Genomic DNA, 71,658 nt, shown 5'->3' with positions numbered 1-71,658 from the left:
TCCCAGACCAGAGGTGGCACCAGTGCCAAGTCGGGCTGGTTTGATGGTGAAAAGTGGCTCCTGCAATCTGCCATCCAGAAGCGGGATAACTTACTTTTGTTTGCCAGGGAAACGGGCCGAGCTTTGTGTCTGGGGGCCTATGGCTGGGAGTGACCGGCTGGCTCCTGAAAAGCTACGATAGGCAGGATGGTGACCAGACCCATGGTGGCACCAGTGTCAAGTTGGGCTGGTTTGATAGTACCAAGTGGCTCCGGCAATCTGCCATCAAAATTTTGCAGGCGACTTTTGTTTTCCAGGGAAAAGCGCCGTTGTTTGTGTTTGGGGGCCTGTGGTTGGGAGTGGCCGGATTGCTAATTAGAATCCACGATACGCAGCATGGTTCCCAGACCTGAGGTGGCACCAGTGCCAAGTCGGGCTAGTTTGATGGTGCAAAGTGGCTCCTGCAATCTGCCATCCAGAAGCGGGGCAGCTTACTTTTGTTTGCCAGGGAAACGGGCCGAGGTTTGTGTCTGGGGGCCTATGGCTGGGAGTGACCGGCTGGCTCCTGAAAAGCTACGATAGGCAGGATGGTGACCAGACCCATGGTGGCACCAGTGCCAAGTTGGGCTGGTTTGATAGTACCAAGTGGCTCCTGCAATCTGCCATCAAAAAGTTGGCAGGCGGGTTTTGTTTTCCAGGGAAAAGCGCCGTTGTTTGTGTTTGGGGGCCTGTGGCTGGGAGTGGCCGGCTAGCTGCTTAGAATCCACGACACGCAGGATGGTTCCCTGACGTGAGGTGGCGCCAGTGCCAAGTCGGGCTGGTTTGATACTACCAAGTGCGTCCTGCAATCTGCCATCCAGAAGCGGGACAGCTTACTTATTTTTGTCAGGGAAACGGGCTGAGCTTTGTGTCACGAGGCCTATGGCTGGGAGTGACCGTCTAGGTCCTGAAAAGCTACGATAGGCAGGATGGTGACCAGACCCATGGTGGCACCAGTGCCAAGTTGGGCTGGTTTGATAGTACCAAGTGGCTCCTGCAATCTGCCATCAAAAAGTTGGCAGGCGAGTTTTGTTTTCCAGGGAAAAGCGCCGTTGTTTGTGTTTGTGGGCTTTGGCTGGGAGTGGCCAGCTTGCTAATTGGAATCCACGATACGCAGGATGGTTCCCAGACTTGAGGTGGCACCAGTGACAAGTCGGGCCAGTTTGATGGTGCAAAGTGGCTCCTGCAATCTGCCATCCAGAAGCGGGGTAGCTTACTTTTCTTTGCCAGGGAAAAGGGCCGAGGTTTTTCTCTGGGGGCCTATGGCTGGGAGTGACCATGTGGCTCCTGAAAAGCTACGATAGGCAGGATGGTGACCAGACCCAAGGTGGCAGCAGTGCCAAGTTGGGCTGATTTGATAGTACCAAGTGGCTCCTGCAATCTGCCATCAAAATGTTGGCAGGCGAGTTTTGTTTTCCAGGGAAAAGCGCTGTTATTTGTGTTTGGGGGCCTGTGGCTGGGAGTGACCAGCTGGCTCCTTAGAATCCACGATACGCAGGATGGTTCCCAGACCAGAGGTGGCACCAGTGCCAAGTCGGGCTGGTTTTATAGTACCAAGTGGTTCGTGCAATATGCCATCCAGAAGCGGGGCAGCTTAATTTTGTTTCCCAGGGAAACGGGCCGAGCTTTGTGTCTGGGGGCCTATGGCTGGGAGTGACCTGCTAGGTACTGAAAAGCTACGATAGGCAGGATGGTGACCACATCCATGGTGGCACCAGTGCCAAGTTGGGCTGGTTTGATAGTACCAAGTGGCTCCTGCAATCCGCCATCAAAAAGTTGGCAGGCGAGTTTTGTTTTCCAGGGAAAAGCGCCGTTGTTTGTGTTTGAGGGCCTGTGGCAGGGAGTGGCCGGCTGGCTCCTTAGAATCCACGATACGCAGGATGGTTCCCAGACCCAAGGTGGCACCAGTGCCAAGTTGGGCTGGTTTGATACTCCCAAGTGCGTCCTGCAATCTGCCATCCAGAAGCGGGGTAGCTTACTTTTTTTTGCCAGGGAAACGGGCCGAGCTTTTTGTCTCGGGTGATATGGCTGGGGGTGACCGGCTGGCTCCTGAAAAGCTACGATAGGCAGGATGGTGACCAGACCCATGGTGGCACCAGTGCCAAGTTGGGCTCGTTTGATAGTACCAAGTGGCTCCTGCAATCTGCCATCAAAAATTTGGCAGGTGAGTTTTGTTTTCCAGGGAAAAGCACCGTTGTTTGTGTTTGGGGGCCTGTGGCTGGGAGTGGCCGGCTGGCTGCTTAGAATTCACGATACGCAGGATGGTTCCCAGACCAGAGGTGACACCAGTGACAAGTCGGGCTGGTTTCATACTACCAAGTGCGTCCTGCAATCTGCCATCCAGAAGCGGGGTAGCTTACTTTTGTTTGCCAGGGAAACGGGCCGAGGTTTGTGTCTGGGGGCCTATGGCTGGGAGTGACCGGCTGGCTCCTGAAAAGCTACGATAGGCAGGATGGTGACCAGACCCATGGTGGCACCAGTGCCAAGTTGGGCTGGTTTGATAGTACCAAGTGGCTCCTGCAATCTGCCCTCAAAATTTGGCAGGCGAGTTTTGTTTTCCAGGGAAAAGCGCCGTTGTTTGTGTTTGGTTGCCTGTGGCACGGAGTGGCCGGCTGGCTGCTTAGAATCCACGATACGCAGGATGGTTCCCAGACGTGAGGTGGCACCAGTGCCAAGTTGGGCTGGTTTGATACTACCAAGTGCGTCCTGCAATCTGCCATCCAGAAGCGGGGTAGCTTACTTTTTTTTGCCAGGGAAACGGGCCGAGGTTTTTGTCTCGGGGCCTGTGGCTGGGGGTGACCGGCTGGCTCCTGAAAAGCTACGATAGGCAGGATGGTGACCAGACCCATGGTGGCACCAGTGCCAAGTTGGGCTGATTTGATAGTACCAAGTGGCTCCTGCAATCTGCCATCAAAAATTTGGCAGGCGAGTTTTGTTTTCCAGGGAAAAGCGCCGTTGTTTGTGTTTGGGGGCCTGTGGATGGGAGTGGCCGGCTGGCAAATTAGAATCAACGATACGCAGGATGGTTCCCAGACCAGAGGTGGCACCAGTGACAAGTCGGTCTGGTTTGATACTACCAAGTGCGTCCTGCAATCTGCAATCCAGAAGCGGGGCAGCTTACTTTTGTTTGCTAGGGAAACGGGCCGAGGTTTGTGTCTGGGGGCCTATGGCTGGGAGTGACCGGCAGGCTCCTGAAAATCTACGATAGGCAGGATGGTGACCAGACCCATGGTGGCACCAGTGCCAAGTTGGGCTGGTTTGATAGTACCAAGTGGCTCCTGTAATCTGCCATCAAAAAGTTGGCAGGCGAGTTTTGTTTTCCAGGGAAAAGCGCCGTTGTTTTTGTTTGGGGGCCTGTGGCTGGGAGTGGCCGGCTGGCTCCTTAGAATCCACGATACGCAGGATGGTTCCCAGACCAGACGTTGCACCAGTGCCAAGTCGGGCTAGTTTGATGGTGCAAAGTGACTCCTGCAATCTGCCATCCAGAAGCGGGGTAGCTTAATTTTGTTTGCCAGGGAAACGGGCCGAGCTTTGTGTCTGGGGGCCTATGGCTGGGAGTGACCGGCTGGCTCCTGAAAAGCTATGATAGGCAGGATGGTGACCAGACCCAAGGTGGCACCAGTGCCAAGTTGGGCTGATTTGATAGTACCAAGTGGCTCCTGCAATCTGCCATCAAAAAGTTGGCAGGCGAGTTTTGTTTTCCAGGGAAAAGCGCCGTTGTTTGTGTTTTGGGGCCTGTGGCTGGGAGTGGCCGGCTGGCTCCTTAGAATCCACGATACGCAGCATGGTTCCCAGACCAGAGGTGGCACCAGTGCCAAGTTGGGCTGGTTTGATAGTACCAAGTGCGTCCTGCAATCTGCCATCCAGAAGCGGGGCAGCTTACTTTTGTTTTCCAGGGAAACGGGCCGAGGTTTGTGTCTCAGGGCCTATGGCTGGGAGTGACCGGTTGGCTCCTGAAAAGCTACGATAGGCAGGATGGTGACCAGACCCATGGTGGCACCAGTGCCAAGTTGGGCTGGTTTGATAGTACCAAGTGACTCCTGCAATCTGCCATCAAAAAGTTGGCAGGCGAGTTTGTTATCCAGGGAAAAGCGCCGTTGTTTTTGTTTGGGGGCCTGTGGCTGGGAGTGGCCGGCTGGCTCCTTAGAATCCACGATACGGAGGATGGTTCCCAGACCAGAGGTGGCACCAGTGCCAAGTTTTGCTGGTTTGATGGTGCAAAGTGGCTCCTGCAATCTGCCATCCACATGCGGGATAACTTAGTTTTGTTTGCCAGGGAAACGGGCCGAGGTTTGTGTCTGGGGGCCTATGGCTGGGAGTGACCGGCTGGCTCCTGAAAAGCTACGATAGGCAGGATGGTGACCAGACCCATGGTGGCACCAGTGCCAAGTTGGGCTGGTTTGATAGTACCAAGTGGCTCCTGCAATCTGCCATCAAAAAGCTTGCAGGCGAGTTTTGTTTTCCAGGGAAAAGCGCCGTTGTTTGTATTTGGGGGCCTGTGGCTGGGAGTGGCCGCCTGGCGCCTTAGAATCTACGTTACGCAGCATGGTTCCCAGACCCAAAGTGGCACCAGTGTCAAGTTGGGCTGGTTTGATAGTACCAAGTGGCTCCTGCAATCTGCCATCCAGAAGCGGGGTAGCTTACCTTTGTTTGCCAGGGAAACGGGCAGAGCTTTCTGTCTGGGGGCCTATGGTTGGGAGTAACCGGCTGGCTCCTGAAAAGCTACGATAGGCAGGATGGTTCCCAGATCCAAGATGGCACCAGTGCCAAGTCGGGGTGGTTTGATGGTGCAAAGTGGCTCCTGCAATCTGCCATCCTGACGCGGGGCAGCGGATTTTTGTTTCCAAGAGAAATGGTCCGTGGTTTCTTTTTGGGGGTATATGGCTGGGCGTGGCCTGCTGGCTCCTTAAAAAGCTACGATAGGCAGGATGGTTCCCTGACCCAAGGTGGCACCAGTGCCAAGTCGGGCGGTTTTCGTAGTACAAAGTGCGTCCTAAAATTTGCCATCCAGAAGAGGGGCAGTTGAGTTTTGTTTACCAGAGAAAAGGGCCGTGGTTTGTTTTTGGGGGCATATGGCTGATAGTGGCCGTCTGGCCCCTGAAAATCCACGATGGGCAGGATGGTTCCCAGACCTGAGGTGGCACCAGTGCCAGGTCGGGCTGGTTTGATAGTACTAAATAGCACCTGCAATCTGCCATGCAGAAGCGGGGCAGCTTACTTTTGTTTGCCAGGGAAACGGGCCGAGGTTTGTGTCTGGGGGCCTATGGCTGGGAGTGACCGGCTGGCTCCTGAAAAGCTACGATAGGCAGGATGGTGACCAGACCCATGGTGGCACCAGTGCCAAGTTGGGCTGGTTTGATAGTACCAAGTGGCTCCTGCAATCTGCCATCAAAAAGTTGGCAGGCGAGTTTTGTTTTCCAGGGAAAAGCGCCGTTGTTTGTGTTTGGGGGACTGTGGGTGGGAGTGGCCGGCTGGCTCCTTAGAATCCACGATACGCAGGATGGTTCCCAGACCCAAGGTGGCACCAGTGCCAAGTCGGGCTGGTTTGTTAGTACCAAGTGGTTCCTGCAATCTGCCATCCAGAAGCGGGGCAGCTGAATTTTGTTTGCCAGACAAAAAGGCTGTTGTTTGTGTTTCGGGGCCTGTGGCTGGCAGTGGCCGGCTGGCTCCTGAAAATCCATGATACGCAGCTTGGTTCCCAGACCCAAGGTGGCATCAGTGCCAAGTAGGGCTGGTTTTATAGTACCCAGTGGCTCCTGCAATCTCCCATCCAGAAGCGGGGCAGCTGAGTTTTGTTTGCCTGTGAAACGGGCCGTTGTTTTTAATTGGGGTCTGTGGCCGAGAGTGTTCGGCTGGCTCCTGACAACCTACAATACGCAGGATGGTTCCCAGACCCAAGGTGGCACCAGTGCCAAGTCGGGCTGGTTTGATAGTACCAAGTGGCTCCTGCAATCTGCCATCCAGAAGCGGTGCAGTTGAGTTTTGTTTGCCAGAGGAAAGGGCCGTGGGTTGTGTTTGGGGGCATATGGCTGGGAGTGGCCGGCTGTCTCATTAAAAAGATCGATACGCAGGATGGTTCCCAGACCCAAGGGGGCACCAGTGCCAAGTCGGGCTGTTTTTATAGTACCAAGTGCGTCCTGCAATTTGCCATCCAGAAGAGGGGCAGTTGAGTTTTGTTTGCCAGAGAATAGCGCCGTTGTTTGTGTTTGGGGGCTTGTGGCTCGTAGTGGCCGACTGGCGCCTTAGAATCTGTGTTACGCAGCATGGTTCCCAGACCCAAGGTGGCACCAGTGCCAAGTTGGGCTGGTTTGATAGTACCAAGTGGCTCCTGCAATCTGCCATCCAGAAGCGGGGTAGCTTACTTTTGTTTGCCAGGGAAACGGGCCGAGGTTTGTGACTGGGGACCTATGGCTGGGAGTGACCGGCTGGCTCCTGGAAAGCTACGATAGGCAGGATGGTTACCAGACCCATGGTGGCACCAGTGCCAAGTTGGGCTGGTTTGATAGTACCAAGTGGCTCCTGCAATCTGCCATCAAAAAGTTGGCAGGCGAGTTTTGTTTTCCAGGGAAAAGCGACATTGTTTGTATTTGGGGGCCTGTGGCTGGGAGTGACCGGCTGGCTCCTTTGAACCCACGATACGCAGGATGGTTCCCAGACCCAAGGTGGCACCAGTGCCAAGTTTTGCTGGTTTGATACTACCAAGTGCGTCCTGCAATCTGCCATCCAGAAGCGGGGCAGCTTAATTTTGTTTGCCAGGGAAAGGGGCCGTGGGTTTTGTTTGGGGGCATATAGCTGAGAGTGGCCGGCTGGCTCCTGAAAATCCACGCTAGGCAGCATGGTTCCCAGATGCAATGTGGCACCAGTGCCAAGTCGGGCTGGTTTGATGGTGCAAAGTGGCTCCTGCAATCTGCCATCCAGAAGCGAGGCAGCTGATTTTTGTTTGCCAGAGGAAAATTCCGTGGATTGTTTTTGGGGGCATATTGCTGGGAGTGGCCGGCTGGCTCCTTAAAATGCTCGATACGCATGATGGTTCCCAGGCCCAAGGTGTCACCACTACCAAGTCGGCCTGCGGTTTTAGTATCAAGTTCATCCTGCAATTTGCCATCCAGAAGAGGGGCAGTTGAGTTTTGTTTGCCAGAGAAACGGGCCGAGGTTTCTGTTTGGGGACATATGGCTGAGAGTGGCCGGCTGGCCCCTGAATATCCACGATACAGAGCATGGTTCCCAGATCCAAGGTGGCACCAGTGCCAAGTTGGGCTGGTTTGATAGTACCAAGTGTCTCCTGCAATCTGCCATCCAGAAGCAGGGCAGCTTACTTTTGTTTGCCAGAGAAATAGGCCTAGGTTTTTGTTTGGGGGCCTGTGGCTAGGAGTGGCCGGCTGGCTCCTTAGAATCCACGATACGCAGGATGGTTCCCAGACCCAAGGTGGCACCAGTGCCAAGTCGGGCTGGTTTGATAGTACCAAGTGGCTCCTGCAAACTCCATCAAAAAGTTGGCAGGCGTGTTTTGTTTTCCAGGGAACAGCGCCGTTGATTTTGTTTGGGGGCCTGTGGCTAGGAGTGGCCGGCTGGCTCCTTAGAATCCACGATACGCAGGATGGTTCCCAGACCCAAGGTGGCACCAGTGCCAAGTCGGGCTGGTTTGATTACACCAAGTGGCTCCTGCAATCTGCCATCCAGAAGTGAGGCAGCTAAGTTTTGTTTGCGAGAAAAAAGGGCCGTGGTTTTTGTTGGGGGCCTGTGGCTGGGAGTAGCCGGCTGGCTCCTTAAAATCCACGATAGGCAGGATGGTTCCCAGACCCAAGGTGGCACCAGTGCCAAGTCGGGCTGGTTTGATAGTACCAAGTGGCTCCTGCAATCTGCCATCCAGAAGCGGGGCAGCTGAGTTTTGTTTGCCAGAGAAAAAGGCTGTGGTTTGTGTTTGGGGGCCTATGGCTGGCAGTGGCCGGCTGGCTCCTGAAAATCCACGATACGCAGCATGGTTCCCAGACCCAAGGTGGCACCAGTGCCAAGTGGGGCTCGTTTGACAGTGTCAAGTGCCTCCTGCAATCTCCCATCCAGAAGCGGGGCAGCTGAGTTTTTTTTGCCAGGGAAACGGACCTTTGTTTTTGATTGGGCTCTGTGGCCGAGAGTGGCCGGCTGTCTCCTGACAATCCACAATACGCAGGATGGTTCCCAGACCCAAGGTGGCACCAGTGCCAAGTCGGGCTGGTTTGATAGTACCAAGTGTCTCCTGCAATCTGCCATCCAGAAGCGGGGCAGCTGAGTTTTGTTTGCCAGAGAAAAGGGCCGTGGGTTGTGTTTGGGGGCATATGGCTGGGAGTGGCCACCTGGCTCCTTAAAATGCACGATACGCCGCATGGTAACCAGACGCAAGGTGGCACCAGTGCCAAGTCAGGCTGTTTTTGTAGTACCCAGTGGCTCCTGCAATTTGCCATCCAGAAGCGGGGCAGTTGAATTTTGTTTGCTAGAGAAAAGGGCTGTGGTTTGTGTTTGGGGGCCTATGGCTGAGAGTGGCCGGCTGGCCCCTGAAAATCAACGATAGGCAGGATGGTTCCCAGATCCAAGGTGGCACCAGTGCCAAGTAAGGCTGGTTGTATGGTTCAAAGTAACTCCTGCAATCTGCCATCCAGAAGCGGGACAGCTGAGTTTTTTTTGCCAGAGAAAAGGTCCATGGTTTCTTTTTGGGGCATACGGCTGGGAATTGCCGGCTGGCTCCTTAAAATGCTCGATACGCAGGATGGTTCCCAGAGCCAAGGTGGCACCACTGCCAAGTCGGGCTCTTTTTGTAGTACCAAGTGCGTCCTGCAATTTGCCATCCAGAAGAGGGGCAGTTGAGTTTTGTTTGCCAGAGAAAAGGGCCGTTGTTTGTGTTTGGGGGCCTGTGGCTGGGAGTGTTCGGCTGGTTCCTGAATATGTACGATACGCAGGATTGTTCCCAGATCCAAGGTGGCAGCAGTGCCATGTTGTGCTGGTGTGATAGTCCCAAGTGGCTCCTGCAATCTGCCATCCAGAAGTGGGGCAGCTGATTTTTGTTTGCCAGAGAAAAGGTCCGTGGTTTGTTTTTGGGGGCATATGGCTGAGAGTGGCCGGCTGGCCCCTGAAAATCCACGATACACAGGATGGTTCCCAGATCCAAGGTGGCACCTGTGCCAAGTCGGGCTGATTTGATAGTACTAAGTAGCTCCTGCAATCTGCCATGCAGAAGCGGGGCAGCTTACTTTTGTTTGCCAGGGAAACGGGCCGAGGTTTGTGTTTGGGGGCCTATGGCTGGGAGTGACCGGCTGGCTCCTGAAAAGCTACAATAGGCAGGATGGTGACCAGACCCATGGTGGCACCAGTGCCAAGTTGGGCTGGTTTGATAGTACCAAGTGGTTCCTGCAATCTGCCATCCAGAAGCAGGGCAGCTGAGTTTTGTTTGCCAGAGAAAAGGGCCTTGGTTTGTGTTTGGGGGCATATGGCTGGGTGTGGCCAGCTGGCTCCTTAAAATGCACGATATGCAACATGGCTCCCAGACCCAAGGTGGCACAAGTGCCAAGTTGGGCTGGTTTGATAGTACCAAGTGGCTCCTGCAATCTTCCATGATCACGTGGAGAAATACTTTCTGGTTTCAGCCTCATGCTCTTTCTTCTCTCCCTCAACTTCTCTATCACCTCTCATCTGGTTCACATGCGCTGTCTTCAAGGTCCACAGGCTACTTTTCACAGAATCTTCTGGCCTGATGAAGTAAGGATGATGAATAGAACAGAGCTGGGATCTATTTTCCAGTTTGGATAAAATGCATTCTGCACACAAATCCAAGGAGAACGGGCTGCCCCGATGCCCAGAAAATCTTTCACTCCTGCTAGTGTTCTACGTCAACCGCAACTTAGTCTGAAAGAAAAGCTTTTTCTCTGAGAGCATCTGAGAGGTTTGCATGAAGCACTGATATCTGACATATGCAATTTTGAATAGGAGAGGAAAAAGAAAATGGCAAGGAGTTTTTAATTTTAGTGGTTTCAATTTTAATTTCCGTGCACTTTTTCAAAACTTGTCAGCTCAAATGCCCATCAACATCTTTTAGTCATCTGTAAGTCAGTATTCATATAAAATGTGCTTCAAATCCAAAGAATTTCAAATTTGCACTCCAAGCTTCTATGCCTAGATTTATGATTTCCTACACATATTAGATGAAAGGAAGGCCTTTTTTACTGTGGGAGTGCTGGAACACTGGAACAGGTTGCCCAGAGAAGTTGTGGGTGTCCCATCCCTGAAAGTATTCAAGGTCACCCTGGACGGGGCTTGGAGCAGCAACAAAGGAGAAGCTTGATGGTAGAGAAACAAAGTTGGACTATAGAAGAAACTCGGATTGAAGTATAGGATCAAGTTTTCTCTCAGCTCTTGGGGTAAATTCAAAGTTGTACAAAATGACATTTATCTGTGCTATTCACTACTGTAACAGAAAGTTTCATGAAAACTGTACAGAAGATAGTAAATTTTAAAAGAGATAAGAATTACAGCATAAAATCCATGGGATAGGTTACAACATGAGACACTCTCTAAGAGAAAATCTCTGTGTTTCAGCACTTCATCGGGGTAAGATTTCATGAAGTGCCAAAGAAGGCGGCAAAATATCATTCGGGACATTATTTACTGGAATTCAGCCTGGCCATTAGTAGGAACTGCCTTTGAACATATCATGTAGATATACCACACACACTTTCCCTTCACTGAAAAATTACTGTTTACAACAAATAAGCAATTGACAATCAAAATTGATTGAAAGCATCTTAAACATGTCAAGTATTTCATTGTAGATGATCTGTGATCCAAATGCTTCTTCCACCTTCGAGAGGGACAGAAGAATTCTTCCATATCATGATGGTTTAAAATTGTATCAACCAATGTTTTCTGCTGAAAAGATATCATCTATTTTTTTCTATTTTTGGAAGAAAATATTCCTAGACATACAACAGGTGAGAACTAAGTAATTTTAAAGAAACAAATGAAATGAAAATATTCTGTAAATAGAATGAAATGAAAAGCTGTGTTTTAAATAGGAGCTAAATATTAAACAGAATTTTTGTACCAGGCATTTGAATTACTGCACCAGCTCTTTTGCCCATCAAGAGAGGCATTTAGCATTTCAGTCTTTTCCAAGGTGTTCATGATCTGCTATGCTGATCTCTGTGTGTGCCTAGGTGTGTGTGGAGGGGGGGGCATATGAAGGGGAGTGTGTATGTTTGCTTTACAATTGTTGTGGCAGATTCATGCCTCAGCTCCACATTTTGTTTTAAAAAGGTCACACCGAGTGGATATGAAGTTTACTATCAACAAGAGATCGATTCCCAAATCATCCATTTGACTCTCCCTTATAAATCATGTGCTTTGTTGCATATTTTATCAAATATACTTTCAAGCCAGATGGAGGAAGGAGGATGTGGGAATCCCTCCACCATCTTGCAACTTTTATGTAAGTAGGTTTTCAAGAAAATCATCATTTCTCTTTTAAATATGTCTGGAACAGGCATGATGGTAGTGTCAACCTGTTGGAGTTTTTGTTGCTGGAAGAAGTTGTACAAAAGGATTGGTTTTTACATTGACCAGTTACTGAATCAAGCGCAGGAATACATTGGAAATTTAGCTGGGGGTTCCTTTTCCCAGCAGACTACTTCTAGAACGAGCTTGTACACTGAAGCTGACTCTTTTGCTCTCTTTTTGTTTCTTTCCTATTTTCTTGGCTTCTTTGCCACTATCTAGACAATTTTGGAACTTTGTTCCCAACTAAAATGGTTTCAATAGTCTGATTGTGATCATACATTTTTACAAGGAATTTTTAAAATCTTTCCTCGAGTCCAGAAAGTCAAGGACTTAGATCTTTTTCTTCCCTTATCAATATTGCCATGAAATTGATAAATAAAGACCAACTCTTTATTTTTGTTTTTAACCCACGTAGATAATTCCCATCCATTAATCCATTTTGTGGACCAATAGCTGCCATTCTGATGGAAGCTGTCACTTCTTAACAATAGGCATTCTGTGACTATGTTGACAGCACTTTGGGTGAAGATCCTAACTGGTCTTAGATATACATAGGGAGAAATTTGCTCAGCCAGTGTCAGTCTTAAGCATGCGTATCAGAAGATCTTTCTAGAGCTGGGAATTTTCCCATGAAAGGGATTCAGTTAGGGAAGAGACACTTGTGCCAGAGTTTTACATTCTTCTTGAACACTGCTTAAGGAACTTAGATGCCATGTCCATTTGGATCTCTGTCTGCACAGAACTTTGTCATGCCAGTGCTTTGAAATGCATCTTGAAGAGAATTCACTAGCACAGAATGAAAGAGAGTGGAAGGGGTTGGTGGGGCTAACCAGGCCCAACCCCCCTGCCTAAACCAGGATACCTAGAGCCTCTTGCCCAGGATTCTATCTGGGTGTACTTTTAATGTCTTCAAAGATCCAGGCTCCACAATCTTTCTGGGCAGTCTGTGCCGTGGTTCAGTCACCCTGACAGTAAAGAAACATTTACTGATGTTCAAAGGCAATCTCCTGTATTTCAGTGTGTGCCCACTGCCTCTTGTCTTTTCCCTCAGCATCACTGAAAAGACACTGATTCCCTCCCCTTTGCACTATTGCTTCCATATGTATGTGTGATGCCATGTAGAGGTATGTCAAAAACCTCCCTGAAGCCCAGGCAGATAATATTCCCTTCATCTACCAGTCAAGTTGATTCATCAGAGGAGTTTAAAGTGATGTTCAGCATGAAATTCCCCTGAAAAATCATGCTAACTACATTATTTGGTCATCTGTCATGTGCCTGGCAAGGATTTCCAGGAAGAGCTGCTTCATCAACTTCCTGGGGATAAAAAAGAGGCTGGCTGGTTTGTACTATGGCGAGTCCTCTTAATTGCCTTTTTTGAAGATGGGTGTCATTTGCTAACATCCACTCTTTAGCCTCTCTTGTCGTCTACATCTTAGCAAAACGCTTTTCCACTATGTCTGGCTAGGAAAAACTGTGCCAGCACAGAAAACATCTCCCATCGTGTTCTAGAAGTTGCACGGATGTCTGCCAAGTGTTTGGCAGGAAGAAAAGAAAAGTTGTCCAAAACAGCTTCCAATCGAATGTTCCTGTGATTGGAAAAGTCAGGAGAGTGCAAAGGTACTGTTTTCTATCAGTTGGCAAGGTGCGCACACAATCCCAGTGTTGTACAGCTTGCTTCTTCACCTTCCCGAAGCTGCCGCTCTCGCCGGCTGCCGGAGCCCAAGAAGCGGCTTCTTCGCGCAAAGACGATTGTGCCGCTCACAGGGCTCTCCTTAGCGCGGCTTCTGCCGAAAGACGCCCGGCAGCGGCTCTTACCTCCGGAGAGCATCCTACCTTCGTCTTTAGCTCCTCTTCTCATCTACACCTCGGCAAAAAGCTTTTCCACTATGTCTGGCTAGGAAAAACTGTGCCAGCACAGAAAACATCTCCCATCGTGTTCTAGAAGTTGCACGGATGTCTGCCAAGTGTTTGGCAGGAAGAAAAGAAAAGTTGTCCAAAACAGCTTCCAATCGAATGTTCCTGTGATTGGAAAAGTCAGGAGAGTGCAAAGGTACTGTTTTCTATCAGTTGGCAAGGTGCGCACACAATCCCAGTGTTGTACAGCTTGCTTCTTCACCTTCCCGAAGCTGCCGCTCTCGCCGGCTGCCGGAGCCCAAGAAGCGGCTTCTTCGCGCAAAGACGATTGTGCCGCTCACAGTGCTCACCTTAGCGCGGCTTCTGCCGAAAGACGCCCGGCAGCGGCTCTTACCTCCGGAGAGCATCCTACCTTCGTCTTTCGCGTCTTTTGTAGTCTACATCTTAGCAAAACGCTTTTCCACTATGTCTGGCTAGGAAAAACTGTGCCAGCACAGAAAACATCTCCCATCGTGTTCTAGAAGTTGCACGGATGTCTGCCAAGTGTTTGGCAGGAAGAAAAGAAAAGTTGTCCAAAACAGCTTCCAATCGAATGTTCCTGTGATTGGAAAAGTCAGGAGAGTGCAAAGATACTGTTTTCTATCAGTTGGCAAGGTGCGCACACAATCCCAGTGTTGTACAGCTTGCTTCTTCACCTTCCCGAAGCTGCCGCTCTCGCCGGCTGCCGGAGCCCAAGAAGCGGCTTCTTCGCGCAAAGACGATTGTGCCGCTCACAGGGCTCTCCTTAGCGCGGCTTCTGCCGAAAGACGCCCGGCAGCGGCTCTTACCTCCGGAGAGCATCCTACCTTCGTCTTTCGCGTCTTTTGTAGTCTACATCTTAGCAAAACGCTTTTCCACTATGTCTGGCTAGGAAAAACTGTGCCAGCACAGAAAACATCTCCCATCGTGTTCTAGAAGTTGCACGGATGTCTGCCAAGTGTTTGGCAGGAAGAAAAGAAAAGTTGTCCAAAACAGCTTCCAATCGAATGTTCCTGTGATTGGAAAAGTCAGGAGAGTGCAAAGGTACTGTTTTCTATCAGTTGGCAAGGTGCGCACACAATCCCAGTGTTGTACAGCTTGCTTCTTCACCTTCCCGAAGCTGCCGCTCTCGCCGGCTGCCGGAGCCCAAGAAGCGGCTTCTTCGCGCAAAGACGATTGTGCCGCTCACAGTGCTCTCCTTAGCGCAGCTTCTGCCGAAAGACGCCCGGCAGCGGCTCTTACCTCCTGAGAGTGGCAGCTTCGGGAAGGTGAAGAAGCAAGCTGTACAACACTGGGATTGTGTGCGCACCTTGCCAACTGATAGAAAACAGTACCTTTGCACTCTCCTGACTTTTCCAATCACAGGAACATTCGATTGGAAGCTGTTTTGGACAACTTTTCTTTTCTTCCTGCCAAACACTTGGCAGACATCCGTGCAACTTCTAGAAAACGATGGGAGATGTTTTCTGTGCTGGCACGGGTTTTCCTAGCCAGACATAGTGGAAAAGCGTTTTGCTAAGATGTAGACTACAAAAGACGCGAAAGACGAAGGTAGGATGCTCTCCGGAGGTAAGAGCCGCTGCCGGGCGTCTTTCGGCAGAAGCCGCGCTAAGGAGAGCACTGTGAGCGGCACAATCGTCTTTGCGCGAAGAAGCCGCTTCTTGGGCTCCGGCAGCCGGCGAGAGCGGCAGCTTCGGGAAGGTGAAGAAGCAAGCTGTACAACACTGGGATTGTGTGCGCACCTTGCCAACTGATAGAAAACAGTACCTTTGCACTCTCCTGACTTTTCCAATCACAGGAACATTCGATTGGAAGCTGTTTTGGACAACTTTTCTTTTCTTCCTGCCAAACACTTGGCAGACATCCGTGCAACTTCTAGAACACGATGGGAGATGTTTTCTGTGCTGGCACAGTTTTTCCTAGCCAGACATAGTGGAAAAGCGTTTTGCTAAGATGTAGACTACAAAAGACGCGAAAGACGAAGGTAGGATGCTCTCCGGAGGTAAGAGCCGCTGCCGGGCGTCTTTCGGCAGAAGCCGCGCTAAGGAGAGCACTGTGAGCGGCACAATCGTCTTTGCGCGAAGAAGCCGCTTCTTGGGCTCCGGCAGCCGGCGAGAGCGGCAGCTTCGGGAAGGTGAAGAAGCAAGCTGTACAACACTGGGATTGTGTGCGCACCTTGCCAACTGATAGAAAACAGTACCTTTGCACTCTCCTGACTTTTCCAATCACAGGAACATTCGATTGGAAGCTGTTTTGGACAACTTTTCTTTTCTTCCTGCCAAACACTTGGCAGACATCCGTGCAACTTCTAGAACACGATGGGAGATGTTTTCTGTGCTGGCACAGTTTTTCCTAGCCAGACATAGTGGAAAAGCGTTTTGCTAAGATGTAGACTACAAAAGACGCGAAAGACGAAGGTAGGATGCTCTCCGGAGGTAAGAGCCGCTGCCGGGCGTCTTTCGGCAGAAGCCGCGCTAAGGAGAGCACTGTGAGCGGCACAATCGTCTTTGCGCGAAGAAGCCGCTTCTTGGGCTCCGGCAGCCGGCGAGAGCGGCAGCTTCGGGAAGGTGAAGAAGCAAGCTGTACAACACTGGGATTGTGTGCGCACCTTGCCAACTGATAGAAAACAGTACCTTTGCACTCTCCTGACTTTTCCAATCACAGGAACATTCGATTGGAAGCTGTTTTGGACAACTTTTCTTTTCTTCCTGCCAAACACTTGGCAGACATCCGTGCAACTTCTAGAACACGATGGGAGATGTTTTCTGTGCTGGCACAGTTTTTCCTAGCCAGACATAGTGGAAAAGCGTTTTGCTAAGATGTAGACTACAAAAGACGCGAAAGACGAAGGTAGGATGCTCTCCGGAGGTAAGAGCCGCTGCCGGGCGTCTTTCGGCAGAAGCCGCGCTAAGGAGAGCACTGTGAGCGGCACAATCGTCTTTGCGCGAAGAAGCCGCTTCTTGGGCTCCGGCAGCCGGCGAGAGCGGCAGCTTCGGGAAGGTGAAGAAGCAAGCTGTACAACACTGGGATTGTGTGCGCACCTTGCCAACTGATAGAAAACAGTACCTTTGCACTCTCCTGACTTTTCCAATCACAGGAACATTCGATTGGAAGTTGTTTTGGACAACTTTTCTTTTCTTCCTGCCAAACACTTGGCAGACATCCGTGCAACTTCTAGAACACGATGGGAGATGTTTTCTGTGCTGGCACAGTTTTTCCTAGCCAGACATAGTGGAAAAGCGTTTTGCTAAGGTGTAGACTACAAAAGACGAGAAAGACGAAGGTAGGATGCTCTCCGGAGGTAAGAGCCGCTGCCGGGCGTCTTTCGGCAGAAGCCGCGCTAAGGAGAGCCCTGTGAGCGGCACAATCGTCTTTGCGCGAAGAAGCCGCTTCTTGGGCTCCGGCAGCCGGCGAGAGCGGCAGCTTCGGGAAGGTGAAGAAGCAAGCTGTACAACACTGGGATTGTGTGCGCACCTTGCCAACTGATAGAAAACAGTACCTTTGCACTCTCCTGACTTTTCCAATCACAGGAACATTCGATTGGAAGCTGTTTTGGACAACTTTTCTTTTCTTCCTGCCAAACACTTGGCAGACATCCGTGCAACTTCTAGAACACGATGGGAGATGTTTTCTGTGCTGGCACAGTTTTTCCTAGCCAGACATAGTGGAAAAGCGTTTTGCTAAGATGTAGACTACAAAAGACGCGAAAGACGAAGGTAGGATGCTCTCCGGAGGTAAGAGCCGCTGCCGGGCGTCTTTCGGCAGAAGCCGCGCTAAGGAGAGCCCTGTGAGCGGCACAATCGTCTTTGCGCGAAGAAGCCGCTTCTTGGGCTCCGGCAGCCGGCGAGAGCGGCAGCTTCGGGAAGGTGAAGAAGCAAGCTGTACAACACTGGGATTGTGTGCGCACCTTGCCAACTGATAGAAAACAGTACCTTTGCACTCTCCTGACTTTTCCAATCACAGGAACATTCGATTGGAAGCTGTTTTGGACAACTTTTCTTTTCTTCCTGCCAAACACTTGGCAGACATCCGTGCAACTTCTAGAACACGATGGGAGATGTTTTCTGTGCTGGCACAGTTTTTCCTAGCCAGACATAGTGGAAAAGCTTTTTGCCGAGGTGTAGATGAGAAGAGGAGCTAAAGACGAAGGTAGGATGCTCTCCGGAGGTAAGAGCCGCTGCCGGGCGTCTTTCGGCAGAAGCCGCGCTAAGGAGAGCCCTGTGAGCGGCACAATCGTCTTTGCGCGAAGAAGCCGCTTCTTGGGCTCCGGCAGCCGGCGAGAGCGGCAGCTTCGGGAAGGTGAAGAAGCAAGCTGTACAACACTGGGATTGTGTGCGCACCTTGCCAACTGATAGAAAACAGTACCTTTGCACTCTCCTGACTTTTCCAATCACAGGAACATTCGATTGGAAGCTGTTTTGGACAACTTTTCTTTTCTTCCTGCCAAACACTTGGCAGACATCCGTGCAACTTCTAGAACACGATGGGAGATGTTTTCTGTGCTGGCACAGTTTTTCCTAGCCAGACATAGTGGAAAAGCGTTTTGCTAAGATGTAGACGACAAGAGAGGCTAAAGAGTGGATGTTAGCAAATGACACCCATCTTCAAAAAAGGCAATTAAGAGGACTCGCCATAGTACAAACCAGCCAGCCTCTTTTTTATCCCCAGGAAGTTGATGAAGCAGCTCTTCCTGGAAATCCTTGCCAGGCACATGACAGATGACCAAATAATGTAGTTAGCATGATTTTTCAGGGGAATTTCATGCTGAACATCACTTTAAACTCCTCTGATGAATCAACTTGACTGGTAGATGAAGGGAATATTATCTGCCTGGGCTTCAGGGAGGTTTTTGACATACCTCTACATGGCATCACACATACATATGGAAGCAATAGTGCAAAGGGGAGGGAATCAGTGTCTTTTCAGTGATGCTGAGGGAAAAGACAAGAGGCAGTGGGCACACACTGAAATACAGGAGATTGCCTTTGAACATCAGTAAATGTTTCTTTACTGTCAGGGTGACTGAACCACGGCACAGACTGCCCAGAAAGATTGTGGAGCCTGGATCTTTGAAGACATTAAAAGTACACCCAGATAGAATCCTGGGCAAGAGGCTCTAGGTATCCTGGTTTAGGCAGGGGGGTTGGGCCTGGTTAGCCCCACCAACCCCTTCCACTCTCTTTCATTCTGTGCTAGTGAATTCTCTTCAAGATGCATTTCAAAGCACTGGCATGACAAAGTTCTGTGCATACAGAGATCCAAATGGACATGGCATCTAAGTTCCTTAAGCAGTGTTCAAGAAGAATGTAAAACTCTGGCACAAGTGTCTCTTCCCTAACTGAATCCCTTTCATGGGAAAATTCCCAGCTCTAGAAAGATCTTCTGATACGCATGCTTAAGACTGACACTGGCTGAGCAAATTTCTCCCTATGTATATCTAAGACCAGTTAGGATCTTCACCCAAAGTGCTGTCAACATAGTCACAGAATGCCTATTGTTAAGAAGTGACAGCTTCCATCAGAATGGCAGCTATTGGTCCACAAAATGGATTAATGGATGGGAATTATCTACGTGGGTTAAAAACAAAAATAAAGAGTTGGTCTTTATTTATCAATTTCATGGCAATATTGATAAGGGAAGAAAAAGATCTAAGTCCTTGACTTTCTGGACTCGAGGAAAGATTTTAAAAATTCCTTGTAAAAATGTATGATCACAATCAGACTATTGAAACCATTTTAGTTGGGAACAAAGTTCCAAAATTGTCTAGATAGTGGCAAAGAAGCCAAGAAAATAGGAAAGAAACAAAAAGAGAGCAAAAGAGTCAGCTTCAGTGTACAAGCTCGTTCTAGAAGTAGTCTGCTGGGAAAAGGAACCCCCAGCTAAATTTCCAATGTATTCCTGCGCTTGATTCAGTAACTGGTCAATGTAAAAACCAATCCTTTTGTACAACTTCTTCCAGCAACAAAAACTCCAACAGGTTGACACTACCATCATGCCTGTTCCAGACATATTTAAAAGAGAAATGATGATTTTCTTGAAAACCTACTTACATAAAAGTTGCAAGATGGTGGAGGGATTCCCACATCCTCCTTCCTCCATCTGGCTTGAAAGTATATTTGATAAAATATGCAACAAAGCACATGATTTATAAGGGAGAGTCAAATGGATGATTTGGGAATCGATCTCTTGTTGATAGTAAACTTCATATCCACTCGGTGTGACCTTTTTAAAACAAAATGTGGAGCTGAGGCATGAATCTGCCACAACAATTGTAAAGCAAACATACACACTCCCCTTCATATGCCCCCCCCTCCACACACACCTAGGCACACACAGAGATCAGCATAGCAGATCATGAACACCTTGGAAAAGACTGAAATGCTAAATGCCTCTCTTGATGGGCAAAAGAGCTGGTGCAGTAATTCAAATGCCTGGTACAAAAATTCTGTTTAATATTTAGCTCCTATTTAAAACACAGCTTTTCATTTCATTCTATTTACAGAATATTTTCATTTCATTTGTTTCTTTAAAATTACTTAGTTCTCACCTGTTGTATGTCTAGGAATATTTTCTTCCAAAAATAGAAAAAAATAGATGATATCTTTTCAGCAGAAAACATTGGTTGATACAATTTTAAACCATCATGATATGGAAGAATTCTTCTGTCCCTCTCGAAGGTGGAAGAAGCATTTGGATCACAGATCATCTACAATGAAATACTTGACATGTTTAAGATGCTTTCAATCAATTTTGATTGTCAATTGCTTATTTGTTGTAAACAGTAATTTTTCAGTGAAGGGAAAGTGTGTGTGGTATATCTACATGATATGTTCAAAGGCAGTTCCTACTAATGGCCAGGCTGAATTCCAGTAAATAATGTCCCGAATGATATTTTGCCACCTTCTTTGGCACTTCATGAAATCTTACCCCGATGAAGTGCTGAAACACAGAGATTTTCTCTTAGAGAGTGTCTCATGTTGTAACCTATCCCATGGATTTTATGCTGTAATTCTTATCTCTTTTAAAATTTACTATCTTCTGTACAGTTTTCATGAAACTTTCTGTTACAGTAGTGAATAGCACAGATAAATGTCATTTTGTACAACTTTGAATTTACCCCAAGAGCTGAGAGAAAACTTGATCCTATACTTCAATCCGAGTTTCTTCTATAGTCCAACTTTGTTTCTCTACCATCAAGCTTCTCCTTTGTTGCTGCTCCAAGCCCCGTCCAGGGTGACCTTGAATACTTTCAGGGATGGGACACCCACAACTTCTCTGGGCAACCTGTTCCAGTGTTCCAGCACTCCCACAGTAAAAAAGGCCTTCCTTTCATCTAATATGTGTAGGAAATCATAAATCTAGGCATAGAAGCTTGGAGTGCAAATTTGAAATTCTTTGGATTTGAAGCACATTTTATATGAATACTGACTTACAGATGACTAAAAGATGTTGATGGGCATTTGAGCTGACAAGTTTTGAAAAAGTGCACGGAAATTAAAATTGAAACCACTAAAATTAAAAACTCCTTGCCATTTTCTTTTTCCTCTCCTATTCAAAATTGCATATGTCAGATATCAGTGCTTCATGCAAACCTCTCAGATGCTCTCAGAGAAAAAGCTTTTCTTTCAGACTAAGTTGCGGTTGACATAGAACACTAGCAGGAGTGAAAGATTTTCTGGGCATCGGGGCAGCCCGTTCTCCTTGGATTTGTGTGCAGAATGCATTTTATCCAAACTGGAAAATAGATCCCAGCTCTGTTCTATTCATCATCCTTACTTCATCAGGCCAGAAGATTCTGTGAAAAGTAGCCTGTGGACCTTGAAGACAGCGCATGTGAACCAGATGAGAGGTGATAGAGAAGTTGAGGGAGAGAAGAAAGAGCATGAGGCTGAAACCAGAAAGTATTTCTCCACGTGATCATGGAAGATTGCAGGAGCCACTTGGTACTATCAAACCAGCCCAACTTGGCACTTGTGCCACCTTGGGTCTGGGAGCCATGTTGCATATCGTGCATTTTAAGGAGCCAGCTGGCCACACCCAGCCATATGCCCCCAAACACAAACCAAGGCCCTTTTCTCTGGCAAACAAAACTCAGCTGCCCTGCTTCTGGATGGCAGATTGCAGGAACCACTTGGTACTATCAAACCAGCCCAACTTGGCACTGGTGCCACCATGGGTCTGGTCACCATCCTGCCTATCGTAGCTTTTCAGGAGCCAGCCGGTCACTCTCAGCCATAGGCCCCCAAACACAAACCTCGGCCCGTTTCCCTGGCAAACAAAAGTAAGCTGCCCCGCTTCTGGATGGCAGATTGCAGGAGCTACTTAGTACTATCAAATCAGCCCGACTTGGCACAGGTGCCACCTTGGATCTGGGAACCATCCTGTGTATCGTGGATTTTCAGGGGCCAGCCGGCCACTCTCAGCCATATGCCCCCAAAAACAAACCACGGACCTTTTCTCTGGCAAACAAAAATCAGCTGCCCCACTTCTGGATGGCAGATTGCAGGAGCCACTTGGGACTATCACACCAGCACAACATGGCACTGCTGCCACCTTGGATCTGGGAACAATCCTGCGTATCGTACATATTCAGGAACCAGCCGAACACTCCCAGCCACAGGCCCCCAAACACAAACAACGGCCCTTTTCTCTGGCAAACAAAACTCAACTGCCCCTCTTCTGGATGGCAAATTGCAGGACGCACTTGGTACTACAAAAAGAGCCCGACTTGGCAGTGGTGCCACCTTGGCTCTGGGAACCATCCTGCGTATCGAGCATTTTAAGGAGCCAGCCGGCAATTCCCAGCCGTATGCCCCAAAAAGAAACCATGGACCTTTTCTCTGGCAAAAAAAACTCAGCTGTCCCGCTTCTGGATGGCAGATTGCAGGAGTTACTTTGAACCATACAACCAGCCTTACTTGGCACTGGTGCCACCTTGGATCTGGGAACCATCCTGCCTATCGTTGATTTTCAGGGGCCAGCCGGCCACTCTCAGCCATAGGCCCCCAAACACAAACCACAGCCCTTTTCTCTAGCAAACAAAATTCAACTGCCCCGCTTCTGGATGGCAAATTGCAGGAGCCACTGGGTACTACAAAAACAGCCTGACTTGGCACTGGTGCCACCTTGCGCCTGGTTACCATGCGGCGTATCGTGCATTTTAAGGAGCCAGGTGGCCACTCCCAGCCATATGCCCCCAAACACAACCCACGGCCCTTTTCTCTGGCAAACAAAACTCAGCTGCCCTGCTTCTGGATGGCAGATTGCAGGAGACACTTGGTACTATCAAACCAGCCCGACTTGGCACTGGTGCCACCTTGGGTCTGGGAACCATCCTGCGTATTGTGGATTGTCAGGAGACAGCCGACCACTCTCGGCCACAGAGCCCAATCAAAAACAAAGGTCCGTTTCCCTGGCAAAAAAAACTCAGCTGCCCCGCTTCTGGATGGGAGATTGCAGGAGGCACTTGACACTGTCAAACGAGCCCCGCTTGGCACTGGTGCCACCTTGGGTCTGGGAACCATGCTGCGTATCGTGGATTTTCAGGAGCCAGCCGGCCACTGCCAGCCACAGGCACCCAAACACAAACCACAGCCTTTTTCTCTGGCAAACAAAACTCAGCTGCCCCGCTTCTGGATGGCAGATTGCAGGAGCCACTTGGTACTATCAAACCAGCCCGACTTGGCACTGGTGCCACCTTGGGTCTGGGAACCATCCTGCCTATCGTGGATTTTAAGGAGCCAGCCGGCTACTCCCAGCCACAGGCCCCCAACAAAAACCACGGCCCTTTTTTCTCGCAAACAAAACTTAGCTGCCTCACTTCTGGATGGCAGATTGCAGGAGCCACTTGGTGTAATCAAACCAGCCCGACTTGGCACTGGTGCCACCTTGGGTCTGGGAACCATCCTGCGTATCGTGGATTCTAAGGAGCCAGCCGGCCACTGCCAGCCACATGCCCCCAAACAAAATCAACGGCGCTGTTCCCTGGAAAACAAAACACGCCTGCCAACTTTTTGATGGAGTTTGCAGGAGCCACTTGGTACTATCAAACCAGCCCGACTTGGCACTGGTGCCACCTTGGGTCTGGGAAACATCCTGCGTATCGTGGATTCTTAGGAGCCAGCCGGCCACTCCTAGCCACAGGCCCCCAAACAAAAACCTAGGCCTATTTCTCTGGCAAACAAAAGTAAGCTGCCCTGCTTCTGGATGGCAGATTGCAGGAGACACTTGGTACTATCAAACCAGCCCAACTTGGCACTGGTGCCACCTTGGGTCTGGGAACCATCCTGCGTATCGTGGATTCTAAGGAGCCAGCTGGCCACTCCCAGCCACAGGCCCCCAAACACAAACAGCGGCGCTTTTCCCTGGAAAACAAAACTCGCCTGCCAACTTTTTGATGGCAGATTGCAGGAGCCACTTGGTACTATCAAATCAGCCCAACTTGGCACTGGTGCCACCATGGGTCTGGTCACCATCCTGCCTATCGTAGCTTTTCAGGAGCCAGCCGGTCACTCCCAGCCATAGGCCCCCAGACAAAAACCTCGGCCCGTTTCCCTGGCAAACAAAAGTAAGCTGCCCCGCTTCTGGATGGCAGATTGCAGTACGCACTTGGTACTATCAAACCAGCCCAACTTGGAAATGGTGCCACCTTGGGTCTGGGAACCATCCTGCGTATCGTGGATTCTAAGGAGCCAGCGGGCCACTCCCAGCCACAGGCCCCCAAATACAAACAACGGCGCTTTTCCCTGGAAAACAAAACTCGCCTGCCAAATTTTTGATGGCAGATTGCAGGAGCCACTTGGTACTATCAAATCAGCCCAACTTGGCACTGGTGCCACCATGGATCTGGTCACCATCCTGCCTATCGTAGCTTTTCAGGTGCCAGCCGGTCACTCCCAGCCATAGGAACCCAGACACAAACCTCGGCCCGTTTCCCTGGCAAACAAAAGTAAGCTGCCCCGCTTCTGGATGGCAGATTGCAGGAGCCACTTTGCACCATCAAACTGGCCCGACTTGTCACTGGTGCCACCTCAGGTCTGGGAACCCTCCTGCGTATCGTGGATTCCAATTAGCAAGACGGCCACTCCCAGCCACAGGCCCCCAAACACAAACAACGGCGCTTTTCCCTGGAAAACAAAACTCGCCTGCCAACTTTTTGATGGCAGATTGCAGGAGCCACTTGGTACTATCAAACCAGCCCAACTTGGCACTGCTGACACCATGGGTCTGGTCACCTTCCTGCCTATCGTAGCTTTTCAGGAGCCAGCCGGTCACTCCCAGCCATAGGCCCCCAGACACAAAGCTCTGCCCGTTTCCCTGGCAAACAAAAGTAAGCTGCCCCGCTTCTGGATGGCAGATTTCAGGATCCACTTGTTATTATCAAACCAGCCCGACTTGGTACTGATGCCACCTCTGGTCTGGGAACCATCCTGCGTATCTTGGATTCTAAGGAGCCAGCCGGCCACTCCCAGCCACAGGCCCCCAAAAAAAACATCGGCGCTTTTCCCTGGAAAACAAAACTCGCCTGCCAACATTTTGATGGCAGATTGCAGGAACCACTAGGTACTATCAAACCAGCCCAACTTGGCACTGGTGCCACCTTGGGTCTGGGAACCATCCGGCGTATCGTGTGTTTAAAGGAGCCAGCCGGCCACTCCAGCCACAGGCCCGCAGACACAAACAACGGCGCTTTTCCCTGGAAAACAAAGCTTGCCTGCTGACTTTTGATGGCAGATTGCAGGAGCCACTTTGTACTTTGAAATCAGCCGAACATGGCTCTGGTGCCACCATGGGTCTGGTCACCATCCTGCCTATCGTAGCTTTTCAGGAGCCAGCCGGTCACTCCCAGCCATAGGCCCCCAGACACAAAGCTCGGCCCGTTTCCCTGGCAAACAAAAGTAAGCTACCCCGCTTCTGGATGGCAGATTGCAGGACGCACTTGGTACTATCAAACCAGCCCAACTTATCACTGGTGCCACCTCAGGTCAGGGAACCATCCTGCGTATTGTGGATTCTAAGGAGCCAGCCGGCCACTCCCAGCCACAGGCCCCCAAACACAAACAACGGCGCTTTTCCCTGGAAAACAAAACTCGCCTGCCAACTTTTGATGGCAGATTGCAGGAGCCACTTGGTACTATCAAACCAGCCCAACTTGGCACTGCTGACACCATGGGTCTGGTCACCATCCTGCCTATCGTAGCTTTTCAGGAGCCAGCCGGTCACTCCCTGCCATAGGCCCCCAGACACAAACCTCGGCCCGTTTCCCTGGCAAAAAAAAGTAAGCTGCCCCGCTTCTGGATGGCAGATTGCAGGACGCACTTGGTACTATCAAACCAGCCCGACTTGGCACTGGTGCTACCTCAGGTCTGGGAACCATCCTGCGTATCGTGGATTCTAAGGAGCCAGCCGGCCACTCCCAGCCACAGGCCCCCAAACACAAACATCGGCGCTTTTCCCTGGAAAACAAAACTCGCCTGCCAACTTTTTGATGGCAGATTGCCGGAGCCACTTGGTACTATCAAACCAGCCCAACTTGGCACTGGTGCCACCATGGGTCTGGTCACCATCCTGCCTATCGTAGCTTTTCAGGAGCCAGCCGGTCACTCCCAGCCATAGACCCCAGACAAAAACCTCGGCCCGTTTCCCTGGCAAAAAAAAGTAAGCTGCCCCGCTTCTGGATGGCAGATTGCAGGAGCCACTTTGCACCATCAAACTAGCCCGACTTGGCACTGGTGCCACCTCAGGTCTGGGAACCATCCTGCGTATCGTGGATTCTAAGGAGCCAGCCGGACACTCCCAGCCACAGGCCCTCAAACACAAACAGCGGCGCTTTTCCCTGGAAAACAAAACTCGCCTGCCAAATTTTGATGGCAGATTGCCGGAGCAACTTGGTACTATCAAACCAGCCCAACTTGGCACTGGTGCCACCATGGGTCTGGTCACCATCCTGCCTATCGTAGATTTTCAGGACCTAGCCGGTCACTCCCAGCCATAGGCCCCCAGACACAAACCTCGGCCCGTTTCCGAGGCAAACAAAACTAAGCGGCGCCGCTTGTGGATGGCAGATTGCAGGACGCACTTGGTACTATCAAACCAGCCCGACTTGGCACTGGTGCCACCTCTGGTCTGGGAACCATCCTGCGTATCGTGGATTCCAATTAGCAAGCTGGCCACTCCCAGCCACAGGCCCCCAAACACAAACAACGGCGCTTTTCCCTGGAAAACAAAACTCGCCTGCCAACATTTTGATGGCAGATTGCAGGAGCCACTTGGTACTATCAAATCAGCCGAACATGGCACTGGTGCCACCACGGGTCTTGGAACCATCCTGCCTATCGTAGCTGTTCAGGCGCCAGCCGGTCACTCCCAGCCATAGGCCCCCAGAGAAAAACCTCGGCCCTTTTCCCTGGAAAACAAAAGTAAGCTGCCCTGCTTCTGGATGGCAGATTGCAGGAATAACTTGGTACTATCAAACCAGCCCAACTTGGCACTGGTGCCACCTTGGGTCTGGGAACCATCCGGCGTATCGTGGATTCTAAGGAGCCAGCCGGTCACTCCCAGCCACAGGCCCCCAAACACAAACAACGGCGCTTTTCCCTGGAAAACAAAACTCGCCTGCCAACTTTTTGATGGCAGATTGCAGGAGCCACTTGGTACTATCAAATCAGCCCAACTTGGCACTGGCGCCACCATGGGTCTGGTCACCATCCTGCCTATCGTAGCTTTTCAGGAGCCAGCCGGTCACTCCCAGCCATAGGCCCCCAGACACAAAGCTCGGCCCGTTTCCCTGGCAAACAAAAGTAAGCTGCCCCGCTTCTGGATGGCAGATTGCAGGAGCCACTTGGGACTATCACACCAGCACAACATGGCACTGCTGCCACCTTGGATCTGGGAACAATCCTGCGTATCGTACATATTCAGGAACCAGCCGAACACTCCCAGCCACAGGCCCCCAAACACAAACAACGGCCCTTTTCTCTGGCAAACAAAACTCAACTGCCCCTCTTCTGGATGGCAAATTGCAGGACGCACTTGGTACTACAAAAAGAGCCCGACTTGGCAGTGGTGCCACCTTGGCTCTGGGAACCATCCTGCGTATCGAGCATTTTAAGGAGCCAGCCGGCAATTCCCAGCCGTATGCCCCAAAAAGAAACCATGGACCTTTTCTCTGGCAAAAAAAACTCAGCTGTCCCGCTTCTGGATGGCAGATTGCAGGAGTTACTTTGAACCATACAACCAGCCTTACTTGGCACTGGTGCCACCTTGGATCTGGGAACCATCCTGCCTATCGTTGATTTTCAGGGGCCAGCCGGCCACTCTCAGCCATAGGCCCCCAAACACAAACCACAGCCCTTTTCTCTAGCAAACAAAATTCAACTGCCCCGCTTCTGGATGGCAAATTGCAGGAGCCACTGGGTACTACAAAAACAGCCTGACTTGGCACTGGTGCCACCTTGCGCCTGGTTACCATGCGGCGTATCGTGCATTTTAAGGAGCCAGGTGGCCACTCCCAGCCATATGCCCCCAAACACAACCCACGGCCCTTTTCTCTGGCAAACAAAACTCAGCTGCCCCGCTTCTGGATGGCAGATTGCAGGAGACACTTGGTACTATCAAACCAGCCCGACTTGGCACTGGTGCCACCTTGGGTCTGGGAACCATCCTGCGTATTGTGGATTGTCAGGAGACAGCCGACCACTCTCGGCCACAGAGCCCAATCAAAAACAAAGGTCCGTTTCCCTGGCAAAAAAAACTCAGCTGCCCCGCTTCTGGATGGGAGATTGCAGGAGGCACTTGACACTGTCAAACGAGCCCCGCTTGGCACTGGTGCCACCTTGGGTCTGGGAACCATGCTGCGTATCGTGGATTTTCAGGAGCCAGCCGGCCACTGCCAGCCACAGGCACCCAAACACAAACCACAGCCTTTTTCTCTGGCAAACAAAACTCAGCTGCCCCGCTTCTGGATGGCAGATTGCAGGAGCCACTTGGTACTATCAAACCAGCCCGACTTGGCACTGGTGCCACCTTGGGTCTGGGAACCATCCTGCCTATCGTGGATTTTAAGGAGCCAGCCGGCTACTCCCAGCCACAGGCCCCCAACAAAAACCACGGCCCTTTTTTCTCGCAAACAAAACTTAGCTGCCTCACTTCTGGATGGCAGATTGCAGGAGCCACTTGGTGTAATCAAACCAGCCCGACTTGGCACTGGTGCCACCTTGGGTCTGGGAACCATCCTGCGTATCGTGGATTCTAAGGAGCCAGCCGGCCACTGCCAGCCACATGCCCCCAAACAAAATCAACGGCGCTGTTCCCTGGAAAACAAAACACGCCTGCCAACTTTTTGATGGAGTTTGCAGGAGCCACTTGGTACTATCAAACCAGCCCGACTTGGCACTGGTGCCACCTTGGGTCTGGGAAACATCCTGCGTATCGTGGATTCTTAGGAGCCAGCCGGCCACTCCTAGCCACAGGCCCCCAAACAAAAACCTAGGCCTATTTCTCTGGCAAACAAAAGTAAGCTGCCCTGCTTCTGGATGGCAGATTGCAGGAGACACTTGGTACTATCAAACCAGCCCAACTTGGCACTGGTGCCACCTTGGGTCTGGGAACCATCCTGCGTATCGTGGATTCTAAGGAGCCAGCTGGCCACTCCCAGCCACAGGCCCCCAAACACAAACAGCGGCGCTTTTCCCTGGAAAACAAAACTCGCCTGCCAACTTTTTGATGGCAGATTGCAGGAGCCACTTGGTACTATCAAATCAGCCCAACTTGGCACTGGTGCCACCATGGGTCTGGTCACCATCCTGCCTATCGTAGCTTTTCAGGAGCCAGCCGGTCACTCCCAGCCATAGGCCCCCAGACAAAAACCTCGGCCCGTTTCCCTGGCAAACAAAAGTAAGCTGCCCCGCTTCTGGATGGCAGATTGCAGTACGCACTTGGTACTATCAAACCAGCCCAACTTGGAAATGGTGCCACCTTGGGTCTGGGAACCATCCTGCGTATCGTGGATTCTAAGGAGCCAGCGGGCCACTCCCAGCCACAGGCCCCCAAATACAAACAACGGCGCTTTTCCCTGGAAAACAAAACTCGCCTGCCAAATTTTTGATGGCAGATTGCAGGAGCCACTTGGTACTATCAAATCAGCCCAACTTGGCACTGGTGCCACCATGGATCTGGTCACCATCCTGCCTATCGTAGCTTTTCAGGTGCCAGCCGGTCACTCCCAGCCATAGGAACCCAGACACAAACCTCGGCCCGTTTCCCTGGCAAACAAAAGTAAGCTGCCCCGCTTCTGGATGGCAGATTGCAGGAGCCACTTTGCACCATCAAACTGGCCCGACTTGTCACTGGTGCCACCTCAGGTCTGGGAACCCTCCTGCGTATCGTGGATTCCAATTAGCAAGACGGCCACTCCCAGCCACAGGCCCCCAAACACAAACAACGGCGCTTTTCCCTGGAAAACAAAACTCGCCTGCCAACTTTTTGATGGCAGATTGCAGGAGCCACTTGGTACTATCAAACCAGCCCAACTTGGCACTGCTGACACCATGGGTCTGGTCACCTTCCTGCCTATCGTAGCTTTTCAGGAGCCAGCCGGTCACTCCCAGCCATAGGCCCCCAGACACAAAGCTCTGCCCGTTTCCCTGGCAAACAAAAGTAAGCTGCCCCGCTTCTGGATGGCAGATTTCAGGATCCACTTGTTATTATCAAACCAGCCCGACTTGGTACTGATGCCACCTCTGGTCTGGGAACCATCCTGCGTATCTTGGATTCTAAGGAGCCAGCCGGCCACTCCCAGCCACAGGCCCCCAAAAAAAACATCGGCGCTTTTCCCTGGAAAACAAAACTCGCCTGCCAACATTTTGATGGCAGATTGCAGGAACCACTAGGTACTATCAAACCAGCCCAACTTGGCACTGGTGCCACCTTGGGTCTGGGAACCATCCGGCGTATCGTGTGTTTAAAGGAGCCAGCCGGCCACTCCAGCCACAGGCCCGCAGACACAAACAACGGCGCTTTTCCCTGGAAAACAAAGCTTGCCTGCTGACTTTTGATGGCAGATTGCAGGAGCCACTTTGTACTTTGAAATCAGCCGAACATGGCTCTGGTGCCACCATGGGTCTGGTCACCATCCTGCCTATCGTAGCTTTTCAGGAGCCAGCCGGTCACTCCCAGCCATAGGCCCCCAGACACAAAGCTCGGCCCGTTTCCCTGGCAAACAAAAGTAAGCTACCCCGCTTCTGGATGGCAGATTGCAGGACGCACTTGGTACTATCAAACCAGCCCAACTTATCACTGGTGCCACCTCAGGTCAGGGAACCATCCTGCGTATTGTGGATTCTAAGGAGCCAGCCGGCCACTCCCAGCCACAGGCCCCCAAACACAAACAACGGCGCTTTTCCCTGGAAAACAAAACTCGCCTGCCAACTTTTGATGGCAGATTGCAGGAGCCACTTGGTACTATCAAACCAGCCCAACTTGGCACTGCTGACACCATGGGTCTGGTCACCATCCTGCCTATCGTAGCTTTTCAGGAGCCAGCCGGTCACTCCCTGCCATAGGCCCCCAGACACAAACCTCGGCCCGTTTCCCTGGCAAAAAAAAGTAAGCTGCCCCGCTTCTGGATGGCAGATTGCAGGACGCACTTGGTACTATCAAACCAGCCCGACTTGGCACTGGTGCTACCTCAGGTCTGGGAACCATCCTGCGTATCGTGGATTCTAAGGAGCCAGCCGGCCACTCCCAGCCACAGGCCCCCAAACACAAACATCGGCGCTTTTCCCTGGAAAACAAAACTCGCCTGCCAACTTTTTGATGGCAGATTGCCGGAGCCACTTGGTACTATCAAACCAGCCCAACTTGGCACTGGTGCCACCATGGGTCTGGTCACCATCCTGCCTATCGTAGCTTTTCAGGAGCCAGCCGGTCACTCCCAGCCATAGACCCCAGACAAAAACCTCGGCCCGTTTCCCTGGCAAAAAAAAGTAAGCTGCCCCGCTTCTGGATGGCAGATTGCAGGAGCCACTTTGCACCATCAAACTAGCCCGACTTGGCACTGGTGCCACCTCAGGTCTGGGAACCATCCTGCGTATCGTGGATTCTAAGGAGCCAGCCGGACACTCCCAGCCACAGGCCCTCAAACACAAACAGCGGCGCTTTTCCCTGGAAAACAAAACTCGCCTGCCAAATTTTGATGGCAGATTGCCGGAGCAACTTGGTACTATCAAACCAGCCCAACTTGGCACTGGTGCCACCATGGGTCTGGTCACCATCCTGCCTATCGTAGATTTTCAGGACCTAGCCGGTCACTCCCAGCCATAGGCCCCCAGACACAAACCTCGGCCCGTTTCCGAGGCAAACAAAACTAAGCGGCGCCGCTTGTGGATGGCAGATTGCAGGACGCACTTGGTACTATCAAACCAGCCCGACTTGGCACTGGTGCCACCTCTGGTCTGGGAACCATCCTGCGTATCGTGGATTCCAATTAGCAAGCTGGCCACTCCCAGCCACAGGCCCCCAAACACAAACAACGGCGCTTTTCCCTGGAAAACAAAACTCGCCTGCCAACATTTTGATGGCAGATTGCAGGAGCCACTTGGTACTATCAAATCAGCCGAACATGGCACTGGTGCCACCACGGGTCTTGGAACCATCCTGCCTATCGTAGCTGTTCAGGCGCCAGCCGGTCACTCCCAGCCATAGGCCCCCAGAGAAAAACCTCGGCCCTTTTCCCTGGAAAACAAAAGTAAGCTGCCCTGCTTCTGGATGGCAGATTGCAGGAATAACTTGGTACTATCAAACCAGCCCAACTTGGCACTGGTGCCACCTTGGGTCTGGGAACCATCCGGCGTATCGTGGATTCTAAGGAGCCAGCCGGTCACTCCCAGCCACAGGCCCCCAAACACAAACAACGGCGCTTTTCCCTGGAAAACAAAACTCGCCTGCCAACTTTTTGATGGTAGATTGCAGGAGCCACTTGGTACTATCAAATCAGCCCAACTTGGCACTGGCGCCACCATGGGTCTGGTCACCATCCTGCCTATCGTAGCTTTTCAGGAGCCAGCCGGTCACTCCCAGCCATAGGCCCCCAGACACAAAGCTCGGCCCGTTTCCCTGGCAAACAAAAGTAAGCTGCCCCGCTTCTGGATGGCAGATTGCAGGACGCGCTTGGTAGTATCAAACCAGCCCGACTTGTCACTGGTGCCAACTCTGGTCTGGGAACCATCCTGCGTATCGTTGATTCTAATTAGCCAGCCGGCCACTCCCAGCCACAGGCCCCCAAACACAAACAAGGGCGCTTTTCCCTGGAAAACAAAACTCGCCTGCCAAATTTTTGATGGCAGATTGCAGGAGCCACTTGGTACAATCAAATCAGCCCAACTCGGCACTGGTGCCACCATGGGTCTGGTCACCATCCTGCCTATCGTAGCTTTTCAGGAGCCAGCCGGTCACCCCCAGCCACAGGCCCCGAGACAAAAACCTCGGCCCGTTTCCCTGGCAAAAAAAAGTAAGCTACCCCGCTTCTGGATGGCAGATTGCAGGACGCACTTCGTAGTATCAAACCAGCCCAACTTGGCACTGGTGCCACCTTGGGTCTGGGAACCATCCTGCGTATCGTGGATTCTAAGCAGCCAGCAGGCCACTCCCTGCCACAGGCACTCAAACACAAACAACGGCGCTTTTCCCTGGAAAACAAAACTCGCCTGCCAACTTTTTGATGGCGGATTGCAGGAGCCACTTGATACTATCAAACCAGCCCAACTTGGCACTGGTGCCACCATGGGTCTGGTCACCATCCTGCCTATCGTAGCTTTTCAGGAGCCAGCCGGTCACCCCCAGCCACAGGCGCCGAGACAAACACCTCGGCCCGTTTCCCTGGCAAACAATAGTAAGCTACCCCGCTTCTGGATGGCAGATTGCAGGACGCACTTGGTAGTATCAAACCAGCCCGACTTGTCACTGGGGTCACCTCTGGTCTGGGAACCATCCTGCGTATCGTGGATTCTAATTAGCCAGCCGGCCACTCCCAGCCACAGGCCCCCAAACACAAACAACGGCGCTTTTCCCTGGAAAACAAAACTCGCCTGCCAAATTTTTGATGGCAGATTGCAGGAGCCACTTGGTACTATCAAACCAGCCCAACTTGGCACTGGTGCCACCATGGGTCTGGTCACCATCCTGCCTATCGTAGCTTTTCAGGAGCCAGCCGGTCACCCCCAGCCTTATACCCCGAGACAAAAACCTCGGCCCGTTTCCCTGGCAAACAAAAGTAAGCTACCCCGCTTCTGGATGGCAGATTGCAGTACGCACTTAGTACTATCAAACCAGCCCAACTTGGCACTGGTGCCACCTTGGGTCTGGGAACCATCCTGCGTATCGTGGATTCTAAGGAGCCAGCCGGCCACTCCCTGCCACAGGCACCCAAACACAAACAACGGCGCTTTTCCCTGGAAAACAATACTCGCCTGCCAACTTTTTGATGGCGGATTGCAGGAGCCACTTGGTACTATCAAACCAGCCCAACTTGGCACTGGTGCCACCATGGATGTGGTCACCATCCTGCCTATCGTAGCTTTTCAGTACCTAGCAGGTCACTCCCAGCCATAGGCGCCCGGACACAAAGCTCGGCCCGTTTCCCTGGCAAACAAAAGTAAGCTGCCCCGCTTCAGGATGGCAGATTGCATGAACCACTTGGTACTATAAATCCAGCCCGACTTGGCACTGGTGCCACCTCTGGTCTGGGAACCATCCTGCGTATCGTGGATTCTAAGGAGCCAGCCGGTCACTCCCAGCCACAGGCCCCCAAACACAAACAACAGCGCTTTTCCCTGGAAAACAAAACTCGCCTGCCAACTTTTTGATGGCAGATTGCAGGAGCCACTTGGTACTATCAAACCAGCCCAACTTGGCACTGGTGCCACCATGGGTCTGGTCACCATCCTGCCTATCGTAGCTGTTCAGGCGCCACCCGGTCACTCCCAGCCATAGGCCCCCAGAGAAAAACCTCGGCCCGTTTCCCTGGCAAAGAAAAGTAAGCTACCCCGCTTCTGGAGGGCAGATTGCAGGAGCCACTTTGCACCATCAAACTGGCCCGACTTGTCACTGGTGCCACCTCAAGTCTGGGAACCATCCTGCGTATCGTGGATTCTAAGGAGCCAGCCGGTCACTCCCACCCACAGGCCCCCAGTCACAAACAACGGCGCTTTTCGCTGGAAAACAAAACTCGCCTGCCGACTATTTGATGGCAGATTGCAGGAGCCACTTGGTACTATCAAATCAGCCCAACTTGGCTCTGGTGCCACCATGGGTCTGGTCACCATCCTGCCTATCGTAGCTTTTCAGGAGCCAGCCGGTCACTCCCAGCCATAGGCCCCCAGACACAAACCTCGGCCCGTTTCCCTGGAAAACAAAAGTAAGCTGCCCCGCTTCTGGATGGCAGATTGCAGGAGCCACTTTGCACCATCCAACTAGCCCGACTTGGCACTGGTGCCACCTCAGGTCTGGGAACCATGCTGCGTATCGTGGATTCTAATTAGCCATCCGGCCACTCCCACCCACGGCCCCTAAACACAAACAACGGCGCTTTTCCCTGGAAAACAAAACTCGCCTGCCAATTTTTGATGGCAGATTGCAGGAGCCACTTGGTACTATCAAACCAGCCCAACTTGGCACTGGTGCCACCATGGGTCTGGTCACCATCCTGCCTATCGTAGCTTTTCAGGAGCCAGCCGGTCACTCCCAGCCATAGGCGCCCAGACCCAAAGCTCGGCCCGTTTCCCTGGCAAGCAAAAGTAAGCTGTCCCGCTTCTGGATGGCAGATTGCAGGACGCACTTGGTAGTATCAAACCAGCCCGACTTGGCACTGGCGCCGCCTCACATCTGGGAACCATCCTGCCTATCGTGGATTCTAAGCAACCAGCCGGCCACTCCCAGCCACAGGCCCCCAAACACAAACAACGGCGCTTTTCCCTGGAAAACAAAACTCGCCTGCCAACTTTTTGATGGCAGATTGCAGGAGCCACTTGGTACTATCAAACCAGCCCAACTTGGCACTGGTGCCACCTTGGGTCTGGTCACCATCCTGCCTATCATAGCTTTTCAGGAGCCAGCCGGTCACTCCCACCCATAGGCCCCCAGACACAAACCTCGGCCCGTTTCCCTGGCAAACAAAAGCAAGCTGCCCCGCTTCTGGATGGCAGATTGCAGGAGCCACTTTGCACCATCAAACTAGCCCGACTTGGCACTGGTGCCACCTCTGGTCTGGGAACCATCCTGCGTATCATGGATTCTAAGGAGCCAGCCGGCCACTCCCAACCACAGGCCCCCAAACAAAAACAACGGCGCTTTTCCCTGGATAACAAACTCGCCTGCCAAGTTTTTGATGGCAGATTGCAGGAGCCACTTGGTACTATCAAACCAGCCCAACTTGGCACTGGTGCCACCATGGGTCTGGTCACCATCCTGCCTATCGTAGCTTTTCAGGAGCCAGCCGGTCACTCCCAGCCATAGGCCCCGAGACACAAACCTCGGCCCGTTTCCCTGGCAAACAAAAGTAAGCTACCCCGCTTCTGGATGGCAGATTGCAGGACGCACTTGGTACTATCAAACCAGCCCAACTTGGCACTGGTGCCACCTCAGGTCTGGGAACCATCCTGCGTATCGTGGATTCTAAGGAGCCAGCCGGCCACTCCCAGCCATAGGCCCCCAAACAAAACAACGGCACTTTTCCCTGGAAAACAAAACTTGCCTGCCAAATTTTTGATGGCAGATTGCAGGAGCCACTTGGTACTATCAAACCAGCCCAACTTGGCACTGGTTCCACCATGGGTCTGGTCACCATCCTGCCTATCGTAGCTTTTCAGGAGCCAGCCGGTCACTCCCAGCCGTAGGCCCACAGACACAAAGCTCGGCCCGTTTCCCTGACAAACAATAGTAAGCTACCCCGCTTCTGGATGGCAGATTGCAGGACGCACTTGGTACTATCAAACCAGCCCGACTTGGCACTGGTGCCACCTCTGGTCTGGGAACCATCCTGCGTATGGTAGATTCTAAGCAGCCAGCCGGCCACTCCCAGCCACAGGCCCCCAAACACAAACAACGGCGCTTTTCCCTTGAAAACAAAACTCGTCTGCCAACTTTTTGATGGCAGATTGCCGGAGCCACTTGGTACTATCAAACCAACCCAACTTGGCACTGGTGCCACCATGGGTCTCGTCACCATCCTGCCTATCGTAGCTTTTCAGGAGCCAGCCGGCCACTCCCTGCCACAGGCCCCCAAACACAAACAACGGCGCTTTTCCCTGGAAATCAAAATTCGCCTGCCAAATTTTGATGGCAGATTGCAGGAGCCACTTGGTACAATCAAATCAGCCCAACTTGCCACTGGTGCCACCATGGGTCTGGTCACCATCCTGCCTATCGTAGCTTTTCAGGAGCCAGCCGGTCACTCCCAGCCATAGGCCCCCAGACACAAACCTCGGCCCGTTTCCCTGGCCAACAAAAGTAAGCTGCCCCGCTTCTGGATGGCAGATTGCAGGAACCACTTGGTACTATCCAACCAGCCCAACTTGGCACTGGTGCCACCTTTGGTCTGGGAACCATGCTGAGTATCGTGGATTCTAAGGAGCCAGCCGGCCACTCCCAGCCACAGGCCCCCAAACACAAACAACGGCGCTTTTCCCTGGAAAACAAAACTCGCCTGCCAACTTCTTGATGGCAGATTGCAGGAGCCACTTGGTACTATCAAACCAGCCCAACTTGGCACTGGTGCCACCATGGGTCTGGTCACCATCCTGCCTATCGTAGCTTTTCACGAGCCAGCCGGTCACTCCCAGCCATAGGCCCCCAGACACAATCCTCGGACCGTTTCCCTGGCAAACAAAAGTAAGCTGCCCCGCTTCTGGATGGCAGATTGCAGGACGCACTTGGTACTATCAAACCAGCCCAACTTGGCACTGGTGCCACCATGGGTCTGGGAACCATCCTGTGTATCGTGGATTCTAATTAGCCATCCGTCCACTCCAGGTGATAGGGCCCCAGGCACAAACAACGGCGCTTTTCCCTGGATAACAAACTCGCCTGCCAACTTTTTGATGGCAGATTGCAGGAGCCACTTGGTACTATCAAACCAGCCCAACTTGGCACTGGTGCCACCATGGGTCTGGTCACCATCCTGCCTATCGTAGCTTTTCAGGAGCCAGCCGGTCACTCCCAGCCATATGCCCCGAGACACAAACCTCGGCCCGTTTCCCTGGCAAACAAAAGTAAGCTACCCCACTTCTGGATGGCAGATTGCAGGACGCACTTGGTACTATCAAACCAGCCCAACTTGGCACTGGTGCCACGTCAAGTCTAGGAACCATCCTGCGTATCGTGGATTCTAAGGAGCCAGCCGGCCACTCCCAGCCATAGGCCCCCAAACAAAAACAACGGCGCTTTTCCCTGGTAAAGAAAACTTCCCTGCCAACTTTTTGATGGCAGATTGCAGGAGCCACTTGGTACTATCAAACCAGCCCAACTTGGCACTGGTGCCACCATGGGTCTGGGAACCATCCTGCCTATCGTAGCTTTTCAGGAGCCAGCCGGTCACTCCCAGCCATAGGCCCCCAGACACAAAGCTCGGCCCGTTTCCCTGGCAAACAAAAGTAAGCTGCCCCGCTTCTGGATGGCAGATTGCAGGAGACACTTGGTACTATCAAACCAGCCGGACTTGGCACTGGTGCCACGACAAGTCTGGGAACCATCCTGCGTATCGTGGATTCTAAGGAGCCAGCCGGCCACTCACAGCCACAGGCCCCCAAACACAAACAACGGCGCTTTTCCCTGGAAAACAAAACTCGCCTACCAACGTTTTGATGGCAGATTGCAGGAGCCACTTGGTACTATCAAATCAGCCCAACTTGGCACTCGTGCCACCATGGGTCTGGTCACCATCCTGCCTATCGTAACTTTTCAGGAGCCAGCCGGTCACTCCCAGCCATAGGCCCCCAGACACAAATCTCGGCCCGTTTCCCTGGCAAAGAAAATTAAGCTGCCCCGCTTCTGGATGGCAGATTGCAGGAGCCACTTGGTACTATCAAACCAGCCCGACTTGGCACTGGTGCCACCTCTGGTCTGGGAACCATCCTGCGTATCGTGGATTCTAAGGAGCCAGTCGGCCACTCCCAGCCACAGGCCCCCAAACACAAACAACGGCCCGTTTCCGTGGCAAACAAAAGTAAGCTGCCCCGCTTCTGGATGGCAGATTGCAGGAGCCACTTGGTAATATCAAACCAGCCCGACTTGGCACTGGTGCCACCTCTGGTCTGGGAACCATCCTGCGTATCGTGGTTTCTAAGGAGCCAGCCGGCCACTCCCAACCACAGGCCCCCAAACACAAACAACGGCGCTTTTCCCTGGAAAACAAAACTCGCCTGCCAACTTCTTGATGGCAGATTGCAGGAGCCACTTGGTACTATCAAACCAGCCCAACTTGGCACTGGTGCCACCATGGGTCTGGTCACCATCCTGCCTATCGTAGCTTTTCAGGAGCCAGCCGGTCACTCCCAGCCATAGGCCCCCAGACACAAACCTCGGCCCGTTTCCCTGGCAAACAAAAGTAAGCTGCCCCGCTTCTGGATGGCAGATTGCAGGAGCCACTTGGTACTATCAAACCAGCCCGACTTGGCACTGGTGCCACCTCTGGTCTGGGAACCATCCTGCGTATCGTGGATTCTAAGGAGCCAGCCGGCCACTCCCAGCCACAGGCCCCCAAACACAAACAACGGCGCTTTTCCCTGGAAAACAAAACTCGCCTGCCAACTTTTTGATGGCAGATTGCAGGAGCCACTTGGTACTATCAAACCAGCCCAACTTGGCACTGGTGCCGCCATGGGTCTGGTCACCATCCTGCCTATCGTAGCTTTTCACGAGCCAGCCGGTCACTCCCAGCCATAGGCCCCCAGACAAAAACCTCGGCCCGTTTCCCTGGAAAACAAAAGTAAGCTGCCCCGCTTCTGGATGGCAGATTGTAGGACGCACTTGTTACTATCAAACCCGCCCGACTTGGCACTGGTGCCACCACTGGTCTGGGAACCATCCTGCGTATCGTGGATTCTAAAGAGCCAGCCGGCCACTCCCAGCCACAGGCACCCAAACACAAACAACGGCGCTTTTCCCTGGAAAACAAAACTCGCCTGCCAACATTTTGATGGCAGATTGCAGGAGCCACTTGGTACTATCAAACCAGCCCAACTTGGCACTGCTGCCACCATGGGTCTGGTCACCATCCTGCCTATCGTAGCTTTTCAGGAGCCAGCCGGTCACTCCCAGCCATAGGCCCCCAGACAAAAACCTCGGCCCGTTTCCCTGGCAAACAAAAGTAAGCTGCCCCGCTTCTGGATGGCAGATTGCAGGATCCACTTGGTACTATCAAAACAGCCGGACTTGGCACTGGTGCCACGACAAGTCTGGGAACCATCCTGCGTATCGTGGATTCTAAGGAGCCAGCCGGCCACTCACAGCCACAGGCCCCCAAACACAAACAACGGCGCTTTTCCCTGGAAAACAAAACTCGCCTACCAACGTTTTGATGGCAGATTGCAGGAGCCACTTGGTACTATCAAATCAGCCCAACTTGGCACTCGTGCCACCATGGGTCTGGTCACCATCCTGCCTATCGTAACTTTTCAGGAGCCAGCCGGTCACTCCCAGCCATAGGCCCCCAGACACAAATCTCGGCCCGTTTCCCTGGCAAAGAAAATTAAGCTGCCCCGCTTCTGGATGGCAGATTGCAGGAGCCACTTGGTACTATCAAACCAGCCCGACTTGGCACTGGTGCCACCTCTGGTCTGGGAACCATCCTGCGTATCGTGGATTCTAAGGAGCCAGTCGGCCACTCCCAGCCACAGGCCCCCAAACACAAACAACGGCCCGTTTCCGTGGCAAACAAAAGTAAGCTGCCCCGCTTCTGGATGGCAGATTGCAGGAGCCACTTGGTACTATCAAACCAGCCCGACTTGGCACTGGTGCCACCTCTGGTCTGGGAACCATCCTGCGTATCGTGGTTTCTAAGGAGCCAGCCGGCCACTCCCAACCACAGGCCCCCAAACACAAACAACGGCGCTTTTCCCTGGAAAACAAAACTCGCCTGCCAACTTCTTGATGGCAGATTGCAGGAGCCACTTGGTACTATCAAACCAGCCCAACTTGGCACTGGTGCCACCATGGGTCTGGTCACCATCCTGCCTATCGTAGCTTTTCAGGAGCCAGCCGGTCACTCCCAGCCATAGGCCCCCAGACACAAAGCTCGGCCCGTTTCCCTGGCAAACAAAAGTAAGCTGCCCCGCTTCTGGATGGCAGATTGCAGGAGCCACTTGGTACTATCAAACCAGCCCGACTTGGCACTGGTGCCACCTCTGGTCTGGGAACCATCCTGCGTATCGTGGATTCTAAGGAGCCAGCCGGCCACTCCCTGCCACAGGCCCCCAAACACAAACAACGGCGCTTTTCCCTGGAAAACAAAACTCGCCTGCCAACTTTTTGATGGCAGATTGCAGGAGCCACTTGGTACTATCAAACCAGCCCAACTTGGCACTGGTGCCGCCATGGGTCTGGTCACCATCCTGCCTATCGTAGCTTTTCACGAGCCAGCCGGTCACTCCCAGCCATAGGCCCCCAGACAAAAACCTCGGCCCGTTTCCCTGGAAAACAAAAGTAAGCTGCCCCGCTTCTGGATGGCAGATTGTAGGACGCACTTGTTACTATCAAACCCGCCCGACTTGGCACTGGTGCCACCACTGGTCTGGGAACCATCCTGCGTATCGTGGATTCTAAAGAGCCAGCCGGCCACTCCCACCACAGGCACCCAAACACAAACAACGGCGCTTTTCCCTGGAAAACAAAACTCGCCTGCCAACTTTTTGATGGCAGATTGCAGGAGCCACTTGGTACTATCAAACCAGCCCAACTTGGAACTGCTGCCACCATGGGTCTGGTCACCATCCTGCCTATCGTAGCTTTTCAGGAGCCAGCCGGTCACTCCCAGCCGTAGGCCCCCAGACAAAAACCTCGGCCCGTTTCCCTGGCAAACAAAAGTAAGCTGCCCCGCTTCTGGATGGCAGATTGCAGGATCCACTTGGTACTATCAAACCAGCCGGACTTGGCACTGGTGCCACGACAAGTCTGGGAACCATCCTGCGTATCGTGGATTCTAAGGAGCCAGCCGGCCACTCACAGCCACAGGCCCCCAAACACAAACAACGGCGCTTTTCCCTGGAAAACAAAACTCGCCTACCAACGCTTTGATGGCAGATTGCAGGAGCCACTTGGTACTATCAAATCAGCCACTCTTGTAACTGGTGCCACCATGGGTCTGGTCACCCTCCTGCCTATCGTAACTTTTCAGGAGCCAGCCGGTCACTCCCAGCCATAGGCCCCCAGACACAAAGCTCGGCCCGTTTCCCTGGCAAAGAAAATTAAGCTGCCCCGCTTCTGGATGGCAGATTGCAGGAGCCACTTGGTACTATCAAACCAGCCCGACTTGGCACTGGTGCCACCTCTGGTCTGGGAACCATCCTGCGTATCGTGGATTCTAAGGAGCCAGTCGGCCACTCCCAGCCACAGGCCCCCAAACACAAACAACGGCCCGTTTCCGTGGCAAACAAAAGTAAGCTGCCCCGCTTCTGGATGGCAGATTGCAGGAGCCACTTGGTACTATCAAACCAGCCCGACTTGGCACTGGTGCCACCTCTGGTCTGGGAACCATCCTGCGTATCGTGGTTTCTAAGGAGCCAGCCGGCCACTCCCAACCACAGGCCCCCAAACACAAACAACGGCGCTTTTCCCTGGAAAACAAAACTCGCCTGCCAACTTCTTGATGGCAGATTGCAGGAGCCACTTGGTACTATCAAACCAGCCCAACTTGGCACTGGTGCCACCATGGGTCTGGTCACCATCCTGCCTATCGTAGCTTTTCAGGAGCCAGCCGGTCACTGCCTGCCATAGGCCCCGAGACACAAACCTCGGCCCGTTTCCCTGGCAAACAAAAGTAAGCTGCCCCGCTTCTGGATGGCAGATTGCAGGAGCCACTTGGTACTATCAAACCAGCCTGACTTGGCACTGGTGCCACCTCTGGTCTGGGAACCATCCTGCGTATCGTGGATTTTATGGAGCCAGCCGGTCAGTCCCAGCCATAGGCCCCCAAACACAAACAACGATCCGTTTCCCTGGCAAACAAAAGTAAGCTGCCCCGCTTCTGGATGGCAGATTGCAGGAACCACTTGGTAGTATCAAACCAGCCCAACTTGGCACTGGTGGCACCTCTTGTCTGGGAACCATGCTGCGTATCGTGGTTTCTAAGGAGCCAGCCGGCCACTCCCAACCATAGACCCCCAGACACAAACCTCGGCCCGTTTCCCTGGAAAACAAAAGTAAGCTACCCCGATTCTGGATGGCAGATTGCAGGAGCCACTTGGTACTATCAAATCAGCCCAACTTGGCACTGGTGCCACCATGGGTCTGGTAAACATCCTGCCTATCGTAGCTTTTCAGGAGCCAGCCGGCCACTCTCAGCCATATGCCCCCAAAAACAAACCACAGCCCTTTTCTCTGGCAAACAAAACTCAACTGCCCCTCTTCTGGATGGCAAATTTTAGGACGCACTTTGTACTACGAAAACCGCCCGACGTGGCACTGGTGCCACCTTGTGTCAGGGAACCATCCTGCATATCGAGCTTTTTAAGGAGCCAGCCGGCCACGCCCAGCCATAAACCCCCAAAAACAAACCACGGACCATTTCTCTTGGAAACAAAAATCCGCTGCCCCGCGTCTGTATGGCATATTGCACGAGCCACTTTGCACCATCAAACCAGCCCGACTTGGCACTGGTGCCACCTTGGGTCTGGGAACAATCCTGCATATCGTGGATTCTAAGGAGCCAGCCGGCCACTCCCAGCCACAGGCCCCCAAACACAAACAACGGCGCTTTTCCCTGGAAAACAAAATTCGCCTGCCAAATTTTGATGGCAGATTGCAGGAGCCACTTGGTACTATCAAATCATCCCAACTTGGCACTGGTGCCACTCTGGGTCTGGGAACCATCCTGCCTATTGTAGCATTTCAGGAGCCAGCCGGTCACTCCCAGCCATAGGCCCCCAGACACAAACCTCGGACCGTTTCCCTGGCAAACAAAATTAAGCTGCCCCGATTCTGGATGGCAGATTGCAGGAGCCACTTGGTTGTGTCAAACCAGCCCGACTTGGCACTGGTGCCACCTTGGGTCTGGGAACCATCCTGCGTATCGTGGATTCTAAGCAGCCACCCGGCCACTCTGAGCCACAGGCCCCCAAACAAAAACTACGGCGCTTTTCCCTGGAAAACAAAACTCGCCTGCCAACTTTTTGATGGCAGATTGCAGGAGCCACTTGGTACTATCAAATCAGCCCAACTTGGCACTGGTGCCACCTCTTGTCTGGGAACCATGCTGCCTATCGTAGCTTTTCAGGAGCCAGCCGGTCACTCCCAGCCATAGACCCCCAGACACAAACCTCGGCCCGTTTCCCTGGCAAACAAAAGTAAGCTGCCCCGCTTTTGGATGGCAGATTGCAGGAGCCACGTTGCACCTTCAAACCAGCCCCACTTGGCACTGGTGCCACCTTGGGTCTGGGAACAAGTTGGGCTGGTTTGATAGTACCAAGTGGCTCCTGCAATCTGCCATCCAGAAGCGGGACAGCTTACTTTTGTTTCCCAGGGAAACGGGCCGAGGTATTTGTCTGGGGGCCTATGGCTGGGAGTGACCGGCTGACTACTGAAAAGCTACGATAGGCAGGATGGTTACCAGACTCATGGTGCCACCAGTGCCAAGTCGGGCTGGTTTGATAATACTAAATAGCTCCTGCAATCTGCCATCCAGACGCGGGGCAGCGGATTTTTGTTTGCTGGAGGAAAGTTCCGTGGTTTTTTTTTTGGGGGTATATGACTGGACGTGGCCGGCTGGCTCCTTAAAAAGCTCTATACACAGGATTGTTCCCTGACCCAAGGTGGCATCAGTGCCAAGTCGGGCTGTTTTCGTAGTACCAAGTGCGTCCTGCAATTTGCCATCCAGAAGCGGGGCAGCCTACTTTTGTTTGCCAGGGAAACGTGCCGAGGTATTTGTCTGGGGGCCTATGGCTGGGAGTGAGCGGCTGGCTCCTGAAAAGCTACGATAGGCAGGATGGTGACCAGACCCATGGTGGCACCAGTGCCAAGTTGGGCTGGTTTGATAGTACCAAGTGGCTCCTGCAATCTGCCATCAAGAAGTTGGCAGGCGAGTTTTGTTTTCCAGGGAAAAGCGCCGTTGTTTTTGTTTAGAGGCCTGTGGCTGGGAGTGGCCGCCTGTCCTCGTAGAATCTACGTTACGCAGCATGGTTCCCAGAGCCAAGGTGGCACCAGGGCCAAGTCGGGCTGGTTTGTAAGTACCAAGTGCATCCTGCAATCTGCCATCCAAAAGCGGGGCAGCTTACTTTTGTTTGCCAGGGAAACGGGCCGAGGTTTGTGTCCGGAGGCCTATGGCAGGGAGTGACCGGCTGGCTCCTGAAAAGCTACGATAGGCAGGATGTTTACCAGACCCATGGTGGCACCAGTGCCAAGTTGGGCTGATTTGATAGTACCAAGTGGCTCCTGCAATCTGCCATCCAGAATCGGGGTAACTTACTTTTGTTTTCCAGGGAAACGGGCCGAGGTTTGTGTCTGGGTGTCTATGGCTGGGAGTGACCGGCTGGCTCCTGAAAAGCTACGATAGGCAGGATGGTTCCCAGACCAGAGGTGGCACCAGTGCCAAGTTGGGCTGGTTTGATAGTACCAAGTGGCTCCTGCAATCTGCCATCAAAAAGTTGGCAGGCGAGTTTTGTTTTCCAGGGAAAAGCGCCGTTGTTTGTGTTTGGGGGCCTGTGGCAGGGAGTGGCCGGCTGGCTCCTTAGAATCCACGATATGCAGGATTGTTCCCAGACCCAAGGTGGCACCAGTGCCAAGTCGGGCTGGTTTGATGGTGCAAAGTGGCTCCTGCAATCTGCCATCCAGACGCGGGGCAGCGGATTTTTGTTTCCAAGAGAAATGGTCCGTGGTTTGTTTTTGGGGGTATATGGCTGGGCGTGGCCGGCTGGCTCCTTAAAAAGCTCGATATGCAGGATGGTTCCCTGACACAAGGTGGCACCAGTGCCACGTCGGGCGGTTTTCGTAGTACAAAGTGCGTCCTAAAATTTGCCATCCAGAAGAGGGGCAGTTGAGTTTTGTTTGCCAGAGAAAAGGGCCGTGGTTTGTTTTTGGGGCATATGGCTGAGAGTGGCCGGCTGGCCCCTGAAAATCCACGATAGGCAGGATGGTTCCCAGACCAGAGGTGTCACCAGTGCCAAGTCGGGCTGGTTTGATAGTACTAAGTAGCTCCTGCAATCTGCCATGCAGAAGCGGGGCAGCTTACTTTTGTTTGCCAGGGAAACGGGCCGAGGTTTGTGTCTGGGGGCCTATGGCTGGGAGTGACCGGCTGGCTCCTGAAAAGCTACGATAGGCAGGATGGTGACCAGACCCATGGTGGCACCAGCTCCAAGTTGGGCTGGTTTGATAGTACCAAGTGGCTCCTGCAATCTGCCATCAAAAAGTTGGCAGGCGAGTTTTGTTTTCCAGGGAAAAGCGCCGTTGTTTGTGTTTGGGTGCCTGTGGCTGGGAGTGGCCAGCTGGCTCCTTAGAACCCACGATACGCAGGATGGTTCCCAGACATGAGTTGGCACCAGTGCCAAGTTGGGCTGGTTTGATGGTACCAAGTGGCTCCTGCAATCTGCCATCCAGAAGCGGGGCAGCTTACTTTTGTTTGCCAGGGAAACGGGCCGAAATATTTGTCTGGGGGCCTCTGGCTGGGGGTGGCTGGCTGGCTCCTGAAAAGCTACGATAGGCAGGATGGTGACCAGACCCAGAGTGGCACCAGTGCCAAGTTGGGCTGGTTTGATAATACCAAGTGGCTCCTGCAATCTGCCATCAAAAGTTTGGCAGGCGAGTTTTGTTTTCCAGGGAAAAGCACCGTTGTGTGTGTTTTGGGGCCTGTGGCTGGGAGTGGCCAGCTGGCTCCTTAGAATCCACGATACGCAGGATGGTTCCCAGACCCAAGGTGGCATCAGTGCCAAGTCGGGCTGGTTTGTTAGTACCAAGTGGTTCCTGCAATCTGCCATCCAGAAGCGGGGCAGCTGAATTTTGTTTGCCAGAGAAAAAGGCTGTTTTTTGTGTTTCGGGGCCTGTGGCTGGCAGTGGCCGGCTGGCTCCTGAAAATCCATGATACGCAGCATGGTTCCCAGACCCAAGGTGGCATCAGTGCCAAGTAGGGCTGGTTTCATAGTACCCAGTGGCTCCTGCAATCTCCCATCCAGAAGCGGGGCAGCTGAGTTTTGTTTGCCTGTGAAACGGGCCGTTGTTTTTAATTGGGGTCTGTGGCCGAGAGTGTTCGGCTGGCTCCTGACAACCCACAATACGCAGGATGGTTCCCAGACCCAAGGTGGCACCAGTGCCAAGTTGGGCTGGTTTGATAGTACCAAGTGGCTCCTGCAATCTGCCATCCAGAAGCGGTGCAGTTGAGTTTTGTTTGCCAGAGAAAAGGGCCGTGGGTTGTGTTTGGGGGCATATGGCTGGGAGTGGCCGGCTGTCTCATTAAAAAGTTCGATACGCAGGATGGTTCCCAGACCCAAGAGGGCACCAGTGCCAAGTCGGGCTGTTTTTATAGTACCAAGTGCGTCCTGCAATTTGCCATCCAGAAGAGGGGCAGTTGAGTTTTGTTTGCCAGAGAATAGCGCCGTTGTTTGTGTTTGGGGGCTTGTGGCTCGTAGTGGCCGACTGGCGCCTTAGAATCTGTGTTACGCAGCATGGTTCCCAGACCCAAGGTGGCACCAGTGCCAAGTTGGGCTGGTTTGATAGTACCAAGTGGCTCCTGCAATCTGCCATCCAGAAGCGGGGTAGCTTACTTTTGTTTGCCAGGGAAACGGGCCGAGGTTTGTGACTGGGGACCTATGGCTGGGAGTGACCGGCTGGCTCCTGGAAAGCTACAATAGGCAGGATGGTTACCAGACCCATGGTGTCAGCAGTGCCAAGTTGGGCTGGTTTGATAGTACCAAGTGGCTCCTGCAATCTGCCATCAAAAAGTTGGCAGGCGAGTTTTGTTTTCCAGGGAAAAGCGACATTGTTTGTATTTGGGGGCCTGTGGCTGGGAGTGACCGGCTGGCTCCTTTGAACCCACGATACGCAGGATGGTTCCCAGACCCAAGGTGGCACCAGTGCCAAGTTTTGCTGGTTTGATACTACCAAGTGCGTCCTGCAATCTGCCATCCAGAAGCGGGGCAGCTTAATTTTGTTTGCCAGGGAAACGGGCCGTGGGTTTTGTTTGGGGGCATATAGCTGAGAGTGGCCGGCTGGCTCCTGAAAATCCACGCTAGGCAGCATGGTTCCCAGATGCAATGTGGCACCAGTGCCAAGTCGGGCTGGTTTGATGGTGCAAAGTGGCTCCTGCAATCTGCCATCCAGAAGCGAGGCAGCTGATTTTTGTTTGCCAGAGGAAAATTCCGTGGATTGTTTTTGGGGGCATATTGCTGGGAGTGGCCGGCTGGCTCCTTAAAATGCTCGATACGCATGATGGTTCCCAGGCCCAAGGTGTCACCACTACCAAGTCGGCCTGCGGTTTTAGTATCAAGTTCATCCTGCAATTTGCCATCCAGAAGAGGGGCAGTTGAGTTTTGTTTGCCAGAGAAACGGGCCGAGGTTTCTGTTTGGGGACATATGGCTGAGAGTGGCCGGCTGGCCCCTGAATATCCACGATACAGAGCATGGTTCCCAGATCCAAGGTGGCACCAGTGCCAAGTTGGGCTGGTTTGATAGTACCAAGTGGCTCCTGCAATCTGCCATCCAGAAGCAGGGCAGCTTACTTTTGTTTGCCAGAGAAATAGGCCTAGGTTTTTGTTTGGGGGCCTGTGGCTAGGAGTGGCCGGCTGGCTCCTTAGAATCCACGATACGCAGGATGGTTCCCAGACCCAAGGTGGCACCAGTGCCAAGTTGGGCTGGTTTGATAGTACCAAGTGGCTCCTGCAAACTCCATCAAAAAGTTGGCAGGCGTGTTTTGTTTTCCAGGGAACAGCGCCGTTGATTTTGTTTGGGGGCCTGTGGCTGGGAGTGGCCGGCTGGCTCCTTAGAATCCACGATACGCAGGATGGTTCCCAGACCCAAGGTGGCACCAGTGCCAAGTCGGGCTGGTTTGATTACACCAAGTGGCTCCTGCAATCTGCCATCCAGAAGTGAGGCAGCTAAGTTTTGTTTGCGAGAAAAAAGGGCCGTGGTTTTTGTTGGGGGCCTGTGGCTGGGAGTAGCCGGCTGGCTCCTTAAAATCCACGATAGGCAGGATGGTTCCCAGACCCAAGGTGGCACCAGTGCCAAGTCGGGCTGGTTTGATAGTACCAAGTGGCTCCTGCAATCTGCCATCCAGAAGCGGGGCAGCTGAGTTTTGTTTGCCAGAGAAAAAGGCTGTGGTTTGTGTTTGGGGGCCTGTGGCTGGCAGTGGCCGGCTGGCTCCTGAAAATCCACGATACGCAGCATGGTTCCCAGACCCAAGGTGGCACCAGTGCCAAGTGGGGCTCGTTTGACAGTGTCAAGTGCCTCCTGCAATCTCCCATCCAGAAGCGGGGCAGCTGAGTTTTTTTTGCCAGGGAAACGGACCTTTGTTTTTGATTGGGCTCTGTGGCCGAGAGTGGTTGGCTGTCTCCTGACAATCCACAATACGCAGGATGGTTCCCAGACCCAAGGTGGCACCAGTGCCAAGTCGGGCTGGTTTGATAGTACCAAGTGTCTCCTGCAATCTGCCATCCAGAAGCGGGGCAGCTGAGTTTTGTTTGCCAGAGAAAAGGGCCGTGGGTTGTGTTTGGGGGCATATGGCTGGGAGTGGCCACCTGGCTCCTTAAAATGCACGATACGCCGCATGGTAACCAGACGCAAGGTGGCACCAGTGCCAAGTCAGGCTGTTTTTGTAGTGCCCAGTGGCTCCTGCAATTTGCCATCCAGAAGCGGGGAAGTTGAATTTTGTTTGCTAGAGAAAAGGGCTGTGGTTTGTGTTTGGGGGCCTATGGCTGAGAGTGGCCGGCTGGCCCCTGAAAATCAACGATAGGCAGGATGGTGCCCAGATCCAAGGTGGCACCAGTGCCAAGTAAGGCTGGTTGTATGGTTCAAAGTAACTCCTGCAATCTGCCATCCAGAAGCGGGACAGCTGAGTTTTTTTTTGCCAGAGAAAAGGTCCATGGTTTCTTTTTGGGGCATACGGCTGGGAATTGCCGGCTGGCTCCTTAAAATGCTCGATACGCAGGATGGTTCCCAGAGCCAAGGTGGCACCACTGCCAAGTCGGGCTCTTTTTGTAGTACCAAGTGCGTCCTGCAATTTGCCATCCAGAAGAGGGGCAGTTGAGTTTTGTTTGCCAGAGAAAAGGGCCGTTGTTTGTGTTTGGGGGCCTGTGGCTGGGAGTGTTCGGCTGGTTCCTGAATATGTACGATACGCAGGATTGTTCCCAGATCCAAGGTGGCAGCAGTGCCATGTTGTGCTGGTGTGATAGTCCCAAGTGGCTCCTGCAATCTGCCATCCAGAAGTGGGGCAGCTGATTTTTGTTTGCCAGAGAAAAGGTCCGTGGTTTGTTTTTGGGGGCATATGGCTGAGAGTGGCCGGCTGGCCCCTGAATATCCACGATACAGAGCATGGTTCCCAGATCCAAGGTGGCACCAGTGCCAAGTTGGGCTGGTTTGATAGTACCAAGTGTCTCCTGCAATCTGCCATCCAGAAGCAGGGCAGCTTACTTTTGTTTGCCATAGAAATAGGCCTAGGTTTTTGTTTGGGGGCCTGTGGCTAGGAGTGGCCGGCTGGCTCCTTAGAATCCACGATACGCAGGATGGTTCCCAGACCCAAGGTGGCACCAGTGCCAAGTCGGGCTGGTTTGATAGTACCAAGTGGCTCCTGCAAACTCCATCAAAAAGTTGGCAGGCGTGTTTTGTTTTCCAGGGAACAGCGCCGTTGATTTTGTTTGGGGGCCTGTGGCTGGGAGTGGCCGGGTGGCTCCTTAGAATCCACGATACGCAGGATGGTTCCCAGACCCAAGGTGGCACCAGTGCCAAGTCGGGCTGGTTTGATTACACCAAGTGGCTCCTGCAATCTGCCATCCAGAAGTGAGGCAGCTAAGTTTTGTTTGCGAGAAAAAAGGGCCGTGGTTTTTGTTGGGGGCCTGTGGCTGGGAGTAGCCGGCTGGCTCCTTAAAATCCACGATAGGCAGGATGGTTCCCAGACCCAAGGTGGCACCAGTGCCAAGTCGGGCTGGTTTGATAGTACCAAGTGGCTCCTGCAATCTGCCATCCAGAAGCGGGGCAGCTGAGTTTTGTTTGCCAGAGAAAAAGGCTGTGGTTTGTGTTTGGGGGCCTGTGGCTGGCAGTGGCCGGCTGGCTCCTGAAAATCCACGATACGCAGCATGGTTCCCAGACCCAAGGTGGCACCAGTGCCAAGTGGGGCTCGTTTGACAGTGTCAAGTGCCTCCTGCAATCTCCCATCCAGAAGCGGGGCAGCTGAGTTTTTTTTGCCAGGGAAACGGACCTTTGTTTTTGATTGGGCTCTGTGGCCGAGAGTGGTTGGCTGTCTCCTGACAATCCACAATACGCAGGATGGTTCCCAGACCCAAGGTGGCACCAGTGCCAAGTCGGGCTGGTTTGATAGTACCAAGTGTCTCCTGCAATCTGCCATCCAGAAGCGGGGCAGCTGAGTTTTGTTTGCCAGAGAAAAGGGCCGTGGGTTGTGTTTGGGGGCATATGGCTGGGAGTGGCCACCTGGCTCCTTAAAATGCACGATACGCCGCATGGTAACCAGACGCAAGGTGGCACCAGTGCCAAGTCAGGCTGTTTTTGTAGTACCCAGTGGCTCCTGCAATTTGCCATCCAGAAGCGGGGCAGTTGAATTTTGTTTGCTAGAGAAAAGGGCTGTGGTTTGTGTTTGGGGGCCTATGGCTGAGAGTGGCCGGCTGGCCCCTGAAAATCAACGATAGGCAGGATGGTTCCCAGATCCAAGGTGGCACCAGTGCCAAGTAAGACTGGTTGTATGGTTCAAAGTAACTCCTGCAATCTGCCATCCAGAAGCGGGACAGCTGAGTTTTTTTTGCCAGAGAAAAGGTCCATGGTTTCTTTTTGGGGCATACGGCTGGGAATTGCCGGCTGGCTCCTTAAAATGCTCGATACGCAGGATGGTTCCCAGAGCCAAGGTGGCACCACTGCCAAGTCGGGCTCTTTTTGTAGTACCAAGTGCGTCCTGCAATTTGCCATCCAGAAGAGGGGCAGTTGAGTTTTGTTTGCCAGAGAAAAGGGCCGTTGTTTGTGTTTGGGGGCCTGTGGCTGGGAGTGTTCGGCTGGTTCCTGAATATGTACGATACGCAGGATTGTTCCCAGATCCAAGGTGGCAGCAGTGCCATGTTGTGCTGGTGTGATAGTCCCAAGTGGCTCCTGCAATCTGCCATCCAGAAGTGGGGCAGCTGATTTTTGTTTGCCAGAGAAAAGGTCCGTGGTTTGTTTTTGGGGGCATATGGCTGAGAGTGGCCGGCTGGCCCCTGAAAATCCACGATACACAGGATGGTTCCCAGATCCAAGGTGGCACCTGTGCCAAGTCGGGCTGATTTGATAGTACTAAGTAGCTCCTGCAATCTGCCATGCAGAAGCGGGGCAGCTTACTTTTGTTTGCCAGGGAAACGGGCCGAGGTTTGTGTTTGGGGGCCTATGGCTGAGAGTGACCGGCTGGCTCCTGAAAAGCTACAATAGGCAGGATGGTGACCAGACCCATGGTGGCACCAGTGCCAAGTTGGGCTGGTTTGATAGTACCAAGTGGTTCCTGCAATCTGCCATCCAGAAGAGGGGCAGTTGAGTTTTGTTTGCCAGAGAAAAGGGCCTTGGTTTGTGTTTGGGGGCATATGGCTGGGTGTGGCCAGCTGGCTCCTTAAAATGCACGATATGCAACATGGCTCCCAGACCCAAGGTGGCACAAGTGCCAAGTTGGGCTGGTTTGATAGTACCAAGTGGCTCCTGCAATCTTCCATGATCACGTGGAGAAATACTTTCTGGTTTCAGCCTCATGCTCTTTCTTCTCTCCCTCAACTTCTCTATCACCTCTCATCTGGTTCACATGCGCTGTCTTCAAGGTCCACAGGCTACTTTTCACAGAATCTTCTGGCCTGATGAAGTAAGGATGATGAATAGAACAGAGCTGGGATCTATTTTCCAGTTTGGATAAAATGCATTCTGCACACAAATCCAAGGAGAACGGGCTGCCCCGATGCCCAGAAAATCTTTCACTCCTGCTAGTGTTCTACGTCAACCGCAACTTAGTCTGAAAGAAAAGCTTTTTCTCTGAGAGCATCTGAGAGGTTTGCATGAAGCACTGATATCTGACATATGCAATTTTGAATAGGAGAGGAAAAAGAAAATGGCAAGGAGTTTTTAATTTTAGTGGTTTCAATTTTAATTTCCGTGCACTTTTTCAAAACTTGTCAGCTCAAATGCCCATCAACATCTTTTAGTCATCTGTAAGTCAGTATTCATATAAAATGTGCTTCAAATCCAAAGAATTTCAAATTTGCACTCCAAGCTTCTATGCCTAGATTTATGATTTCCTACACATATTAGATGAAAGGAAGGCCTTTTTTACTGTGGGAGTGCTGGAACACTGGAACAGGTTGCCCAGAGAAGTTGTGGGTGTCCCATCCCTGAAAGTATTCAAGGTCACCCTGGACGGGGCTTGGAGCAGCAACAAAGGAGAAGCTTGATGGTAGAGAAACAAAGTTGGACTATAGAAGAAACTCGGATTGAAGTATAGGATCAAGTTTTCTCTCAGCTCTTGGGGTAAATTCAAAGTTGTACAAAATGACATTTATCTGTGCTATTCACTACTGTAACAGAAAGTTTCATGAAAACTGTACAGAAGATAGTAAATTTTAAAAGAGATAAGAATTACAGCATAAAATCCATGGGATAGGTTACAACATGAGACACTCTCTAAGAGAAAATCTCTGTGTTTCAGCACTTCATCGGGGTAAGATTTCATGAAGTGCCAAAGAAGGCGGCAAAATATCATTCGGGACATTATTTACTGGAATTCAGCCTGGCCATTAGTAGGAACTGCCTTTGAACATATCATGTAGATATACCACACACACTTTCCCTTCACTGAAAAATTACTGTTTACAACAAATAAGCAATTGACAATCAAAATTGATTGAAAGCATCTTAAACATGTCAAGTATTTCATTGTAGATGATCTGTGATCCAAATGCTTCTTCCACCTTCGAGAGGGACAGAAGAATTCTTCCATATCATGATGGTTTAAAATTGTATCAACCAATGTTTTCTGCTGAAAAGATATCATCTATTTTTTTCTATTTTTGGAAGAAAATATTCCTAGACATACAACAGGTGAGAACTAAGTAATTTTAAAGAAACAAATGAAATGAAAATATTCTGTAAATAGAATGAAATGAAAAGCTGTGTTTTAAATAGGAGCTAAATATTAAACAGAATTTTTGTACCAGGCATTTGAATTACTGCACCAGCTCTTTTGCCCATCAAGAGAGGCATTTAGCATTTCAGTCTTTTCCAAGGTGTTCATGATCTGCTATGCTGATCTCTGTGTGTGCCTAGGTGTGTGTGGAGGGGGGGGCATATGAAGGGGAGTGTGTATGTTTGCTTTACAATTGTTGTGGCAGATTCATGCCTCAGCTCCACATTTTGTTTTAAAAAGGTCACACCGAGTGGATATGAAGTTTACTATCAACAAGAGATCGATTCCCAAATCATCCATTTGACTCTCCCTTATAAATCATGTGCTTTGTTGCATATTTTATCAAATATACTTTCAAGCCAGATGGAGGAAGGAGGATGTGGGAATCCCTCCACCATCTTGCAACTTTTATGTAAGTAGGTTTTCAAGAAAATAATCATTTCTCTTTTAAATATGTCTGGAACAGGCATGATGGTAGTGTCAACCTGTTGGAGTTTTTGTTGCTGGAAGAAGTTGTACAAAAGGATTGGTTTTTACATTGACCAGTTACTGAATCAAGCGCAGGAATACATTGGAAATTTAGCTGGGGGTTCCTTTTCCCAGCAGACTACTTCTAGAACGAGCTTGTACACTGAAGCTGACTCTTTTGCTCTCTTTTTGTTTCTTTCCTATTTTCTTGGCTTCTTTGCCACTATCTAGACAATTTTGGAACTTTGTTCCCAACTAAAATGGTTTCAATAGTCTGATTGTGATCATACATTTTTACAAGGAATTTTTAAAATCTTTCCTCGAGTCCAGAAAGTCAAGGACTTAGATCTTTTTCTTCCCTTATCAATATTGCCATGAAATTGATAAATAAAGACCAACTCTTTATTTTTGTTTTTAACCCACGTAGATAATTCCCATCCATTAATCCATTTTGTGGACCAATAGCTGCCATTCTGATGGAAGCTGTCACTTCTTAACAATAGGCATTCTGTGACTATGTTGACAGCACTTTGGGTGAAGATCCTAACTGGTCTTAGATATACATAGGGAGAAATTTGCTCAGCCAGTGTCAGTCTTAAGCATGCGTATCAGAAGATCTTTCTAGAGCTGGGAATTTTCCCATGAAAGGGATTCAGTTAGGGAAGAGACACTTGTGCCAGAGTTTTACATTCTTCTTGAACACTGCTTAAGGAACTTAGATGCCATGTCCATTTGGATCTCTGTCTGCACAGAACTTTGTCATGCCAGTGCTTTGAAATGCATCTTGAAGAGAATTCACTAGCACAGAATGAAAGAGAGTGGAAGGGGTTGGTGGGGCTAACCAGGCCCAACCCCCCTGCCTAAACCAGGATACCTAGAGCCTCTTGCCCAGGATTCTATCTGGGTGTACTTTTAATGTCTTCAAAGATCCAGGCTCCACAATCTTTCTGGGCAGTCTGTGCCGTGGTTCAGTCACCCTGACAGTAAAGAAACATTTACTGATGTTCAAAGGCAATCTCCTGTATTTCAGTGTGTGCCCACTGCCTCTTGTCTTTTCCCTCAGCATCACTGAAAAGACACTGATTCCCTCCCCTTTGCACTATTGCTTCCATATGTATGTGTGATGCCATGTAGAGGTATGTCAAAAACCTCCCTGAAGCCCAGGCAGATAATATTCCCTTCATCTACCAGTCAAGTTGATTCATCAGAGGAGTTTAAAGTGATGTTCAGCATGAAATTCCCCTGAAAAATCATGCTAACTACATTATTTGGTCATCTGTCATGTGCCTGGCAAGGATTTCCAGGAAGAGCTGCTTCATCAACTTCCTGGGGATAAAAAAGAGGCTGGCTGGTTTGTACTATGGCGAGTCCTCTTAATTGCCTTTTTTGAAGATGGGTGTCATTTGCTAACATCCACTCTTTAGCCTCTCTTGTCGTCTACATCTTAGCAAAACGCTTTTCCACTATGTCTGGCTAGGAAAAACTGTGCCAGCACAGAAAACATCTCCCATCGTGTTCTAGAAGTTGCACGGATGTCTGCCAAGTGTTTGGCAGGAAGAAAAGAAAAGTTGTCCAAAACAGCTTCCAATCGAATGTTCCTGTGATTGGAAAAGTCAGGAGAGTGCAAAGGTACTGTTTTCTATCAGTTGGCAAGGTGCGCACACAATCCCAGTGTTGTACAGCTTGCTTCTTCACCTTCCCGAAGCTGCCGCTCTCGCCGGCTGCCGGAGCCCAAGAAGCGGCTTCTTCGCGCAAAGACGATTGTGCCGCTCACAGGGCTCTCCTTAGCGCGGCTTCTGCCGAAAGACGCCCGGCAGCGGCTCTTACCTCCGGAGAGCATCCTACCTTCGTCTTTAGCTCCTCTTCTCATCTACACCTCGGCAACAAGCTTCTCCACTATGTCTGGCTAGGAAAAACTGTGCCAGCACAGAAAACATCTCCCATCGTGTTCTAGAAGTTGCACGGATGTCTGCCAAGTGTTTGGCAGGAAGAAAAGAAAAGTTGTCCAAAACAGCTTCCAATCGAATGTTCCTGTGATTGGAAAAGTCAGGAGAGTGCAAAGGTACTGTTTTCTATCAGTTGGCAAGGTGCGCACACAATCCCAGTGTTGTACAGCTTGCTTCTTCACCTTCCCGAAGCTGCCGCTCTCGCCGGCTGCCGGAGCCCAAGAAGCGGCTTCTTCGCGCAAAGACGATTGTGCCGCTCACAGTGCTCTCCTTAGCGCAGCTTCTGCCGAAAGACGCCCGGCAGCGGCTCTTACCTCCGGAGAGCATCCTACCTTCGTCTTTCGCGTCTTTTGTAGTCTACATCTTAGCAAAACGCTTTTCCACTATGTCTGGCTAGGAAAAACTGTGCCAGCACAGAAAACATCTCCCATCGTGTTCTAGAAGTTGCACGGATGTCTGCCAAGTGTTTGGCAGGAAGAAAAGAAAAGTTGTCCAAAACAGCTTCCAATCGAATGTTCCTGTGATTGGAAAAGTCAGGAGAGTGCAAAGGTACTGTTTTCTATCAGTTGGCAAGGTGCGCACACAATCCCAGTGTTGTACAGCTTGCTTCTTCACCTTCCCGAAGCTGCCGCTCTCGCCGGCTGCCGGAGCCCAAGAAGCGGCTTCTTCGCGCAAAGACGATTGTGCCGCTCACAGTGCTCTCCTTAGCGCGGCTTCTGCCGAAAGACGCCCGGCAGCGGCTCTTACCTCCGGAGAGCATCCTACCTTCGTCTTTCGCGTCTTTTGTAGTCTACATCTTAGCAAAACGCTTTTCCACTATGTCTGGCTAGGAAAAACTGTGCCAGCACAGAAAACATCTCCCATCGTGTTCTAGAAGTTGCACGGATGTCTGCCAAGTGTTTGGCAGGAAGAAAAGAAAAGTTGTCCAAAACAGCTTCCAATCGAATGTTCCTGTGATTGGAAAAGTCAGGAGAGTGCAAAGGTACTGTTTTCTATCAGTTGGCAAGGTGCGCACACAATCCCAGTGTTGTACAGCTTGCTTCTTCACCTTCCCGAAGCTGCCGCTCTCGCCGGCTGCCGGAGCCCAAGAAGCGGCTTCTTCGCGCAAAGACGATTGTGCCGCTCACAGTGCTCTCCTTAGCGCGGCTTCTGCCGAAAGACGCCCGGCAGCGGCTCTTACCTCCGGAGAGCATCCTACCTTCGTCTTTCGCGTCTTTTGTAGTCTACATCTTAGCAAAACGCTTTTCCACTATGTCTGGCTAGGAAAACCCGTGCCAGCACAGAAAACATCTCCCATCGTTTTCTAGAAGTTGCACGGATGTCTGCCAAGTGTTTGGGAGGAAGAAAAGAAAAGTTGTCCAAAACAGCTTCCAATCGAATGTTCATGTGATTGGAAAAGTCAGGAGAGTGCAAAGGTACTGTTTTCTATCAGTTGGCAAGGTGCGCACACAATCCCAGTGTTGTACAGCTTGCTTCTTCACCTTCCCGAAGCTGCCACTCTCAGGAGGTAAGAGCCGCTGCCGGGCGTCTTTCGGCAGAAGCTGCGCTAAGGAGAGCACTGTGAGCGGCACAATCGTCTTTGCGCGAAGAAGCCGCTTCTTGGGCTCCGGCAGCCGGCGAGAGCGGCAGCTCCGGGAAGGTGAAGAAGAAGCTGTACAACACTGGGATTGTGTGCGCACCTTGCCAACTGATAGAAAACAGTACCTTTGCACTCTCCTGACTTTTCCAATCACAGGAACATTCGATTGGAAGCTGTTTTGGACAACTTTTCTTTTCTTCCTGCCAAACACTTGGCAGACATCCGTGCAACTTCTAGAACACGATGGGAGATGTTTTCTGTGCTGGCACAGTTTTTCCTAGCCAGACATAGTGGAAAAGCGTTTTGCTAAGATGTAGACTACAAAAGACGCGAAAGACGAAGGTAGGATGCTCTCCGGAGGTAAGAGCCGCTGCCGGGCGTCTTTCGGCAGAAGCCGCGCTAAGGAGAGCACTGTGAGCGGCACAATCGTCTTTGCGCGAAGAAGCCGCCTCTTGGGCTCCGGCAGCCGGCGAGAGCGGCAGCTTCGGGAAGGTGAAGAAGCAAGCTGTACAACACTGGGATTGTGTGCGCACCTTGCCAACTGATAGAAAACAGTACCTTTGCACTCTCCTGACTTTTCCAATCACAGGAACATTCGATTGGAAGCTGTTTTGGACAACTTTTCTTTTCTTCCTGCCAAACACTTGGCAGACATCCGTGCAACTTCTAGAACACGATGGGAGATGTTTTCTGTGCTGGCACAGTTTTTCCTAGCCAGACATAGTGGAAAAGCGTTTTGCTAAGATGTAGACTACAAAAGACGCGAAAGACGAAGGTAGGATGCTCTCCGGAGGTAAGAGCCGCTGCCGGGCGTCTTTCGGCAGAAGCCGCGCTAAGGAGAGCACTGTGAGCGGCACAATCGTCTTTGCGCGAAGAAGCCGCTTCTTGGGCTCCGGCAGCCGGCGAGAGCGGCAGCTTCGGGAAGGTGAAGAAGCAAGCTGTACAACACTGGGATTGTGTGCGCACCTTGCCAACTGATAGAAAACAGTACCTTTGCACTCTCCTGACTTTTCCAATCACAGGAACATTCGATTGGAAGCTGTTTTGGACAACTTTTCTTTTCTTCCTGCCAAACACTTGGCAGACATCCGTGCAACTTCTAGAACACGATGGGAGATGTTTTCTGTGCTGGCACAGTTTTTCCTAGCCAGACATAGTGGAAAAGCGTTTTGCTAAGATGTAGACTACAAAAGACGCGAAAGACGAAGGTAGGATGCTCTCCGGAGGTAAGAGCCGCTGCCGGGCGTCTTTCGGCAGAAGCCGCGCTAAGGAGAGCGCTGTGAGCGGCACAATCGTCTTTGCGCGAAGAAGCCGCTTCTTGGGCTCCGGCAGCCGGCGAGAGCGGCAGCTTCGGGAAGGTGAAGAAGCAAGCTGTACAACACTGGGATTGTGTGCGCACCTTGCCAACTGATAGAAAACAGTACCTTTGAACTCTCCTGACTTTTCCAATCACAGGAACATTCGATTGGAAGCTGTTTTGGACAACTTTTCTTTTCTTCCTGCCAAACACTTGGCAGACATCCGTGCAACTTCTAGAACACGATGGGAGATGTTTTCTGTGCTGGCACAGTTTTTCCTAGCCAGACATAGTGGAAAAGCGTTTTGCTAAGATGTAGACTACAAAAGACGCGAAAGACGAAGGTAGGATGCTCTCCGGAGGTAAGAGCCGCTGCCGGGCGTCTTTCGGCAGAAGCCGCGCTAAGGAGAGCCCTGTGAGCGGCACAATCGTCTTTGCGCGAAGAAGCCGCCTCTTGGGCTCCGGCAGCCGGCGAGAGCGGCAGCTTCGGGAAGGTGAAGAAGCAAGCTGTACAACACTGGGATTGTGTGCGCACCTTGCCAACTGATAGAAAACAGTACCTTTGAACTCTCCTGACTTTTCCAATCACAGGAACATTCGATTGGAAGCTGTTTTGGACAACTTTTCTTTTCTTCCTGCCAAACACTTGGCAGACATCCGTGCAACTTCTAGAACACGATGGGAGATGTTTTCTGTGCTGGCACAGTTTTTCCTAGCCAGACATAGTGGAAAAGCGTTTTGCTAAGATGTAGACTACAAAAGACGCGAAAGACGAAGGTAGGATGCTCTCCGGAGGTAAGAGCCGCTGCCGGGCGTCTTTCGGCAGAAGCCGCGCTAAGGAGAGCCCTGTGAGCGGCACAATCGTCTTTGCGCGAAGAAGCCGCCTCTTGGGCTCCGGCAGCCGGCGAGAGCGGCAGCTTCGGGAAGGTGAAGAAGCAAGCTGTACAACACTGGGATTGTGTGCGCACCTTGCCAACTGATAGAAAACAGTACCTTTGCACTCTCCTGACTTTTCCAATCACAGGAACATTCGATTGGAAGCTGTTTTGGACAACTTTTCTTTTCTTCCTGCCAAACACTTGGCAGACATCCGTGCAACTTCTAGAACACGATGGGAGATGTTTTCTGTGCTGGCACAGTTTTTCCTAGCCAGACATAGTGGAAAAGCGTTTTGCTAAGATGTAGACTACAAAAGACGCGAAAGACGAAGGTAGGATGCTCTCCGGAGGTAAGAGCCGCTGCCGGGCGTCTTTCGGCAGAAGCCGCGCTAAGGAGAGCACTGTGAGCGGCACAATCGTCTTTGCGCGAAGAAGCCGCTTCTTGGGCTCCGGCAGCCGGCGAGAGCGGCAGCTTCGGGAAGGTGAAGAAGCAAGCTGTACAACACTGGGATTGCGTGCGCACCTTGCCAACTGATAGAAAACAGTACCTTTGCACTCTCCTGACTTTTCCAATCACAGGAACATTCGATTGGAAGCTGTTTTGGACAACTTTTCTTTTCTTCCTGCCAAACACTTGGCAGACATCCGTGCAACTTCTAGAACACGATGGGAGATGTTTTCTGTGCTGGCACAGTTTTTCCTAGCCAGACATAGTGGAAAAGCGTTTTGCTAAGATGTAGACTACAAAAGACGCGAAAGACGAAGGTAGGATGCTCTCCGGAGGTAAGAGCCGCTGCCGGGCGTCTTTCGGCAGAAGCCGCGCTAAGGAGAGCACTGTGAGCGGCACAATCGTCTTTGCGCGAAGAAGCCGCTTCTTGGGCTCCGGCAGCCGGCGAGAGCGGCAGCTTCGGGAAGGTGAAGAAGCAAGCTGTACAACACTGGGATTGTGTGCGCACCTTGCCAACTGATAGAAAACAGTACCTTTGCACTCTCCTGACTTTTCCAATCACAGGAACATTCGATTGGAAGCTGTTTTGGACAACTTTTCTTTTCTTCCTGCCAAACACTTGGCAGACATCCGTGCAACTTCTAGAACACGATGGGAGATGTTTTCTGTGCTGGCACAGTTTTTCCTAGCCAGACATAGTGGAAAAGCGTTTTGCTAAGATGTAGACTACAAAAGACGCGAAAGACGAAGGTAGGATGCTCTCCGGAGGTAAGAGCCGCTGCCGGGCGTCTTTCGGCAGAAGCCGCGCTAAGGAGAGCACTGTGAGCGGCACAATCGTCTTTGCGCGAAGAAGCCGCTTCTTGGGCTCCGGCAGCCGGCGAGAGCGGCAGCTTCGGGAAGGTGAAGAAGCAAGCTGTACAACACTGGGATTGTGTGCGCACCTTGCCAACTGATAGAAAACAGTACCTTTGCACTCTCCTGACTTTTCCAATCACAGGAACATTCGATTGGAAGCTGTTTTGGACAACTTTTCTTTTCTTCCTGCCAAACACTTGGCAGACATCCGTGCAACTTCTAGAACACGATGGGAGATGTTTTCTGTGCTGGCACAGTTTTTCCTAGCCAGACATAGTGGAAAAGCGTTTTGCTAAGATGTAGACTACAAAAGACGCGAAAGACGAAGGTAGGATGCTCTCCGGAGGTAAGAGCCGCTGCCGGGCGTCTTTCGGCAGAAGCCGCGCTAAGGAGAGCACTGTGAGCGGCACAATCGTCTTTGCGCGAAGAAGCCGCTTCTTGGGCTCCGGCAGCCGGCGAGAGCGGCAGCTTCGGGAAGGTGAAGAAGCAAGCTGTACAACACTGGGATTGTGTGCGCACCTTGCCAACTGATAGAAAATAGTATCTTTGCACTCTCCTGACTTTTCCAATCACAGGAACATTCGATTGGAAGCTGTTTTGGACAACTTTTCTTTTCTTCCTGCCAAACACTTGGCAGACATCCGTGCAACTTCTAGAACACGATGCGAGATGTTTTCTGTGCTGGCACAGTTTTTCCTAGCCAGACATAGTGGAAAAGCGTTTTGCTAAGATGTAGACTACAAAAGACGCGAAAGACGAAGGTAGGATGCTCTCCGGAGGTAAGAGCCGCTGCCGGGCGTCTTTCGGCAGAAGCCGCGCTAAGGAGAGCACTGTGAGCGGCACAATCGTCTTTGCGCGAAGAAGCCGCTTCTTGGGCTCCGGCAGCCGGCGAGAGCGGCAGCTTCGGGAAGGTGAAGAAGCAAGCTGTACAACACTGGGATTGTGTGCGCACCTTGCCAACTGATAGAAAACAGTACCTTTGCACTCTCCTGACTTTTCCAATCACAGGAACATTCGATTGGAAGCTGTTTTGGACAACTTTTCTTTTCTTCCTGCCAAACACTTGGCAGACATCCGTGCAACTTCTAGAACACGATGGGAGATGTTTTCTGTGCTGGCACAGTTTTTCCTAGCCAGACATAGTGGAAAAGCGTTTTGCTAAGATGTAGACTACAAAAGACGCGAAAGACGAAGGTAGGATGCTCTCCGGAGGTAAGAGCCGCTGCCGGGCGTCTTTCGGCAGAAGCCGCGCTAAGGAGAGCACTGTGAGCGGCACAATCGTCTTTGCGCGAAGAAGCCGCTTCTTGGGCTCCGGCAGCCGGCGAGAGCGGCAGCTTCGGGAAGGTGAAGAAGCAAGCTGTACAACACTGGGATTGTGTGCGCACCTTGCCAACTGATAGAAAACAGTACCTTTGCACTCTCCTGACGTTTCCAATCACAGGAACATTCGATTGGAAGCTGTTTTGGACAACTTTTCTTTTCTTCCTGCCAAACACTTGGCAGACATCCGTGCAACTTCTAGAACACGATGGGAGATGTTTTCTGTGCTGGCACAGTTTTTCCTAGCCAGACATAGTGGAAAAGCTTTTTGCCGAGGTGTAGATGAGAAGAGGAGCTAAAGACGAAGGTAGGATGCTCTCCGGAGGTAAGAGCCGCTGCCGGGCGTCTTTCGGCAGAAGCCGCGCTAAGGAGAGCCCTGTGAGCGGCACAATCGTCTTTGCGCGAAGAAGCCGCTTCTTGGGCTCCGGCAGCCGGCGAGAGCGGCAGCTTCGGGAAGGTGAAGAAGCAAGCTGTACAACACTGGGATTGCGTGCGCACCTTGCCAACTGATAGAAAACAGTACCTTTGCACTCTCCTGACTTTTCCAATCACAGGAACATTCGATTGGAAGCTGTTTTGGACAACTTTTCTTTTCTTCCTGCCAAACACTTGGCAGACATCCGTGCAACTTCTAGAACACGATGGGAGATGTTTTCTGTGCTGGCACAGTTTTTCCTAGCCAGACATAGTGGAAAAGTGTTTTGCTAAGATGTAGACGACAAGAGAGGCTAAAGAGTGGATGTTAGCAAATGACACCCATCTTCAAAAAAGGCAATTAAGAGGACTCGCCATAGTACAAACCAGCCAGCCTCTTTTTTATCCCCAGGAAGTTGATGAAGCAGCTCTTCCTGGAAATCCTTGCCAGGCACATGACAGATGACCAAATAATGTAGTTAGCATGATTTTTCAGGGGAATTTCATGCTGAACATCACTTTAAACTCCTCTGATGAATCAACTTGACTGGTAGATGAAGGGAATATTATCTGCCTGGGCTTCAGGGAGGTTTTTGACATACCTCTACATGGCATCACACATACATATGGAAGCAATAGTGCAAAGGGGAGGGAATCAGTGTCTTTTCAGTGATGCTGAGGGAAAAGACAAGAGGCAGTGGGCACACACTGAAATACAGGAGATTGCCTTTGAACATCAGTAAATGTTTCTTTACTGTCAGGGTGACTGAACCACGGCACAGACTGCCCAGAAAGATTGTGGAGCCTGGATCTTTGAAGACATTAAAAGTACACCCAGATAGAATCCTGGGCAAGAGGCTCTAGGTATCCTGGTTTAGGCAGGGGGGTTGGGCCTGGTTAGCCCCACCAACCCCTTCCACTCTCTTTCATTCTGTGCTAGTGAATTCTCTTCAAGATGCATTTCAAAGCACTGGCATGACAAAGTTCTGTGCAGACAGAGATCCAAATGGACATGGCATCTAAGTTCCTTAAGCAGTGTTCAAGAAGAATGTAAAACTCTGGCACAAGTGTCTCTTCCCTAACTGAATCCCTTTCATGGGAAAATTCCCAGCTCTAGAAAGATCTTCTGATACGCATGCTTAAGACTGACACTGGCTGAGCAAATTTCTCCCTATGTATATCTAAGACCAGTTAGGATCTTCACCCAAAGTGCTGTCAACATAGTCACAGAATGCCTATTGTTAAGAAGTGACAGCTTCCATCAGAATGGCAGCTATTGGTCCACAAAATGGATTAATGGATGGGAATTATCTACGTGGGTTAAAAACAAAAATAAAGAGTTGGTCTTTATTTATCAATTTCATGGCAATATTGATAAGGGAAGAAAAAGATCTAAGTCCTTGACTTTCTGGACTCGAGGAAAGATTTTAAAAATTCCTTGTAAAAATGTATGATCACAATCAGACTATTGAAACCATTTTAGTTGGGAACAAAGTTCCAAAATTGTCTAGATAGTGGCAAAGAAGCCAAGAAAATAGGAAAGAAACAAAAAGAGAGCAAAAGAGTCAGCTTCAGTGTACAAGCTCGTTCTAGAAGTAGTCTGCTGGGAAAAGGAACCCCCAGCTAAATTTCCAATGTATTCCTGCGCTTGATTCAGTAACTGGTCAATGTAAAAACCAATCCTTTTGTACAACTTCTTCCAGCAACAAAAACTCCAACAGGTTGACACTACCATCATGCCTGTTCCAGACATATTTAAAAGAGAAATGATTATTTTCTTGAAAACCTACTTACATAAAAGTTGCAAGATGGTGGAGGGATTCCCACATCCTCCTTCCTCCATCTGGCTTGAAAGTATATTTGATAAAATATGCAACAAAGCACATGATTTATAAGGGAGAGTCAAATGGATGATTTGGGAATCGATCTCTTGTTGATAGTAAACTTCATATCCACTCGGTGTGACCTTTTTAAAACAAAATGTGGAGCTGAGGCATGAATCTGCCACAACAATTGTAAAGCAAACATACACACTCCCCTTCATATGCCCCCCCCTCCACACACACCTAGGCACACACAGAGATCAGCATAGCAGATCATGAACACCTTGGAAAAGACTGAAATGCTAAATGCCTCTCTTGATGGGCAAAAGAGCTGGTGCAGTAATTCAAATGCCTGGTACAAAAATTCTGTTTAATATTTAGCTCCTATTTAAAACACAGCTTTTCATTTCATTCTATTTACAGAATATTTTCATTTCATTTGTTTCTTTAAAATTACTTAGTTCTCACCTGTTGTATGTCTAGGAATATTTTCTTCCAAAAATAGAAAAAAATAGATGATATCTTTTCAGCAGAAAACATTGGTTGATACAATTTTAAACCATCATGATATGGAAGAATTCTTCTGTCCCTCTCGAAGGTGGAAGAAGCATTTGGATCACAGATCATCTACAATGAAATACTTGACATGTTTAAGATGCTTTCAATCAATTTTGATTGTCAATTGCTTATTTGTTGTAAACAGTAATTTTTCAGTGAAGGGAAAGTGTGTGTGGTATATCTACATGATATGTTCAAAGGCAGTTCCTACTAATGGCCAGGCTGAATTCCAGTAAATAATGTCCCGAATGATATTTTGCCGCCTTCTTTGGCACTTCATGAAATCTTACCCCGATGAAGTGCTGAAACACAGAGATTTTCTCTTAGAGAGTGTCTCATGTTGTAACCTATCCCATGGATTTTATGCTGTAATTCTTATCTCTTTTAAAATTTACTATCTTCTGTACAGTTTTCATGAAACTTTCTGTTACAGTAGTGAATAGCACAGATAAATGTCATTTTGTACAACTTTGAATTTACCCCAAGAGCTGAGAGAAAACTTGATCCTATACTTCAATCCGAGTTTCTTCTATAGTCCAACTTTGTTTCTCTACCATCAAGCTTCTCCTTTGTTGCTGCTCCAAGCCCCGTCCAGGGTGACCTTGAATACTTTCAGGGATGGGACACCCACAACTTCTCTGGGCAACCTGTTCCAGTGTTCCAGCACTCCCACAGTAAAAAAGGCCTTCCTTTCATCTAATATGTGTAGGAAATCATAAATCTAGGCATAGAAGCTTGGAGTGCAAATTTGAAATTCTTTGGATTTGAAGCACATTTTATATGAATACTGACTTACAGATGACTAAAAGATGTTGATGGGCATTTGAGCTGACAAGTTTTGAAAAAGTGCACGGAAATTAAAATTGAAACCACTAAAATTAAAAACTCCTTGCCATTTTCTTTTTCCTCTCCTATTCAAAATTGCATATGTCAGATATCAGTGCTTCATGCAAACCTCTCAGATGCTCTCAGAGAAAAAGCTTTTCTTTCAGACTAAGTTGCGGTTGACGTAGAACACTAGCAGGAGTGAAAGATTTTCTGGGCATCGGGGCAGCCCGTTCTCCTTGGATTTGTGTGCAGAATGCATTTTATCCAAACTGGAAAATAGATCCCAGCTCTGTTCTATTCATCATCCTTACTTCATCAGGCCAGAAGATTCTGTGAAAAGTAGCCTGTGGACCTTGAAGACAGCGCATGTGAACCAGATGAGAGGTGATAGAGAAGTTGAGGGAGAGAAGAAAGAGGATGAGGCTGAAACCAGAAAGTATTTCTCCACGTGATCATGGAAGATTGCAGGAGCCACTTGGTACTATCAAACCAGCCCAACTTGGCACTTGTGCCACCTTGGGTCTGGGAGCCATGTTGCATATCGTGCATTTTAAGGAGCCAGCTGGCCACACCCAGCCATATGCCCCCAAACACAAACCAAGGCCCTTTTCTCTGGCAAACAAAACTCAACTGCCCCTCTTCTGGATGGCAGATTGCAGGAACCACTTGGTACTATCAAACCAGCCCAACTTGGCACTGGTGCCACCATGGGTCTGGTCACCATCCTGCCTATTGTAGCTTTTCAGGAGCCAGCCGGTCACTCTCAGCCATAGGCCCCCAAACACAAACCTCGGCCCGTTTCCCTGGCAAACAAAAGTAAGCTGCCCCGCTTCTGCATGGCAGATTGCAGGAGCTACTTAGTACTATCAAATCAGCCCGACTTGGCACAGGTGCCACCTTGGATCTGGGAACCATCCTGTGTATCGTGGATTTTCAGGGGCCAGCCGGCCACTCTCAGCCATATGCCCCCAAAAACAAACCACGGACCTTTTCTCTGGCAAACAAAAATCAGCTGCCCCACTTCTGGATGGCAGATTGCAGGAGCCACTTGGGACTATCACACCAGCACAACATGGCACTGCTGCCACCTTGGATCTGGGAACAATCCTGCGTATCGTACATATTCAGGAACCAGCCGAACACTCCCAGCCACAGGCCCCCAAACACAAACAACGGCCCTTTTCTCTGGCAAACAAAACTCAACTGCCCCTCTTCTGGATGGCAAATTGCAGGACGCACTTGGTACTACAAAAAGAGCCCGACTTGGCAGTGGTGCCACCTTGGCTCTGGGAACCATCCTGCGTATCGAGCATTTTAAGGAGCCAGCCGGCAATTCCCAGCCGTATGCCCCAAAAAGAAACCATGGACCTTTTCTCTGGCAAAAAAAACTCAGCTGTCCCGCTTCTGGATGGCAGATTGCAGGAGTTACTTTGAACCATACAACCAGCCTTACTTGGCACTGGTGCCACCTTGGATCTGGGAACCATCCTGCCTATCGTTGATTTTCAGGGGCCAGCCGGCCACTCTCAGCCATAGGCCCCCAAACACAAACCACAGCCCTTTTCTCTAGCAAACAAAATTCAACTGCCCCGCTTCTGGATGGCAAATTGCAGGAGCCACTGGGTACTACAAAAACAGCCTGACTTGGCACTGGTGCCACCTTGCGTCTGGTTACCATGCGGCGTATCGTGCATTTTAAGGAGCCAGGTGGCCACTCCCAGCCATATGCCCCCAAACACAACCCACGGCCCTTTTCTCTGGCAAACAAAACTCAGCTGCCCCGCTTCTGGATGGCAGATTGCAGGAGACACTTGGTACTATCAAACCAGCCCGACTTGGCACTGGTGCCACCTTGGGTCTGGGAACCATCCTGCGTATTGTGGATTGTCAGGAGACAGCCAACCACTCTCGGCCACAGAGCCCAATCAAAAACAAAGGTCCGTTTCCCTGGCAAAAAAAACTCAGCTGCCCCGCTTCTGGATGGGAGATTGCAGGAGGCACTTGACACTGTCAAACGAGCCCCACTTGGCACTGGTGCCACCTTGGGTCTGGGAACCATGCTGCGTATCGTGGATTTTCAGGAGCCAGCCGGCCACTGCCAGCCACAGGCCCCCAAACACAAACCACAGCCTTTTTCTCTGGCAAACAAAACTCAGCTGCCCCGCTTCTGGATGGCAGATTGCAGGAGCCACTTGGTACTATCAAACCAGCCCGACTTGGCACTGGTGCCACCTTGGGTCTGGGAACCATCCTGCCTATCGTGGATTTTAAGGAGCCAGCCGGCTACTCCCAGCCACAGGCCCCCAACAAAAACCACGGCCCTTTTTTCTCGCAAACAAAACTTAGCTGCCTCACTTCTGGATGGCAGATTGCAGGAGCCACTTGGTGTAATCAAACCAGCCCGACTTGGCACTGGTGCCACCTTGGGTCTGGGAACCATCCTGCGTATCGTGGATTCTAAGGAGCCAGCCGGCCACTCCCAGCCACAGGCCCCCAAACAAAATCAACGGCGCTGTTCCCTGGAAAACAAAACACGCCTGCCAACTTTTTGATGGAGTTTGCAGGAGCCACTTGGTACTATCAAACCAGCCCGACTTGGCACTGGTGCCACCTTGGGTCTGGGAACCATCCTGCGTATCGTGGATTCTAAGGAGCCAGCCGGCCACTCCTAGCCACAGGCCCCCAAACAAAAACCTAGGCCTATTTCTCTGGCAAACAAAAGTAAGCTGCCCTGCTTCTGGATGGCAGATTGCAGGAGACACTTGGTACTATCAAACCAGCCCAACTTGGCACTGGTGCCACCTTGGATCTGGGAACCATGCTCTGTATCGTGGATATTCAGGGGCCAGCCGGCCACTCTCAGCCATATGCCCCCAAAAACAAACCACGGACCTTTTCTCTGGCAAACAAAACTCAACTGCCCCACTTCTGGATGGCAGATTGCAGGAGCCACTTGGGACTATCACACCAGCACAACATGGCACTGCTGCCACCTTGGATCTGGGAACAATCCTGCGTATCGTACATATTCAGGAACCAGCCGAACACTCCCAGCCACAGGCCCCCAAACACAAACAACGGCCCTTTTCTCTGGCAAACAAAACTCAACTGCCCCTCTTCTGGATGGCAAATTGCAGGACGCACTTGGTACTACAAAAAGAGCCCGACTTGGCAGTGGTGCCACCTTGGCTCTGGGAACCATCCTGCGTATCGAGCATTTTAAGGAGCCAGCCGGCAATTCCCAGCCGTATGCCCCAAAAAGAAACCATGGACCTTTTCTCTGGCAAAAAAAACTCAGCTGTCCCGCTTCTGGATGGCAGATTGCAGGAGTTACTTTGAACCATACAACCAGCCTTACTTGGCACTGGTGCCACCTTGGATCTGGGAACCATCCTGCCTATCGTTGATTTTCAGGGGCCAGCCGGCCACTCTCAGCCATAGGCCCCCAAACACAAACCACAGCCCTTTTCTCTAGCAAACAAAATTCAACTGCCCCGCTTCTGGATGGCAAATTGCAGGAGCCACTGGGTACTACAAAAACAGCCTGACTTGGCACTGGTGCCACCTTGCGTCTGGTTACCATGCGGCGTATCGTGCATTTTAAGGAGCCAGGTGGCCACTCCCAGCCATATGCCCCCAAACACAACCCACGGCCCTTTTCTCTGGCAAACAAAACTCAGCTGCCCTGCTTCTGGATGGCAGATTGCAGGAGACACTTGGTACTATCAAACCAGCCCGACTTGGCACTGGTGCCACCTTGGGTCTGGGAACCATCCTGCGTATTGTGGATTGTCAGGAGACAGCCAACCACTCTCGGCCACAGAGCCCAATCAAAAACAAAGGTCCGTTTCCCTGGCAAAAAAAACTCAGCTGCCCCGCTTCTGGATGGGAGATTGCAGGAGGCACTTGACACTGTCAAACGAGCCCCACTTGGCACTGGTGCCACCTTGGGTCTGGGAACCATGCTGCGTATCGTGGATTTTCAGGAGCCAGCCGGCCACTGCCAGCCACAGGCCCCCAAACACAAACCACAGCCTTTTTCTCTGGCAAACAAAACTCAGCTGCCCCGCTTCTGGATGGCAGATTGCAGGAGCCACTTGGTACTATCAAACCAGCCCGACTTGGCACTGGTGCCACCTTGGGTCTGGGAACCATCCTGCCTATCGTGGATTTTAAGGAGCCAGCCGGCTACTCCCAGCCACAGGCCCCCAACAAAAACCACGGCCCTTTTTTCTCGCAAACAAAACTTAGCTGCCTCACTTCTGGATGGCAGATTGCAGGACGCACTTGGTGTAATCAAACCAGCCCGACTTGGCACTGGTGCCACCTTGGGTCTGGGAACCATCCTGCGTATCGTGGATTCTAAGGAGCCAGCCGGCCACTCCCAGCCACAGGCCCCCAAACAAAATCAACGGCGCTGTTCCCTGGAAAACAAAACACGCCTGCCAACTTTTTGATGGAGTTTGCAGGAGCCACTTGGTACTATCAAACCAGCCCGACTTGGCACTGGTGCCACCTTGGGTCTGGGAACCATCCTGCGTATCGTGGATTCTAAGGAGCCAGCCGGCCACTCCTAGCCACAGGCCCCCAAACAAAAACCTAGGCCTATTTCTCTGGCAAACAAAAGTAAGCTGCCCTGCTTCTGGATGGCAGATTGCAGGAGACACTTGGTACTATCAAACCAGCCCAACTTGGCACTGGTGCCACCTTGGATCTGGGAACCATGCTCTGTATCGTGGATATTCAGGGGCCAGCCGGCCACTCTCAGCCATATGTCCCCAAACAGAAACCTCGGCCCGTTTCTCTGGCAAACAAAACTCAACTGCCCCTCTTCTGGATGGCAAATTGCAGGATGAACTTGATACTAAAACCGCAGGCCGACTTGGTAGTGGTGACACCTTGGGCCTGGGAACCATCATGCGTATCGAGCATTTTAAGGAGCCAGCCGGCCACTCCCAGCAATATGCCCCCAAAAACAATCCACGGAATTTTCCTCTGGCAAACAAAAATCAGCTGCCTCGCTTCTGGATGGCAGATTGCAGGAGCCACTTTGCACCATCAAACCAGCCCGACTTGGCACTGGTGCCACATTGCATCTGGGAACCATGCTGCCTAGCGTGGATTTTCAGGAGCCAGCCGGCCACTCTCAGCTATATGCCCCCAAACAAAACCCACGGCCCGTTTCCCTGGCAAACAAAATTAAGCTGCCCCGCTTCTGGATGGCAGATTGCAGGACGCACTTGGTACTATCAAACCAGCAAAACTTGGCACTGGTGCCACCTTGGGTCTGGGAA

The sequence above is a fragment of the Melospiza melodia genome, chromosome 1 (genome assembly GCF_035770615.1).
Source record: "Melospiza melodia melodia isolate bMelMel2 chromosome 1, bMelMel2.pri, whole genome shotgun sequence".
NCBI lineage: Eukaryota > Metazoa > Chordata > Aves > Passeriformes > Passerellidae > Melospiza > Melospiza melodia.
This window is presented reverse-complemented; position numbering follows the sequence as displayed.